Here is a 72089-nt window from a genome sequence, read left to right as displayed (position 1 = left end):
TCCTCATAGCTGCCAAGAAAGCATATGTCCTTGAAGCACCGCTAGGTGATGCACCTATTTTCCCAGCAACTCAAGATGTTTTGAATGCCTGGCAATCGCGTAGTGATGATTACTCCCTGGTTCAGTGTGGCATGCTTTACAGCTTAGAACCGGGGCTCCAAAAGCGTTTTGAGCAGCACAGAGCATATGAGATGTTCCAAGAGCTGAAAATGGTTTTCCAAGCTCATGCCCGGGTCGAGAGATATGAAGTCTCCGACAAGTTCTACAGTTGCAAGATGGAGGAGAATAGTTCTGTCAGCGAGCAGATACTCAAAATGTCTGGGTTGCACAACCGCTTATCTCAACTGGGAGTTAATCTCCCGGATGATGCGGTCGTTTACAGAATCCTTCAGTCACTCCCACCTAGCTACAAGAGCTTTGTGATGAACTTCAATATGCAGGGGATGGAAAAGACCATTCCTGAGGTATATTCAATGCTGAAATCAGCGGAGGTGGAGATCAAAAAGGAACCTCAAGTGTTGATGGTGAATAAAACCACTAAGTTCAAGAAAGGCAAGGGTAAGAAGAACTTCAAGAAGGATGGCAAGGGAGTTGCCGCGCCCGGTAAGCCAGTTGCTGGGAAGAAGCCAAAGCATGGACCCAAGCCTGAGACTGAGTGCTTTTATTGCAAGGGAAACGGTCACTGGAAACGGAACTACCCCAAGTACTTAGCGGATAAGAAGGCCGGTAATACCAAAGGTATATGTGATATACATGTTATTGATGTGTACCTAACCAGCGCTCGTAGTAGCTCCTGGGTATTTGATACCGGTGCGGTTGCTCATATTTGTAACTCAAAACAGGAGCTGCGGAATAAGCGGAGACTGGAGAAGGACGAGGTGACGATGCGCGTCGGGAATGGTTCCAAGGTCGATGTGATCGCCGTTGGCACGCTGTCTCTACATTTACCTATAGGATTAGTTTTAAACCTCAATAATTGTTATTTAGTACCAGCTTTAAGCATGAACATTGTATCTGGATCTTGTTTAATGCGAGATGGCTACTCATTTAAATCTGAGAATAATGGTTGTTCTATTTATATGAGAGATATGTTTTATGGTCATGCCCCATTGGTCAATGGTTTATTCTTATTGAATCTCGAACGTGATGCTACACATATTCATAGTGTGAATGCCAAAAGATGTAAGGTTGATAATGATAGTCCCACATACTTGTGGCACTGCCGCCTTGGTTACATTGGTGTCAAACGCATGAAGAAACTCCATGCAAATGGACTTTTGGAGTATCTTTATTATGAATCATTTGACACGTGCGAACCATGCCTCATGGGCAAAATGACCAAGACTCCGTTCTCTGGAACAATGGAGCGAGCAACCAACTTATTGGAAATCGTACATACTGATGTGTGCGGTCCAATGAGCGTCGAGGCTCGCGGTGGTTATCGTTATGTTCTCACTCTCACAGATGACTTAAGTAGATATGGGTATGTCTACTTAATGAAACACAAGTCTGAGACCTTTGAAAAGTTCAAGGAATTTCAGAGTGAGGTTGAGAATCAACGTGACATGAAAATCAAGTTCTTACGATCAGATCGTGGGGGAGAATATTTGAGTCACAAATTTGGCACACACTTAAGGAAATGTGGAATTGTTTCACAACTCACGCCGCCTGGTACACCTCAGCGTAATGGTGTGTCCGAACGTCGAAATCGCACTCTATTGGATATAGTGCGATCCATGATGTCTCTTACCGACCTACCGCTATCATTTTGGGGTTATGCTTTAGAGACTGCCGCATTCACTTTAAATAGGGCTCCGCACACCGTATGAATTATGGTTTGGGAAGAAACCTAAGCTGTCGTTTCTGAAAGTTTGGGGATGCGATGCTTATGTCAAGAAACTTCAACCTGAAAAGCTCGAACCCAAATCGGAAAAATGCGTCTTCATAGGATACCCTAAGGAAACTATTGGGTATACCTTCTACCTTAGATCCGAAGGCAAGATCTTTGTTGCCAAGAATGGATCCTTTTTAGAGAAAGAGTTTCTCTCGAAAGAAGTAAGTGGGAGGAAAGTAGAACTTGATGAAGTATTGCCTCTTGAACCGAAGAGTAGCGCAGCTCAAGAAAATGTTTCTGTGGTGCCTGCACCGACTAGAGAGGAAGTTAATGATGATGATCATGAAACTTCAGATCAAGTTGCTACTGAACTTCATAGGTCCACAAGGACACGTTCCACACCAGAGTGGTATGGAAACCCTGTCCTAGAAATCATGTTGTTAGACAATGGTGAACCTTCGAACTATGAAGAAGCGATGGCGGGCCCGGATTCCGACAAATGGCTTGAAGCCATGAAATCTGAAATAGGATCCATGTATGAAAACGAAGTATGGACTTTGACTGACTTGCCCGATGATCAGCGAGCCATAGAAAATATATGAATCTATAAGAAGAAGACAGACGTGGATGGTAATGTAACCATCTATAAGGCTCGGCTTGTCTCTAAGGGTTATCAACAAGTTGAAGGGGTTGACTACGATGAGACCTTCTCACCCGTAGCGAAGCTGAAGTCTATCCGAATCATGTTAGCAATTGCCGCATTCTATGATTTTGAGATATGGCAAATGGACGTCAAAACGGCATTCCTTAATGGTTTCCTTAAGGAAGAATTGTATATGATGCAGCCGGAAGGTTTTGTCGATCCTAAGAATGCTGACAAGGTATGCAAGCTCCAATGCTTGATCTATGGGCTGGTGCAAGCATCTCGGAGTTGGAACATTCGTTTTGATGAGATGATCAAAGCATTTGGGTTTACGCAGATTTATGGAAAAGCCTGTGTTTACAAGAAAGTGAGTGGGAGCTCTATATCATTTCTCATATTATATGTGGATGACATACTATTGATGGGAAATGATATAGAACTCTTGGAAAGCATAAAGGCCTACTTGAATAAGTGTTTTTCAATGAAGGACCTTGGAGAAGTTGCTTACATATTAGGCATCAAACCTTGGAGAAGTTGCTTACATATTAGGCATCAAGATCTATAGAGATAGATCGAGACACCTCATTGGTCTTTCACAAAGCACGTACCTTGACAAGATATTGAAGAAGTTCAATATGGATCAGTCCAAGAAGGGGTTCTTGCCTGTATTGCAAGGTGTGAGATTGAGCACGGCTCAATGCCCGACCACGGCAGAAGATCGAGAAACGATGAGTGTCATCCCCTATGCCTCGGCCATAGGGTCTATTATGTATGCCATGCTGTGTACCAGACCTGATGTAAACCTTGCCGTAAGTTTGGTAGGAAGGTACCAAAGTAATCCCGGCATGGACCACTGGACAGCAGTCAAGAATATCCTGAAGTACCTGAAAAGGACTAAGGATATGTTTCTCGTTTATGGAGGTGACGAAGAGCTCGTCGTAAAGGGTTACGTCGATCCTAGTTTTGACACAGATCTGGATGACTCCAAGTCACAAACCAGATACGTGTATATTTTGAATGGTGGGGCAGTCAGCTGGTGCAGTTGCAAGCAAAGCGTAGTGGCGGGATCTACATGTGAAGCGGAGTACATGGCAGCCTCGGAGGTAGCACATGAAGCAATCTGGATGAAGGAGTTCATTACCGACCTAGGAGTTATTCCCAATGCGTCGGGCCTGATGACTCTCTTCCGTGACAACACTGGAGCTATTGCCCTTGCCAAGGAGCCCGGGTTTCACAACAAGACCAGGCATATCAAGCGTCACTTCAATTCCATTTGTGAAAATGTTAAAGATGGAGACGTAGAGATTTCTAAAGTGCATACGGACCTGAATGTCGCAGATCCGTTGACTAAACCTCTTCCACGTGCAAAACATGATCAACACCAGAACTCTATGAGTGTTCGATTCATCACAATGTAACTAGGTTATTGACTCTAGTTCAAGTGGGAGATTGTTGGAAATATGCCCTAGAGGCAATAATAAAATGGTTATTATTATATTTCCTTGTTCATGATAATTGTCTATTGTTCATGATATAATTGTGTTATCCGGAAATCGTAATACATGTGTGAATACATAGACCACAACATGTCCCTAGTGAGCCTCTAGTTGACTAGCTCGTTGATCAATAGATGGTTACGGTTTCCTATCCATGGACATTGGATGTCATTGGTAACGGGATCACATCATTAGGAGAATGATGTGATGGACAAGACCCAATCCTCAGCATAGCACAAGATCATGTAGTTCGTCTACTAAAGCTTTTCTAATGTCAAGTATCTTTTTCCTTAGACCATGAAATTGTGCAACTCCCAAATACCGTAGGAGTACTTTGGGTGTGCCAAACGTCACAACGTAACTGGGTGGCTATAAAGGTACACTGCGGGTATCCCCGAAAGTATCTGTTGGGTTGGCATGAATCGAGACTGGGATTTGTCACTCCATATGACGGAGAGATATCTCTGGGCCCACTCGGCAGGACATCATCATAATGAGATCATTGTGATCAAGGAGTTGATCACGGGATGATGTGTTACGGAATGAGTAAAGAGATTTGTCGTAACGAGATTGAACAAGGTATCGGTATACCGACGATCGAATCTCGGGCAAGTGCTATACCGGTAGACAAAGGGAATCGTATACGAGATTGATTGAATCCTTGACATCGTGGTTCATCCGATGAGATCATCGTGGAGCATGTGGGAGCCAATATGGGTATCCAGATCCCGCTGTTGGCTATTGGCGGGAGAGATGTCTCAGTCATGTCTGCATGCCTCCCGAACTCGTAGGGTCTGCACACTTAAGGTTCGATGACGCTAGGGTTATAGGGAATAGATGTACGTGGTTACCAAATGTTGTTCGGAGTCCCGGATGAGATCCCGGACGTCACGAGGAGTTCCGGAATGGTCCGGCGGTAAAGATTTATATATGGGAAGTCCAGTTTCAGTCGCCGGAAAGGTTTCGGGGTTTATCGGTATTGTACCGGGACCACCGAAGGGGTTCTGGGGTCCACCGGGAGGGTCCACCTGCCCCGAAGGACCTAATGGGATGTAGTTGGGTGGTAACCATCCCCTTAGTGGGCTTGTGCGCCCCCCAAGGGCCCAAGGCTCCTAGGCTTGGAAACCCTAGGGGGCCGCTGCCCCCCCCCACGGGGCGGGCGCCCCCCTAGTTGGAAACCCTAAGGGGGCCGCTGCCCCGCCCCCCCTCTAGATGGATCTAGGGGGGGCCCCTCTCCCCTTCCCCATATAAATAGTGGGGGGTGGGAGGGAAACCGCACCCCTTCTCCTGGCGCAACCCTACCCCTCTCCCTCCTCGTCTCTCGCAGTGCTTGGCGAAGCCCTGCTGGAGTGCCACACTCTTCCACCACCACCATGCCGTCTTGCTGCTGCTGGACAGAGTCTTCCCCAACCTCTCCCTCTCTCCTTGCTGTATCAAGGCACGGGAGACGTCACCGGGCTGCACGTGTGTTGAACGCGGAGGCACCGTTGTTCGGTGCTTAGATCGGAATCGGCCGCGATCTGAATCGCTTCGTGTATGACTCCACCGACTGCGTTCTTGCAACGCTTCCGCATCGCGATCTTTAAAGGTATGAATGCACTCCCCTCACGTTGCTAGTAAACTCCATAGATTGATCTTGGTGATGCGTAGAATTTTTTTAATTTCTGCAACGATCCCCAACAGTATCGACATTCACGTGACACCACTAAGGGAATCTCAACATACATACTATCAAAATATCGAACACATATCAAGTTCACATGATTACTTGCAACATGATTTCTCCCGTGACCTCAAGAACAAAAGTAAGTACTCACAAGTGATAAACATGCTCAAGATCAGAGGGGTATTAAATAGCATAATGGATCTAAACATATAATCTTCCACCAAATAAACCATATAGTAATCAACTACAAGATGTAATCAACACTACTAGTCACCCACAAGCACCAATCTATAGTTCCGGTGACAAGATTGAACACAAAAGATGAACTAGGGTTTGAGATGAGACGGTGTTATTGAAGATGTTGATGGAGATTTCCCTCCCCAAGATGGTAGAGTTGTTGGTGATGATGATGATGATGATTTCCCCCTCCGGGAGGGAAGTTCCCCCGATGGAATTGCTCCGCCGGAGGGCAAAAGTGCTCCTGCCCAAGTTCCACCTTGAGGCGGCGACGCTCCATCTCGAAATTCCTCTCCTTATTTTTTTCTAGGTCAAAATGACTAATATATCAGAAGATGGGCACCGGAGGTGGGCCTGTGTGAGCACAACCCACCAGGGCGTGCCTGGGCTCCCTAGCGCCCCCAGGTGGGTTGTGCCCACCTGGTGGGCTCTCTCTGGTTCTTATTTGCTCCAATATTCTTCATATATTCCACAAAAATTATCCGTAAAGTTTCAGCTTGTTTGGAGTTGTGCAGAATAGCTAGCATGATGTAGCTTTTCCAGGTCCAGATTTCCAGCTGCCGGAATTCTCCCTCTTTGTGTGTACCTTGCAAATTATGAGAGAAAAGGCATTCGAATTACTCCAAAAAACATTATTATGCATAAAAACATCATAAATAATAGTAGAAAAAACATGATGCAAAATGGACTTATCAACTTCCCCAAGAATAGACCTTGCTTTTCCTCAAGCGAAACCGAAATCGAAAATCATGTTGTGACGCCCCCGATTCAATCGTACACTAATCATACATGCAAATGTGTACGATCAAGATCAGGGACTCACGGGAAGATATCACAACACAACTCTAGACACAAATTCAAATAATACAAGCTTCATATTACAAGCGAGGGGCCTCACGGGCTAGAATACATAGCTTGATACACAAGAGTCGGCGGAAGCAACAATACCTAAGTAAAAACATAAGTTGAACAAGTTTTTCCTTAAAAACGCTAGCACAAATATCAACAATCGAAGAGGCAAGGCCTCCTGCATGGGACCTCCTAACTAATCCTGGTCTTCGGTGGTCTCCACGTAGTAGTAGGCATCCTCCGGGGTAGTAGTATCCGTCGGCGATGGCATCTGGCTCCTGGGCACCACTAACTGATTGCAACAACCGGAAAGAAGGAAGAAGGAGAAAAAGGGGTAGCAAAGCAACCGTGAGTACTCATCCAAAGTACTCGCAAGCATCAGATCTATACTAAGTATACATTGGTATCAAAGGAAGGTATGTATCTATGGACTGAACTACAGAATGCCAGAATAGAGGGGAAGGCCTAGCCTATCAAAGACTAGCATCTTCAAGTAGCTCCAAGCATCTTGTAGCATGTAGAAGAGTAAAGAATAGCAGTTTATATTTAACCAACATGTTGTAACATTAACGCCCAGAGATCCTTCCTCGACTCCTGCGAGAAAGCAATCCCGGAGCCACATATCTCAAGTATCTATTTCTAGTTGTAAAAGATTAGGATATAAGTCTGAACATCCGTTACCGTGGACACGACTATTAATAGATAATCTTCCCTGCAGGGGTGCACCATGTTTTCCAACACGCTTGATTACTCTAGCCGAACACACTTTTCTGGGTCAATGCCCGGCCTCAGAAGATCAACACGTCGTAGACCTACCTAGGCTCAGCAGAGAGGTCCCCGCCAGTATACATCCTAAGCACTCCGGGGTCTGGGCTCATCGCCCATTGCACTCTGGGTCATTGCGAGCAGGGCGGGTCCAAGCTCCACCTCTACCTGGATGGTGTCGGCCCAGCCATGCCGCAATGCTAAACTGGACGTCTAAGAAAGCTTCGGCTGATACTACGTCGTCAAGGCCCATAACTATTCTCGCATGGTGGTTAGTGTGTAAAGGCCAAAGGACAACTCAGAACAAATACCCAAACCATAGTGTATTATTAGCTTGCGGAGACGAGCAGAGACTCACGATCTATGTGACCCCGTTGATCCATCTCGTGGACTTACGGCCAGGGCCCAGAATCCCCGGTCGTGACACATAATTATCTTGCGGGTCCTCTCCGGGCCCGCCCGACTTTCACAAAGGTCTCAAGTAAAGTCGACGTAACCGTGTGTCCAAACATCAAGGGGAAACCCGAGGAATCACCCTCGATGGATTCCACTCATTGTAATCATCAAGGTGAACCTAGGAGGAACCACCCTCGAGGTTCACACTTGAGGGGTTGCACGATAGAGTCGTATCGAAAGTGCTTAAGGAGGAATCACCCTCGATAACCATGACTGAATAGCTATAGTACAGAGTTATCATCAGGAGTGTGTTATGAGGTATCACCCTCGGCACTCAATAGTATCTCGGCAGAGTCGAGCAACAGAGGGGGTGTGATGTGCTGTGAGGTGTCGGGCTATGGTCGTCGATCATGTTGATCAAGTCATCAATGATGAAGCAGGGGCAACAAGGACAAGGTAGGGGTCACTGATGGATCACTAACCAACCTATACTAAGCAGTTTAGGATAAGTAGTTAAGGTACAATGAGGAGGTTACAAAAGCAGGCTATGCATCTGAATAGGAGCTATCAATTACAGTAGCAGAATCTAATCCAAGCATGAGAGAATAGAATGGGCGATATCGGGATGATCAAAGGGGGGGCTTGCCTGGAAGCTCCGCTGAAAGGGAAGAAAGGTCGTCAGTGACGTAGTCGATCACAGTGGCAACAACAACGGTCTCGGGGTCTACCAGAGAGAACGGGGCAGAAACAGTAAATACAAAGCACACACATGCATGCCATGACAATAAGCGGTGCTTGGGGTGTTCTAGCGCAGCACTACATGCTACCGGCGAACGGGGAAACATCCGGAAAAGTTTTCCCGGAGTTAGGCATTTTTGGACAGACGAACCGGAGGGGGAAGGTTGCATGTTCGCTATGCTAGGGACGTGTGACAGATGAATGGACCGCGTATTCAGACTCGTCTTGTCGTTCTGAGCAACTTTCATGTATAAAACCTTTTCATCTGAGTTACGGTTTACTTTTTATGATTTTTCAAATTTTAATAATATTCTAAAATTGTTATTAATTCAAAATAAAAGGTGAAATGATATATGCACCCAGCAGAGTGCACACAGTAGGGCCACCAGAGGCTAACAGTGGGCCCCATTGACCAGGTCAACTGGACAGTGGACACACATGTCAGTTTCTGTTAGTGCTAACTAATTAACTAATTAGGTAATTAGAATAATTATGTTTAAATTAATTAAGTTAACTAATTTAACTTTTTCTTTTTTAAAGGGGTTGGGCCCCACTTGTAAGTGGCCCGGGGGTTTAGCGGGCGTGCGGGTGCAGCGGGCTAACAGGGCAGGGGCGGTCGAGGTCGTGGCCGTTCTGGATGCGGGGGCGCCGGTGCGGCACGGCCAGGGGGAGTGGCCGGCGGCCCGGGCCGTCCAGAGTAGGCGCAATGGGGAGGAAGGGACTAGGCGGCGCCTGCAGCGGTCGGCGGCAGGGCCGGCGAGTGGTGGCCGGCGCGGGCATGAGCAGCGCTGGGCGCGGCGGTGCATGGGGAGCAGCGGGGCGGCAGCGGCGCAGGAGGGCGGTGGCTTGGTAGATGCGGTCGGGCGGAGCTCGCGCGCGCAGCGGCAGAGCAGCAGCACCTGGCAAGAGCAGCAGCAGAGCCAAGCGGCAGTAGAAGGGCGGCTACGCATGGGCGGGAGTGCGGCTATGCGCGCCAGAGTGCAGGCGGCGTAGGACAGAAGCGGAACGGGCACGGGGCCCCGGTAGGCGCGGCCACGGGCACGTGACGGCACGATGGCCGGTGCAGTAGGAGCAGGGAGGCCGCGCTGGAGCAGGGGGTTCACGAGGCAGCCGGGGTCGGGCGCGAGCGCAAGGTGGGCGCGATCGTGGTGGTCGCGGTCAGCGAGCGGTGCGGGTCCCGCGGGGATTCGAGGGGAGCAGAGACCAGTGGCAATAGCAGTTTAGCAGAAGCAGCGGTGGCAGTTGCTCGCAGGGCTGTGTTCGCGCGTGGGCAGCAGCACGCGGTGCACGAGACCGCGGCCAGGGCGCGATAGCGGGCATAGTGAGCAGAGCTCTCCGGCGAGGCAGCGACTACGGCAGGGGAGAAAGGAAGAGGAAAGAAGGACGGGCTCACCGAGAGCCGTAGGGTGGTGGCAGCGGGCTCAAGGGGGGGGGTCGGGGTGGCTGGAGATGACGACGAGGGCGTCGACGTCCGTGGAGGGAGACGGCTCGGGGAGGCTTGACGAGGCCGTTGGGGAGGAGCTCGGGGACGACAAGGCGACCACGGCGAGGACGAACGGCGACAGGCCACGACGTCGGGCGCGAGGGGGATTCCCCGATCCAGATCAAGTAAAAGGGGGGAAGTGATTTGGGGTGGGTTCGGGGGAACGAGGGGGGATGCCGGGAGTAGATGTAGGAGGGACCGGCGTCGGGATGGCCGGCACGGCAACGGGCACTAACGGTCGATGGCTGCCACGCCCCCTCCTGTGAACAGGAGGATGAAGGGGGGTGCAGGTGGGCCAGCCTGTTGCCTTAGTGGGCCAAAACCTGGGGGCAGGCCGGTTATTTTGTTTAGTTTTATTTTTTTGTTTATTTACTTTTTATCATTTACCTTTTATTGTTTTATTTAATTCCAACATCATTTTAGTTTAATAAAAATATGAGACCCCTCCTAAAATAGTGTTTTAGTTTAACCCTGTGCCACAAAAAGTTCTACTCCTAAATAAAATAGTTTGCTACTTTATAATTTGGAAAAGGCATTATATTAATTGTTAAAGCCACTGCTTAATTAATTTTGTGTGTTTAAACCTTTTATAAAATGTGGCACCAACAATATTTATGAATTATTTGCCAGAGTTTGCACATTTTAGTTTTGACATTTGAAAACTTTTAATTTTAACTTTGTTTTAAATTTGAATTTGAACCGACTTTGAATCAACACGAGTTTAACAACAGTAATCATGATGATGTGGCATCATTAGCAGGGAATTACTATAGCTTAATTATCTGGGCGTCACAATTCTCCTCTACAAGAAATCTCGTCTCGAGATTTAAGGGGTGGAGTAAGGGGAAAGACTCGGGAAGGACGGAGCTCAACACAAGATAGGTACGTGGGTACCATCTCAGTGAACGTGGCATAGAGGCACCTCTCGAGTTGTGATTCAAGAAAGTCATCGAGAGCAAGGTAAGGAGGTGCAATAAGAAGCTTCAACCAGGTAGGTAATCGTTCGTTGCCTGAAATAGAGGGTGAAAGGGGTTCAGAGCAACGGGAATAAGTGTTGCGTGTGATACCAGAACAGATCACAAGGAAGGTGGCTCGTGAATTACATACGAAGCCAAGCGCGAGGCATAACTTTGAAAACATTTATGTATAGAAGAGTCAGGTTTCGATCTTGTGGAGCTATGGGTTATGGGCCCACCATGTGGGTTAAAGGCAGGAAGGGTGCTAACATTTTGCACGGTCATGATAGCAAGGCAGATCAGAGGACAACCTGTCAGTTATGTTGGCAACAACATTGGTACCAAGGGCGAGGGACGAAGAGAACCATTTTCTTGCTCGTTAAGACAAGGCGGACCAATAGGCAAGGTTCTCATCCATCGGTGGCTGCCGGAATGTCATCAACAATAGACAAGGTCTTACTAACAGAGCTTGTACATTGAGGTGTTTACATAATCAAGGAATTATCACTACTCAGATAGGTTAGGTTACAAGAAAGGTTAAAGAAAACAATGGAAAGGAAAGTGTAGCTTCGAATAAGTTATTGGTGTTCTCGAGTATCTAACGACTCAGAACCCGTGGAAACTTGGAATCGGCGAGAAATAATAGTTGATGAAGAACTCATAAGAAGTTATGTAGTTCTGTGATATTCTCGAGATACCAGACGGTAATACTCGAAGGTAGAACATGATAGAGGTTGGACAGGTGAAAAGATCTGCAGAAGACGAGTACTTTAACTTGTCCGAGAAATTGGATCAAAGAAGAACAATATGGTCGGAACCACGGTTGCAAAGGACCAAATATAGATACCATATGAACTTATCACAAGGGGATTAATATTTTTACAAGAAGCTTCAATGATAAGTTCCACATCGGGTCCATGGGCATGAACACAAAGGTTCAAGGTCGACTCCCACTTCTCTAATGCACAACTTTCCATTCACTTCCCACATTCGAAGAAGTTGTATAGTTGAAATTTCACCTGAAGGAAAGTCACTAGATTATAACCCGCATAAATTTCGAGGACACCCGGATTAGGGAAGACATAGGTTCAACCCATCGGGGCATCTTAGGAACATATACCACAAACTTCACGAGTAAATAACTCAAGCCCGGAAGCAGAGTATGGTTGGCAAGAGCGGGGATACAATTTACCAAAGGCATTATGTATCCGAGGAAGGGCTCACAAGGTTAGTGAATATGAAGGAAGCTGTCGGATAAAACTCAACAAAGGATCTGGTGGTTCACAAGGGATCTGATGTGAGCATCGGTACTCAACCAGAAGAAGAAAGAATGCAAGCATACCATATTATAGAAACAACTGACTAATTCAAAGTTCGAATGCAAAGGGAATTATGATTTCCAAAATGGGGGATTAGAAAAAGAGGCTCTGATCAATGACAATTAAGTAGATTAGACATAGATCGACAATCAATCAAGGTCTGATTTGTTGAACACCAGCTCATGTCCGGGTGACGTCTGAGCCGAAGGGAAGAATTCTAATTGTGATTCATGATTGCAAGCATTCACAAATGTATCGGATCAAATGCTCAAAATTTTGATGACAAAGGATGCTAATGAACTTTGGTAGACATATGGAAGTAACCATAATGTAAGAAGGTAAGGAGGAACAAGAGAAATAGGCTATTGAGTATTTTCGAAAGATCAAATAGTATTCATGGCATCTTGTAATAACAAGAGCATCTAGGGATGAAGGTATGAACGATAAATGTAGGTAGTCACTCATAAGGATTTATCAGTGGTAGGGATCGCAGCGACGAAGGGCACAAGGGTCTCGGGAAAACATCGGAGAGTATCTTTGAAATCTTCTGGTGAAGCGGGCCATCATATGGAATGAAGGGGCTCTCCGGGAGAAAGTATTTATAAGAACCTAGAGTTAGATTTACCAAAATAATTTAACCCGAATAGAAGAGAGATTAGAATCCCAGAGTATAGACGAGGAGTAAAAGATCCTAATACCACCCAATGGCGACGTGGGCCCGTAAGCCACACAACCATGTTAGTAAACCATTTTTTAAAAGACTAGACTCAACTTCGGCCAAGGAGTTGGAAAGGGGGGGTTCCTACAGGTAGTCGGCTCTGATACCAACTTGTGACGCCCCCGATTCAAACATACACTAATCATACACGCAAATGTGTACGATCAAGATCAGGGACTCACGGGAAGATATCACAACACAACTCTAGACACAAATTCAAATAATACAAGCTTCATATTACAAGCCAGGGGCCTCGAGGGATCGAATACATAGCTCGATACACAAGAGTCAGCGGAAGCAACAATATCTGAGTACAGACATAAGTTAAACAAGTTTTGCCTTAAGAAGGCTAGCACAAACATCAACGATCGAAGAGGCAAGGCCTCCTGCCTGGGACCTCCTAACTACTCCTGGTCTTCGGCGGTCTCCACGTAGTAGTAGGCACCCTCCGGGGTAGTAGTATCCGTCGGCGGTGGCATCTGGCTCCTAGGCGCCACTAACTGGTTGCAACAACCGGAAAGAAGGAAGAAGGGGAAAAGGGGGTAGCAAAGCAACCGTGAGTACTCATCCAAAGTACCCCCAAGCATCAGATCTATACTAAGTATGCATTGGTATCAAAGGAAGGTATGTATCTGTGGACTGAACTGCAGAATGCCAGAATAGAGGGGAACGCCTAGCCTATCGCAGAGTAGCATCTTCAAGCAGCTCCAAGCATCTTGCAACATGTAGAAGAGTAAAGAATAGCAGTTTATATGTAACAAACATGTTGTAACATTAACGCCCAGAGATCCTTCCTCGACTCCCTGCGAGAAAGCAACCCCGGAGCCACATATCTCAAGTATCCATTTCTAGTTGTAAAAGATTAGGATATAAGTCTGAACATCCGTTACCGTGGACACAACTATTAATAGATAATCTTCCCTGCAGGGGTGCACCACATTTTCCAACACGCTTGATTACTCTGTCCGGACACACTTTTCTGGGTCAATGCCCGACTCAAAAGATCAACACGTCATAGCCCTACCTAGGCTCAGCAGATAGGTCCCCGCCGGTCTACATCCTAAGCACTCTGGGGTCTGGGCCCATCGCCCGTTGCACTCCGGGGAGTTGCGAGCAAGGCGGGTCCAGGCCCCACCTCTACATGGATGGTGCCGGCCCAGCCGTGCCACAATGCTGAACTGGACGTATGACAAAGCTTCGGCTGATACTACGTCATCGAAGACCATAACTATTCTCGCATGGTGGTTAGTGTGTAAAGGCCAAAGGCCAACTCAGAACAAATACCCAAACCATAGTGTATTATTAGCTTGCGGAGACAAGCAGAGACTCACGATCGATGTGACCCTGTCGCCCCATCTTGTGGACTTATGGCAATGGCCCAGAATGCCCGGCCGTGCCACATAATTATCTTGCGGGTGCTCTCTAGGCCCGCCCAACCTTCACAAAGGTCTCAAGTAAAGTCGAGGTAACCATGTGTCCAAGCATCAAGGGGGAAAACCCGAGGAATCACCCTCGGTGGATTCCACTCGATATAATCATCAAGGTGAACCTAGGAGGAACCACCCTTGAGGTTCACACTTGAGGGGTTGCACGACAGAGTCATATCGGAAGTGGTTAAGGAAGAATCACCCTTGATAACCATGACCGAATAGCTACACTACAAAGTTATCATCAGGAGTGCGTTATGAGGTATCACCCTCAGCACTCGATAGTATCTCGGCAGAGTCGAGCAACAGAGGGAGTGTGATGTGCTGTGAGGTGTCGGGCTCTGGTTGTCGATCACGTTGATCGAGTCATCGATGATGAAGCAGGGGCAACAAGGACAAGGTGGGGGTCACTAATAGATCACTAACCAACCTATACTAAGCAGTTTAGGATAAGCAGGTAAGGTACAATGAGCAGGTTACAAAAGCAGGCTATGCATCAGAATAGGAGCAATCAATTACAGTAGCAAAATCTAATACAAGCATGAGAGAATAGAATGGGCAATACCAGGATGATCAAAGGAGGGGCTTTCCCTGGAAGCTCCGCTGAAAGGGAAGAAGGGTCGTCGGTGACGTAGTCGATCACAGTGGCATCAACAACGGTCTCGGGGTCTACCGGAGAGAAGAGGGGGGAGAAACAGTAAATACAAAGCACACAGATGCATGACATGACAATAAGCGGTGCTAGGGGTGTTCTAACGTGGCACTACACGCTACCGGCGAAGGGGGAAACATTCGGGAAAGTTTTCCCGGGCTTAGGCATTTTCGGACAAGACGAACCGGAGCAGGAAGGTTGCATGTTCGCTATGCTAGGGACGTGTGACAAATGAATGGACCACGTATTCGGATTCGTCTCGTCGATCTGAGCAACTTTCATGTATAAAACTTCTTCATCCGAGATACAGTTTTTTATGATTTTTCAAATTTTAATAATATTCTAAAATTATTATTATTTCGAAATAAAAGGTGAAATGATATGTGCACCCAGCAGAATGCACACAGCAGGGCCACCAGAGGCTGACAGTGGGCCCCGTTGACCTGGTCAACTAAACAGTGAACCCACATGTCAATTTATGTTAGTGCTAACTAATTAACTAATTAGGTAATTAGACTAATTATGTTTAAATTAATTAAGTTAATTAATTGATTTAACTTTTCTTTTTTAAAAAGGGGTTGGGCCCCACTTGTAAGTGGCCCGGGGGTTTAGCGGGCGTGCGGGTGCAGCGGGCTAACGGGGCGGGCGCGGTCGAGGTCGTGGCCGTTCTGGATGCGGGGGCGCCGGCGCGGCGCGGCCGGCGGCCCCGACCGACCGGAGCAGGCGCGGCGGGGAGGAGGGGACTAGGTGGCGCCGGCAACGGTCGGCGGCAGCGCCGATGAGTGGTGGTCGACGCGGGCGTGAGCAGCACTGGGCACGGCGGTGCGCGGGGAGTGGCGGGGCGGCTGCAGCGCAGACGGGCGGCGGCTGCAGCGCAGACGGGCGGCGGCTCGGCAGGTGCGGCCAGGTGGAGCTTGCGCGCGCAATGGCAGAGCAACAACACCTGGCAAGAGCAGCAACAGAGCCAAGCGGCAGCAGGAGGGCGGCCACGCACAAGCGGGAGCGCATTTATGCGCGGCGGTGTGGTGGCCGGAGCAACAGGAGCAGGGAGGCCGCGCTGGGGCAGGGGGTTCGTGAGGCAGCCAGGGTCGGGCGCGAGCGCAAGGTGGGTGCGGTAGCGGTCAGCGAGCGGTGAGGGTCCCGCCGGGATTCGAGGGGAGCAGAGACCAGCGGCAACAATAGTTTAGCAGAAGCAGCGGCAGCAGTTGCTCATGGGGTTGCGTTCATGCGCGGGTAGCAGCATGCGATGCACGAGACCGCGGCCAGGGGCGACAGTGGGTGCGGTGAGTAGAGCTCTCCGGCGAGGCGGCGACTACGGCGTGGGAGAAAGGAAGAGGAAAGAAGGACGGGCTCACCGAGAGCAGTTGGCAGGTGGCAGCGGGCTCGAGGGGGGTTGGGGTGGCCGGAGACGACGACGAGGGCGTCGGCGTTCGAGGAGGGAGACGGCTCGGGGTGGCTTGACGAGGCCGTTGGGGAGGAGTTCGGGGACGACAAGGCGACCACGACGATGATGAACGGCGTCGGGCCAGGGTGTCCGGCGCGAGGGGGGTTCCTCGATCTAGATCGAGAAAAAGGGGGGAAGTGATTTGGGGTAGCTAGGGTTCAGGGGAACGAGGGGGGCGCCGGGATTAGATGTAGGAGGGATCGACGCCAGGATGGCCGCCATGGCAACGGGCAGCAACGGTCGATGGCTGCCACGCCCCTCCTGTGAACAGGAGGGTGAAGGGGGGTCCAGGTGGGCCGGCATGTTGCCTTAGTGGGCCAAAACCCGGGAGGAGGCCGGTTGTTTTGCTTAGTTTTATTTTTTTGTTTATTTACTTTTTATCATTTACCTTTTACTGTTTTATTTAATTCTCACATCATTTTAGTTTAATAAAAGTATGAGACCCCACCTAAAATAGTGTTTTACTTTAACCCTCTGCCCCAAAATGTTCGACTCCCAAATAAAATAGTTTGCTATTTTATAATTTAGAAAAGGCATTATATTAATTGTTAAAGCCACTTCTTAATTAATTTTGTGTGTTTAAACTTTTTATAAAAATGTGGTTTCTTCACCAACAATATTTATGAATTATTTGCCATAGTTTGCGTTTTAGTTTTGACATTTGAAAACTTTTAATTTTAACTTTGTTTAAAATTTGAATTTAAACCGACTTTGAATCAACGCGAATTTAACAACAGTAATCATGATGATGAGGTGTCATTAGCAAGGAATTACTATAGCTTAATTATTTGGGCATCCCACATGTCCACATGCTTACAGAGAGAGGTGTCGATAAAAACAAAATGCGGACATAGAAGCATCATGTTGATTATTATAATAGCAACAAACTTAAACATGAGACTTTTATCATAGAACTTTTCACAAACTTCTCATGAATAAGTGACAATTCATCACACTATCGAAGTATGAAGCATAAACTCTATTAGAGACAAACAAACTATGTTCTCAGTCAACTTTGCAACTACAATTCATCATCTTTTCAGGAATGGTCACGTATCAGAGCCATTAGGCAAGTCCACATACTCAAACATCATTTAGTCTTCTATGATTGCTAACACTCATCACATACACATGAGAAAAATGTTTCAACCGGACACATAGAAAGATAGGGGCTTATAGTTCGCCTCCCAACGAATTCACCTCAAGGGTGATGTCAACAATAATAACTCATGCTACCCATATTCAGCTGGACATATGCGCCTAGATCTTTCCTCACCACATGAAGCTTGCCAATGGAGAAAATAAAAAGGAATAGAGACAAAAACTTGGACTCTTTGCATAAAAGTAAATACATAAAAGTAAAAGATAGGCCCTTCGCAGAGGGAAGCAGAGGTTGACATGCACTTATTTGTTTGTATGCTCAACCCCTTAGTGTAAAAGAACGTCACGTCATATTGCCCCTTGTGATGGCAACCTTTATTATGCAGTCTTTCGCTTTTATTCTTCACCATCACAAGTTTGTACAACGCTCAATTTTCTCTTACACTAAATGATCTCACACTTTTAGAAGCAATTTGTATTGCCTTATTGCACGATGACAACTTACTTGAAGGATCTTACTCAATCCTTAGGTAGGTATGGTGGACACTTGAAAATAAGATTCAGGTTTAAGGGTTTTTGGATGCACAAGTAGTATCTTTACTTAGAATTTTTGGCTAGCAAAGATAGGGGGCAAGCACCACATGTTAAAGGATCCATGACAATATGACTTCTTTGTGAATATGGACAAACATAAATCATTAAGTTGTCTTCCTTGTCCAACGTCAACAATTTTGGCATATAATATTTTGATGGGGGCTCACAATCACAAAAGATTTATAGGATAGTATATTTATATGTGAATCTTCTCTTCCCTTATTAATTCTTTCATGAGTTGAATCAATAACCAATGCTATGTTTGTCAATCTCTAATAAAATTTTCTACTTATACTTTTCCTTATGTGGTGTCGTCACCTACCATAAGATTAGCATATGATCTTCTTGATTTATTTCCTTTCCTTTTATTTATTTCATTTCTTTTTATTGCTACAAGAAAGTAAAGAAAGCAAAAACTCAAACTAAACTTTATTATATATATCTCGCACACGATTAGAAGTATAGATCACTAAGCAAACTCTCGAAAAGAAAGGATCGAACTAGACTTTTATTCATCTAAAGCAAAAGATAACTATGGATCGAACTAAAATAAGTGAAGGCAAAAGATAGTGGGGATGATACGATGCTAGGGCACCTCCACCAAGCTTGGCGGGAGCCAAGGGGAGTGCCCATACCCGATACTCAATTTTCTTTCTGTGATGAAGAGGAAGGTGGTGGTGTAGTAGTATTCTCCAATATAACCATGAGTAGATCCTTCAAACCTTGAATCTCCCGAAGGCTTGATGAAGTAACTCACTATTTTTCTTCACTTCAGCCATTATGTGTTTATTTTCTAGCCCCCAGGAGTTCGTTCCTGCACTGTTTTCTCTTGGGCGAGATATGTCCCAATTGGACGATATGTGCCTACGAGGAGTATTCTCAAACCCATAATTGTGAATCAAATTGCGAAAATTGTCACGATGTAACCTGTGTAGAGGCCTTCTTGGTGGGATTTCTTCTTGCACTTCGAGGCCCTCTTGATTATTTGATGATCTCATAGCTTGATGAGGATTCGGATGAGTAGAGATACCAGCCAATGTGTCTCTCTCGGAAGCCGGAGAGTGAACCCCAAAAGGATTTTCCTCTTCTTCCTCCATAACAACTTCTTCAGCTTCCTCTCTCCTTAGATCTCCCCGAAACACCTCTGCGTCTTCTTCTCCGTTGTTGGAGGGTGAGGAAGACATGATGCTAGCCTTACTGAATCTGACAGGAAACAGTAGGAAAAGAAAACAGAAGATTTCTCTGCGATAAGGTGATCAATAGGTTGGGGGGTATGTAAAGATTTTTTATCTTGGGGGACAAGCAAACTGTAGAAAAATGGAGTCCGAAAACTACCCGAGGTGGGCACAACCCACCTGGGCACACCTGCCAGGCGCGCCCTGGTGTCTTATGCCCACCAGGGTACGCTTCCTGGTTGTTTCTTATTTTCCTAATTTTTGTTATATTTCAAAACTGACAAAAAATATTTTTGCAGATTTTTTGGAGTTCGTTTACTTATCGTATCACGTACCTCCTTATTTTCACGATTCTGTGGTGTTCCGGAAGGACTTTTTTATGTGTTCTTCCGGTGTCAAAGTTTGGATAATATTACTTTCAACATTAATGGGCGTACCTGAGATATAATGTTTTATTCGTTGCCCATTAACAACCTTCAGGTTAGTACCTTCGGCATTATTTATTTTGATAGCTCCAGACCGATAAACATCCTCGATAACATAGGGTCCTTCCATTTGGAGAGAAGTTTTCCTGCAAAGAATCTGAAACGAGAGTTGTATAAAAGAACATATTCTCCAACTTTAAACTCACGCTTTTGGATTCTTTTATCATGCCATCTTTTAACTTTTTCTTTAAATAACTTGGCATTTTCATAAGCTTGGGTTCTCCATTCATCTAATGAACTAATATCAAATAACCTCTTTTCACCGGCAAGTTTGAAATCATAGTTGAGTTCTTTGATTTCCCAATATGCTTTATGTTCTAAATCAAGAGGCAAATGGCAAGATTTTCCATAAACCATTCTATAAGGAGACATACCCATGGGATTTTTATATGTTGTTCTATAAGCCCAAAGTGCATCATCTAATTTCTTAGACCAATATCTTCCGGGACCTATTGACAGTCTTTTGCAAATTTAATTTTATTTCTCTATTGCTAAGTTCAACTTGACCACTAGACTGAGGATGATAAGGTGATGCAATTCTATGGTTGATATCATACTTGGCAAGCATTTTAGGGAAAGCACCATGAATAAAGTGTGAACCACCATCAGTCATTAAATATCTAGGGACTCCAAACCTTGGGAAAATAACTTTTTAAGCATTTTAATAGAGATGTTGTGATCAGCACTGCTAGTTGGAATAACTTCTACCCACTTAGTAACATAATCAAGTTTTGGGGTGTTATAGATAACCACTCCGCCCAAGTTCCCTTCGCTGTTAGAACAAGGGGGCGCATCCTACTTGAGTTATTCAAGCTAGTTTTCTTCGGTTTTTATTTGTTTCTTCTCCTTTTTCTTCCCCGTTTTTGTTTGGTTTTCAATTTTCTTCTCCATTTCTTGTTTGGTTTCCCTTTTTCTTCTCCATTCTTTCTTTTTTCTTATGTTTATTTTCGTTTTCATTGTATATTTTCGTATATGTCAAAAACATCTTTTTAGTAAGTGATCAACATTTTTTGTGTACACGTTCAACATTGTCAATATTTTTAAATACTTGTTTAACATTTTAATACTCATTCAAAAAATTCAAATACATGTTCTACATTTTTCAAATACTCGTTCAACAATTTTTTAATACTTATTCAACATTTTTAGTACTTATTCAACATTTTGAAAAACGTGTTCAGCATTTTTTGCAAATACTCATTCACTAATTTTTAATACTTATTCACATTTGTCAAATACTTCTTCAACATTTTTAGTACTTATTTAACATGTTTAAATACTTGTTCAATATTTTTAAAATTCTTGTTCAATATTTTTTAATTCTTGTTCAACATATTTTAATACTTATTATATATTTTTCAAATACTTGTTTAACATTTTTCAAATGTGTTTTTAAACAGTGTTTTTTCTGTATATCTATCTATCTGGGGCTCCTCCAAACACGAGGCTTCCCTTGTACTCGCCACGAGAGCTATTTATCGCTTTAAGCGATACGATAGCCTCCTCACTCCGAAGGAATCTTCCTTTGTCGTATGAATCAGGCCGGCCCATTTTCTTCTACTAGACTTAAAAACAAAAGAGAAAAACATGGAGGACTGGAGGATCAAACACCGGTCTCTGAAATGATGCGGCTCACGCCTTGCCACTAGGTTACCGTCAGTTTCGTGCTAAGTTGATGGGCACAACCTTTGTTGAAGGTGAAGATCTGGTTTTTCACCAGATCTCTTGTTTCTGTTTTTTCTTTTCTTTTTTCTTCTCCATTTTTTCATTCTTTTTTTGCACTTTGTTTTCTTTCTTTCTTCCTTCCTTTCTTTCTTTCTTTTTTCGTTTTATTTTGTTTGTTTGTTTTTTCTTATCATTTTTTGTTTTCTTTTCTTTTTTCTTCTCCATTTTTTGTTTTTATTCTGTTATTTGTTATGTTTGTTTATGTTTTCACTTTACATTTTCTTATATATAAAAACGATAAAAATCGTAACAAAGTTGACATTGCCTAACGCCACACATGGCCAACAAATGTTCCTACTCTTTCAGGCTCACATCCAGTCGCCACCATCAAGGTGGTGTCCTTGACTTCAAAGAAATCCGTCAGTGGGCGGTTCTCAGGAACGGAGGTCACAACAACATGAGTGGAGACCTCGCTACAGCGCGACTCAAGCGTGCAAGCACAAGTCAGGCTCCTTCCTTGGCGGCAGCTTCTTGGAGGTCAACCAAGCGATCCCAGGCTCCAACTACACGTTCGATCAACGGACCCAAGTGGACATCAACATCCTGCGAGATCCACATCGAAACCTGCCACACGGGTCAGCGCCTAGTGACAACACCAAGGCTGTCTTGATTCGGCACAACATATATTTACGGAAGAATACCTGCAACAATTAACCACAATTAGAAAACATGGCGAGACGCCAGACAAAAAGCACGTCACAGAAGGACAAAGAAAGGGCATCCACCTCGGGCGACCTCCTGGAGCTTGGCTATTTGGTCGTATTGATCTGACAGTTTCACCGACATGCATTGCCCGACCTCTCGCAGGGCGGCCCCTCGGCAATCGAAGGGCCCTCACGCTTCCCTGAAGCTTCAATCTCATCCCGGATGGACTGGATTAGTCACCGTAGGTCGGCCTCTGCCACTCTCTCATTTTGCACCATTGCCCGGAGACTGGAGGTAATGTTTTGGTTGGAATCCCCAGCGTCTCGCGTTTTCAACAATAATTCCTGGCAGGAACAGGCCTCCAAAGCATCCAACTCGGCGATGCTCTGTTAATTGCTGGCCTCCTTCCAAACCAAGCTAAGACAACGACGAATCTCGCAATATTGCTCCTTGGCTGCTTCATCACAGCAATAACAAGCTATATCAGCAAAAAACAAGTCTACACCAATTAAATGCCAGTAAGCAGAAGGTAGGTACTCACAGATGCAATCGGATACTGAGGCCTCCAACGCAGCAGTTCGGGCCTTCTCGCTCTCTAGCAATTGGCGCCCCCTCTCAATCTTCTTGGTCAGCAAAGCGCCGCGCTCCTACAGGACCTACCAGCAATGGGATCAAAAATCAATACATTTACAGGCCATGTCTACAACACAAGCAATTACGAAAACAAGTGCACACATCCTGTCCACAAGCAATTACGAAATATAAGCAGCACGACGCGAAATAGAACACGACACGTCAGCCTAATCCAGAATGTAAAATCATCACTTAACTAACAAGCATCACAAGAGTATAATGAAAACAAAGCTAATGCATTAAAAGAAGGTTGCAAACCTTGATGAACTGAACAAAGAAAAAGCAGACTGGATAGATGGATTCCAGGTGAAACATTCGAAACTATACCCCAAATATCGTTCTTCTGTTACAGAAGATGCATAAACAATGGGTTCCTTGCCCGAAATTCATCATAGTAAGCTTGGTGCAGATTACTGTATCATGAATAGGATATTTAAGACCAGAACACAAAAGAGTTGCTGTTACATGCATATGCAAAAAAACTAAGCTCTAAAATTTGAACAGAGATGCTATTCTCTTACTAAGCTCTTAAATTTCTTCTCCCGGAACAGAGATGCTATTCTTTTGCAAAGCTTTTAAATTTATACACAATTTTGATAGAAACATGTGAGACATCCCTTGCTTATTGCTGATACTGCAACTGTAGTTTATATGAGTCTACTTTTGTGCTTCCATACACCTGTTATGAAGCATTCATCCTGACAAAAAAAACAAAGGATGACACTGGACTCTTCTACCAATTCTAGAACTTGTTCCTTTCTGAACCAAGCATCAACCAAAAAATCATGTCAAATTTGAACCAAAACACATATCAAACATCATATATATATATATATAGAGAGAGAGAGAGAGGTCAGAAAGGAGGGGAAGGATTGGGAGCAGGTCACCTAAGCAAAGTAGATCACGAGCACCAAAATCCTACATGAGGCAGCATGGTGCAGAACAAATTATTGGGATGGATGCCATACAACTTAGAAATGATGCCTGAAATGGAAAGGTTGCACAAGGCACTCAAGAATCATCTAAAGCACTTATAAATATAAAACAATAGAATATAGACAGAAGGGAGATGAGAATGTATCCTTAAATTCATAAACCAGGAACACTAACTGGGCTTTCACAAGATGCCTACACTTGAAAACCCGATGATTGTTTTCTGCAGAAAAATCACAATGGAATGGTATCAATGCATCATATGAGGAAATTGCAAATCATGGGGTGGAAGTGGAGAAACCATCATATACTTTGGCATTGATAAACTCGGTTATCCCGAAAGTTTGTAAGCATGGAGCTCTTCTATCTGAACCCAAACCTGCAAAGCAATCAACAACACGAGTCAATTCATAACCAAATCCAGAGAGAGAGAGAGAACTGGAACAAGGGCTCCAAGAGGAGGAAGCAAGCGAGGGGAGGAGGCGGCGCGCCAATTGCTCTGCTCGCTTCTCTGCACTTACACAGCTGCCTGGCTTCTGGTCCAAGCCAGAGAGGAGCAGCCGCCATTTGAGGAGCCCTGGCTTCCCTTCATCTTTTAAGTGGCCCGTGCTGGACAGTGGGAGATAAAGCCCTACCATTCCCCACCTGCTGCTCCTTGCGCCCCACGCCAGCCTCTCCTCCAGGGCCGGCACTGAAGGGGGGTAGAGGGGGCCGCCGCCCCAGGCCCCCAAGCTGCAGGGGCCCCAACCCAAGGTACGTACGCTGCTAGCTTAGGCTAGCCCACACACGCAGCTACGCATTATTTTGTTTTGGAAAAGGAGGTAAGCACTACATGGGCTGGACACGCAGATGTAACCACGGCAAGCCCACGCACGCAATCGCTAGTTCCTCGACTCATCATAACCGTACGTACTAGCCTCGAATGCACTCCTGTTCGCTTTCCTAATTCCCCTTTCTTTCAAGATCCAATCTTCCCGACCCCCCGGATCTGATTGCAAGTCGCCGTTTCGCCGGCGAGCTCCGCTCTCCTGTCTCCACTCGAGATGTCATCCACGTCGTGTCATCTCCGAGCGCACCATAATGACACGCCAGGTTGCCAATGGCAATCCCCTTCGTGTCATGGCGGAGCGCCTGATCAGGCCATTAGCAAAGCAGATCCAACCGCTCTAAGGTATACCATGTTATTCACTATTACTCCCTCCATTCCTAATTATATGTCTTCCTAGTGATTTCAAAAAGACTGCATATGGATGTATATAGACGTATTTTAGAGTGTAGATTCACTTATTTTGCTTCGTATCTAGTGCATATTAGCATCTCTAAAAAACTTATATTTAGGAACGGAGAAAATAGTTTATTATAAGTAGCCCTTCTTTGCACATATTCAACTTATGTTCAATTTTATTTATTTACAATATCGTTTTTGTGTGTATAAACTAATTCATATAAATATTAGTTTTGATTTGATTAAAGTATACATACACATACTAGAAAATTACTCATGCATTGCAACAAATATAAAATAAACTGATACATGTTGATAAACTTGAAACAAACACCCCGCTCTCGGTATATATATCACTACAAATATGTTAGGACTCATCCATAGTATATTCCTCTTACGCTCTGTTTGGATGTAGACATTCAAGACCTGGTATTTCATTGGCTCCAATGCCTAATATCCCAAGGCATTGGTATTGAGCTGCAATGCCACACTTTGTGTTTGGATGTTCTTGTATTGGGCACTTGGAATTCAAGGGACAGAGGAATGCCAAATCTTGTTTGGATGCGCATGGTGTAGAATTGGGCATTGTGAAATGTATGAACAATATAATAATTTCTTGTACAAGTTTGGAAATTAAATCTGATCATCATGCCATGCATTTGAGAGATTATGTATTATAATACAATAAAATTGCATGCAAATAATTTAAAATTGGCACAGACAACATCAGTTGTCCAAAATACAAGAAAAACTGGCTGAAAAGTGTACATAGGCAACATGAGCATATTATCATGCACTCGACAAGTTCCAACTCCTCAAAAAACATGAAAAACAGGCTGAAAACTGTACATTACAGTAGTATATAGCAACATATTATGATGAACTTGATAACACAATCAACTGTTCAAAAACATGAAAAATTAGGCTAAAAACTATATGTAACAGCCACATATCATGATGAACATGAGAACATCAATTTGTCCAAAAACTATCATCAACAGCAACATATTATGATAACCTTGCCAACAACATTACATATTATAACATGTCTCACACCATCCAGAACACATAGCAAGTCTTGTGCATAACAATGAAACTTTAGGACAAGTTTGAAGTCTCTCACAAACTAGGAGAAATAAGAGTAGCAACACACATACATATTATCCATCAAGAGCCATTCTACTAATTCAACATCAACAACCATTCCTTCCTGAAGTTCATGGGAAGCTCAAGAAGGGCTTGGTACAAGCGTTCGCTAAGGATCATCTTACCATAAGATCGCAAGATGTCACCACGAGCTAGATCAGGGATTATCTCAAGTGTCGCAAGGATTTCAGCAGGAGGTGTAACTTGGGGCAGAGGTAAAGGCTCGAGTGACTTCAAAGCATCATGAAATGAGCCTTTCATATCCCCAAGAAGGCACAGGATGTCATCACTAGTTTGTTGTTTTTTTGTGGCACTTCAGGAGAGGCTTCATTGGGTTCCGTAGTTGGTTCTACAACAGTTTCAGCACCAGTGACAGCACCTTCACCATTTGCATGATCTTTTGAGTATATGGTGGTGATAGCATCCCAATTCTTAATGACCCTGTTCTTGTAAAATCCTACTTTCTTGTTAGCCTGCACACACACACACACACACACACACAAAGAGAGAATTGTCAAACAAAGGTAGATCTTACATATGTACAATATAATCAAAATGTGGAAAGGATAAATTTCTTACCGCGACATATTTAAGCCACACATCTTCACTATCAATTGACAACTTGTTATTGACCCAATCCCACCCAAATCCACTTTGAGATAGCATCTTGCTAATGGCCTCGTAGTGCTTTTCAAAGGTTTTGCACCTTGAACTGATGTTTTCCTTTGTGATGGTCACAGAGCACTTCTCACGCACATTACCTATAACAGCACTGTAGACATGGGACTTCCATCCATTCTGGGCATGATCGCCATTGTTGTGATGCTCAACAAGGACCTCGAGTAGTGTAGTGTCCATTTCATCTGTCCATGTGAGGTAATTTCTACCAAATTTTTTTCCACCTCCTTCAGCCATGGTCCTACAAGAAAATGCATGCACATAATATCCAAACACAAAGACAACATAAGGTGCATGTAAGTTGAAACACAAAGACAACAAGGTAATGTCACACACACACACAGATATATATACATATTAATTTCATAATATGAGGCATGTACAGAATACCCAAAAGGCACGCATTCCACCAAAGTCATATCAAGGTTGATCCACACATCCCACCAAAGTCATATCAACTAGCTAGCACAAAAGAGAACACCATTATCTAGTCGACCCGCACATCCTACTCCAACTCTAGTTCAGCATGTCTCACGAGGTACTCGTCAAACATGTCATTAGCTAGCTGCTCCCTAAAGTTGGTCCATGAAGTGCTGACTTGAACACTCCTAATAAGTTAGCATCATCTAGAGGATCATCTTCGGAAGAGGCTATTTCATTATCCACTTCCTCGAGCAACAAATCATCCATCACATGCTGCCTATCCCTTGCAAATTGTGTAACACACAACAAGCATTAATAATTCGAACCTGCAATAATATTTGTTCATCGTAAGCATTTTCCATTTAGTTTGCATCTTATTCAGCACCATATGGACACATCATACCTGGTCCTTTATGTCAAAGAAAGATTGACAACGTAGGAAAGCCCACTTTTTCTTCCACAACCCAAATGTTCTCTCGACTACATTTCTAGCTCGAGAATGACGCAAGTTATACAGCTCTTTGGGAGTTTGGGGCTGTTGTTGACTTGATACCCACTCTTTTAAGTGATACCGAGTCGATCTGAATGGAGCAAGAAATCCCGGACCGTTGGTGTAACCAGCATCAACTAAATAATATTTCCCTAGTGTGTCAAGCAAGTGAGTTAGCTAACAATTATACAGAGGAGAAATGAATTACCAAGAGGAAGTGTCATACCCTGTGGTACGACAAATGCATCTTGGCGGCTCAACCTCATTGCATCACGCAAGACTCTTGAGTCAGAAGCTGAACCCTCCCAGCCAGGCAAGACATACATAAATTTCATATTCCAATCAACCACACCAAGCATGTTAGTGCTGATAGCTTGCTTCCTGTTCCTATATCTCCCTTGGTCACACACGGGCACACAAACATCAACATGACACCCATCTAGTGCTCCAAGTGCATTGCCAAACCACTTCCATTTGTAATCATCAGGTGGCTGAGTAGAAGGATCAGGAAGCTTAATGAACTCCCCGGTTAGAGATAGAATCGCTGTTAATACATCGTCAAAGTGGGTACTAATAGTCCATAAGGAGCGCTTGTAAGTGCCACGCAGAATCCTCATTTTGATACCATGGCCAACTACCAACAAGAACATTGCCACCTTTTCCTCCACGGAAACATAGACACTGTCATGAAGACCAGCCCTCTCACGCAACATGGTGCATAAGTCATGGAAGTTTCTTTTAGTTAAACGCAACTGATCATAGCATGTTACTTCTGCCCCATCATACATTCCTTTTAGCAAATACTTCCGATGAATGTTCTTTTCCTCATCGTCACTAAAACTCCCTAAATCCCTTGGTGCCCTCCTCGTACTAAGATATGCTATCCCAAGAAGAAACGATTCAAAGTACAGTTTGGTCAAAACTATCCATCTCCTCTTTCCTCTTTTGTTCTCCTCGTTTATGTAAGCAACCAAGTCCATGTCAGACATGGTGCAGCTACATTACATTTCACAAATTAGACATTCATGCCTCATTCAATCACACAAGTAAATATACAAAGACATGGTACAACAAGCATTTCAAAAATTATGCTACGGCTAGCTATTAAGGACAAGTCATCAATCAGCCATACGACATAAGCAAGCAAGATACCAATCAGGCATATAAGACAAGCTATCAAAAATTGTTGTACTAATTTATGCTACAACAAGATATCAAAATTTCAGCAAGCATTCAGTCATTTAAGACAGGGTACAACAAGCATTCACTATATAGTCAAATACTGAATATAGTTCTCTTCACCACATGAATGCATGGCCAAACAAAACTTATTTTTCCTTACTAATAGCAGAAATTATCTCTGAACATACCTTCAGTTGGTCTACAGGGATGTGCCAATCCAAGACAAATAACCTGCAGCAGAGTTAATTTAAGACAGATTAGTATCTTACTATGCAAACATATTGGGGAGGAGGGACGAACTGTGATGGGGAAGAGGGGGAGCGGCCATCAGATCTGAATGGGAGGGAGGGGAGGACATGGGATTAGGGTTGAGTAGGAGAGGGAGAAGGGCGGATGGGGGTGGTAGATGGACGGAGCTACCGCTGGTAGGGATGGGAGAGGGACAATCCAAGGGACGGGTCGCTAGCGGCCATCGAACCTGAAAGGGCTGGGGAGATTGGGGAGGGCAGGGGGAGATGAAGCACGAGGAGAAGGCCTACCGGAGCAAGGGGAGAAGGAGGAGGAGGAGCGGGAGATGGAGGAGACCTGCCGGAGATGGGAAAGGAGGAGGACGGCGGCGGGAGATGAGCACCCACCTGCGTCGCCGCTGTTCTCCCTTGTCGCTTCTCCTGCGGCCTGTCTTCTCTGTTTTAGGGGCAGGAATGGGGAGGGTTGAAGAGGTAAGCGAGCCAGACCGGGCAATTTCAGCCGAAAACAGACCAGGGAGGCAAGGTATTCGCACGGGCACTCGCTAGTCTTGTCGCGCTGTGTCCAATATCAGGCTATGATGCCACGACCGAATACCCAGTGCATCCAAACGCTGGCATTCGGGAGTTACAAATGCCAAATCCCAATATTACCTCTCAATCCTCACATCCAAACATAGCGTAAATTTGATCATTCGGTTTGCATCTAATGCATGTGATGTAGGTAATGGTATTGAAAAGAGACCCCCATTATGCATCATGTTTGTAGTAAATCCGTTAGTGTGTCCGAACCAGCCCCAACCTTTCCCGACATCATCCAAACAAATAACGCTATGTTTGGATGTAAGGATTGAGAGGTAATATTGGGATTTGGCATTTGTAACTCCCGAATGCCAGCGTTTGGATGCACTGGGTATTCGGTCGTGGCATCGTAGCCTGATATTGGACACAGCGCGCCAAGACTAGCGAGTGTCCGCGCGAATACCTTGCCTCCCCGGTCTGTTTTCGGCTGAAATTGCCCGGTCTGGCTCGCTTACCTCTTCAACCCTCCCCATTCCTGCCCCGAAAACAGAGAAGACAGGCCGCAGGAGAAGCGGCGCGGGAGAACAGCGGCGACGCAGGTGGTTGCTCATCTCCCGCCGCCGTCCTCCTCCTTTCCCATCTCCAGCAGGTCTCCTCCATCTCCCGCTCCTCCTCCTCCTTCTCCCCTTGCTCCGGTAGGCCTTCTCCTCGTGCTTCATCTCCCCCTGCCCTCCCCAATCTCCCCAGCCCTTTCAGGTCCGATGGCCGCTAGCGACCCGTCCCTTGGATTGTCCCTCTCCCATCCCTACCAGCGGTAGCTCCGTCCATCTACCACCCCCATCCGCCCTTCTCCCTCTCCTACTCAACCCTAATCCCATGTCCTCCCCTCCCTCCCATTCAGATCTGATGGCCGCTCCCCCTCTTCCCCATCACAGTTCGTCCCTCCTCCCCAATATGTTTGCATAGTAAGATACTAATATGTCTTAAATTAACTCTGCTGCAGGTTATTTGTCTTGGATTGGCACATCCCTGTAGACCAACTGAAGGTATGTTCAGAGATAATTTCTGCTATCAGTAAGGAAAAAATAAGTTTTGTTTCGCCATGCATTCATGTGGTGAAGAGAACTAGAATCAGTATTTGACTATATAGTGAATGCTTGTTGTGCCCTGTCTTAAATGACTGAATGCTTGCTGAAATTTTGATATCTTGTTGTAGCATAAATTAGTACAACAATTTTTGATAGCTTGTCTTATATGCCTGATTGGTATCTTGCTTGCTTATGTCGTATGGCTGATTGATGACTTGTCCTTAATAGCTAGCCGTAGCATAATTTTTGAAATGCTTGTTGTACCATGTCTTTGTATATTTACTTGTGTGATTGAATGTGGCATGAATGTCTAATTTGTGAAATGTAATGTAGCTGCACCATGTCTGACATGGACTTGGTTGCTTACATAAACGAGGAGAACAAAAGAAGAAAGAGGAGACGGATAGTTTTGACCAAACTGTACTTTGAATCGTTTCTTCTTCGGATAGCATATCTTAGTACGAGGAGGGCACCAAGGAATTTAGGGAGTTTTAGTGACGATGAGGAAAAGAACATTCATCGGAAGTATTTGCTAAAAGGAATGTATGATGGGGCAGAAGTAACATGCTATGATCAGTTGCGTTTAACTAAAAGAAACTTCCATGACTTATGCACCATGTTGCGTGAGAGGGTTGGTCTTCATGACAGTGTCTATGTTTCCATGGAGGAAAAGATGGCAATGTTCTTGTTGGTAGTTGGCCATGGTATCAAAATGAGGATTCTGCGTGGCACTTACAAGCGCTCCTTATGGACTATTAGTACCCACTTTGACGATGTATTAACAGCGATTCTATCTCTAACCGGGGAGTTCATTAAGCTTCCTGATCCTTCTACTCAGCCACCTGATGATTACAAATGGAAGTGGTTTGGCAATGCACTTGGAGTACTAGATGGGTGTCATGTTGATGTTTGTGTGCCCGTGTGTGACCAAGGGAGATATAGGAACAGGAAGCAAGCTATCAGCACTAACATGCTTGGTGTGGTTGATTGGAATATGAAATTTATGTATGTCTTGCCTGGCTGGGAGGGTTCAGCTTCTGACTCAAGAGTCTTGCGTGATGCAATGAGGTTGAGCCACCAAGATGCATTTGTCGTACCATAGGGTATGACACTTCCTCTTGGTAATTCATTTCTCCTCTGTATAATTGTTAGCTAACTCACTTGCTTGACACACTAGGGAAATATTATTTAGTTGATGCTGGTTACACCAACGGTCCGGGATTTCTTGCTCCATTCAGATCGACTCGGTATCACTTAAAAGAGTGGGTATCAAGTCAACAACAGCCCCAAACTCCCAAAGAGCTGTATAACTTGCGTCATTCTCGAGCTAGAAATGTAGTCGAGAGAACATTTGGGTTGTGGAAGAAAAAGTGGGCTTTCCTACGTTGTCAATCCTTCTTTGACATAAAGGACCAAGTATGATGTGCCCATATGGTGCTGAATAAGATGCAAACTAAATGGAAAATGCTTACGATGAACAAATAGTACTGCAGGTTCGTATTATTAATGCTTGTTGTGTGTTACACAACTTTGCAAGGGATAGGCAGCATGTGATGGATGATTTGTTGCTCGAGGAAGTGGATAATGAAATAGCCTCTTCTGAAGATGATCCTCTAGATGATGCTAACTTAATTAGGAGTGTTCAAGTCAGCACTTCATGGACCAACTTTAGGGAGCAGCTAGCTAATGACATGTTTGACGAGTACCTCGTGAGACATGCTGAACTAGAGTTGGAGTAGGATGTGCGGGTCGACTAGATAATGGTGTTCTCTTTTATGCTAGCTAGTTGATATGACTTTGGTGGGATGTGTGGATCAACCTTGATATGACTTTGGTGGAATGCGTGCCTTTTGGGTATTCTGTACATGCCTCATATTATGAAATTAATATGTATATATATATCTGTGTGTGTGTGTGACATTACCTTGTTGTCTTTGTGTTTCAACTTACATGCACCTTATGTTGTCTTTGTGTTTGGATATTATGTGCATGCATTTTCTTGTAGGACCATGGCTGAAGGAGGTGGAAAACCTTTGAAAAGCACTACGAGGCCATTAGCAAGATGCTATCTCAAAGTGGATTTGGGTGGGATTGGGTCAATAACAAGCTGTCAATTGATAGTGAAGATGTGTGGCTTAAATATGTCGCGGTAAGAAATTTATCCTTTCCACATTTTGATTATATTGTACATATGTAAGATCTACCTTTGTTTGACAATTCTCTCTTTGTGTGTGTGTGCGTGCAGGCTAACAAGAAAGTAGGATTTTACAAGAACAGGGTCATTAAGAATTGGGATGCTATCACCACCATATACTCAAAAGATCATGCAAATGGTGAAGGTGCTGTCACTGGTGCTGAAACTGTTGTAGAACCAACTACGGAACCCAATGAAGCCTCTCCTGAAGTGCCACAAAAAAAACAACGAACTAGTGATGCCATCCTGTGCCTTCTTGGGGATATGAAAGGCTCATTTCATGATGCTTTGAAGTCACTCGAGCCTTTACCTCTGCCCCAAGTTACACCTCCTGCTGAAATCCTTGCGACACTTGAGATGATCCCTGATCTAGCTCGTGGTGACATCTTGCGATCTTATGGTAAGTTGATCCTTAGCGAACGCTTGTACCAAGCGCTTCTTGAGCTTCCCATGAACTTCAGGAAGGAATGGTTGTTGATGTTGAATTAGTAGAATGGCTCTTGATGGATAATATGTATGTGTGTTGCTACTCTTATTTCTCCTAGTTTGCGAGAGACTTCGAACTTGTCCTAAAGTTTCATTGTTATGCACAAGACTTGCTATGTGTTCTGGATGGTGTGAGACATGTTATAATATGTAATGTTGTTGGCAAGGTTATCATAATATGTTGCTGTTGATGATAGTTTTTGGACAAATTGATGTTCTCAAGTTCATCATGATATGTGGCTGTTACATATAGTTTTCAGCCTAATTTTTCATGTTTTTGAACAGTTGATTGTGTTATCAAGTTCATCATAATATGATGCTGTATACTACTGTAATGTACAGTTTTCAGCCTGTTTTTCATGTTTTTGAGGAGTTGGAACTTGTCCAGTGCATGATAATATGCTCATGTTGCCTATGTACACTTTTCAGCCAATTTTTCTTGTATTTTGGACAATTGATGTTGTCTGTGCCAATTTTAAATTATTTGCATGCAATTTTATTGTATTATAATACATAATCTCTCAAATGTATGGCATGATGATCAGATTTAATTTCCAAACTTGTACAAGAAATTATTATATTGTTCATACATTTCACAATGCCCAATTCTACACCATGCGCATCCAAACAAGATTTGGCATTCCTCCGTCCCTTGAATTCCAAGTGCCCAATACAAGAACATCCAAACACAAAGTGTGGCATTGCAGCTCAATACCAATGCCTTGGGATATTAGGCATTGGAGCCAATGCAATATCCAGGTCTTGAATGTCTACATCCAAACAGAGTGTTAGGGATAACACACATGCCATTGTCGTCGGCTGAGTCTTTTAAAGAGCAAAGATGGTTATTAGTATTATTATTATGATTTTCATGCAAAGGGGCCCCCGAGTTTTGGTCTCGCCCCGGGCCCCCAAAATCTCAAGACCGGCCCTGCTCTCCTCCACCCCGTGATGTGTGCACCGCCTAGAGCTCATGCCTCGTGCTTCATCCCCCCGCCGCTAGCCTAATGACCACCCCTGCTCCTCCACCCCCACAGTAAAGACCCTGTCGCCCTGGTCTTCCACGACGACAACCTGCGCCTGATCCGGGCAAAGGGCAAGCAATGGGGAGGCAGGGATGAGGAAAACGGGAGGTGCAAGAGGAGGCTGGATAGGAAGTTGAGATGGACGTCGGCAAACGAGGGATGAAGGAGGGACATACGCGTGACTGGGGCTAGGGTTCATATGGGGTTGCACGCAAAAGCGAAGACGCCAAATACGGGCAGTACAACATGCGGCATGTGAGGATAGGGTCGCTCGCACCCATGAAGGGCTCACCCAGGCCACTAGGGAGGAAGATCGAGCCCATCGGTGAGGGATATTGAAAATTAACCGCGCGGTGAAAACTAGCGGAACAAATCTCCGAGACGAACCAGTTGGCCAAAAGCAACTCAATCGAACGGCTAACGAGGCTTCAATCTAGGGGAGTGCTGGGAGGCTGAGTTCGCCAACCTCATTATAGGTTGGAATGTTGATGACATGATCATGACTGGCGACGACCCCGAGTATATTGCCTTTGTGAAGGCACGTCTTAGTGAGCAGTTTCTTATGTCTAATCTTGGCCCCCTTCGCTACTTTCTTCAAATAAAGATCTCTTCTACTTCTGGTGGATATATTTTTCTCATCGTTGTCAGACTATTCTTTTGGATATATTTTTCTAATCGTGATTGAACTCTTCTTTTTTATATGTTGATGACATGATCATCAATTGGGACGACCCTGAGTATATTGCCTTTGAGAAGGCACTTCTTAGTGAGCAGTTTCTTTTTCTTATGTCTGATCTTGGCCATCTTCCATACTTTCTTGGGATAGAGGTCTCTTCTACCACTAATGGCTTTACTCCCTCCGTCCGGAAATACTTGTCGGAGAAATTTCAGGTAGTATTTCCCAAGACAAATATATCCAGAATCTTCTTGCTCGTGCTACTCTTATTGATGAGTGTACTATTGAGACTCCCATGGAGCTCAATGTTCACCTTCGTGCTACTGATGGTGACCGTGTCTGATCTGACATGTCATCGTCATCTTGATGGGAGTCTTGTCTATCTAGATGTCACTCGTCCAGGTATCTCTGATCATGTCCATATTTTCAGTCAGTTTGTCTCTGCGCCCACATTGGTTCACTATAGTCACCTCCTTTGTGTTCTCCGATATCTTCGTGGCATGATCTCTCATTGTCTATTCTTTCCCTGCTCCAGTTCATTACAGCGTCAGGCCTACTCAAATGCTACGTGGGCTAGTGATCCCTAGGATTGTTGTTCACTTTTTGTTTAGTGTTTTTCTTGGTGGTTCTCTCATTGCCTCTCAGACAAAGAAATAGACTGTAGTTTCAGGTTCGAGTGAAGAGGCTGAGTCACGAGCTATGGCTCTTTTGACAGCAGAGGTAACTTGGTTACGATGCTTACTTCAGAAGTTTGGTGTTTCTGTCACTACACTCTGCTCTTGTCTGACATTACATGTGCTCTTAGTATTGTGAGCGACCCTGTGAAGAATGAGCTCACCAAGCATATTGGTGTTGATGCTTTTTTTGTGCATGTTGTTGTGCAATATTCAGGTTATTGCCCCTCACTATGTGCCTACCGAGTTACAGTTGGCGGATTTCTTTAGATAGGCCCAGACTAGAGCACAACATGACTTTTATCTCTCCAAACTTGGGGTTGATCCATCATGAGTTTGGGGGGGGGGAGGGGGTGTGAAGAGTTATATATGTAGCCATGTACCCCTTTGTATTTTCCCCGTTCTATAATGTTTTTTTTCATATAGTAACACACTTGCACGTTTGTGTATAACAACATGTGGCCACCTGGAAATACAAGTTGCATATTTCCTAACAGGTACGATCCCTCCTGGTTAATGGCCAAGGACTTCTTAGCATTTCGTCTTTTAATGTTCCTCGATTTACCATGCAGCTCATTTTTGGTGGTCAAATTGTTGACTCTGGTTGTCGGGTAATTCTCGACTTTGACTCATGCTTTCTTCCAGAACGTCACACTAGTGCTCTCCTTGGTGCTGGCCCCCGATGGCTTGACTCAAAGGGCCTCTAGGAGCTTGATTGGCTTCACCTTCCCTCCGTTGCCACCATCACAAGTCTCTCCACCTTTGTTTCCTTGTCTACCAGCTCTTTTCAGCATTGCGAATCGCCTTGGACACTTGTGTGACTCTCGTCTCTTGTCCTTCATTCGGTGTGGTCTTCTTGAAACGTGTGGGGCCTTAATGCACTGACGCGAACCATTGCCCTCTGTGTTCGTCTCAAGCACCCCCTTGGTGATTGTCAACCTTATATGGTCCTTCCGCTGATGCAAATCGCTTCGCTTTGCATCATGGTCCTTGGGTCGTTACCGGTGACTACTTTATCTAGCAGGCAAGGGATAAGAATAACACTAACCAAAAAAGATAGATGGTCAAATTTCACCATTTCCTTAATGACCTTGAGCTTTGCAAGATCAACCTCGTTGGTTGGAACTACGGTTGGAGCAACAAGCTCCTTCATGCTCACCGACAAGGGCTAGCACGCCAGATCACAACCCTCATGCTCAAGGTTGACACTGCGAAGGCATTCGGTTCAGTCTCATGGCCCTTCCTCCTATGAACGCGTGGCACGCTGACATTGGCGGCAGATTCACCTAGTGGGTCTAAATGATTCTACCATGGACATCCTCAAAAGACATCCTCAACAAGATGCCCGAAAGGCATATTCTTCACCATTGTGGCATGTGGCAACATGACCACTTTTTGTCATTGTTGTTTCTTCTATTGTGCTGGTGGTGCTCGATGCCTTGTTGGTCCATGTGAAGAGCGTTGTCATGTCGGAGCCATCGCACTGGCATCCATGAAGCACCTCATGTCACTGTACGATGTCGACATGGGCATCCTCCTGTCTTCGACATGCGGCAACCTGATCTTGGTGGCGTGTCAAACTTATGCACCAACTTTGAAAAGTGCTCCTTTGCACCAAACTGCTGCAGCATCGTCCAGATTTAGGTGATCAATTTAAGCTTCGCATGTGCTTTCTCATTGCTCCCATGCACCTACCTCAGCCTCCCCTTGTCGTGCAAGAAGATTCAAACGGTCCACCTGTGGCCTCTTCCAGACAAAGTTCTCAACTTCCTCCCCACTTGGATTGAGAGTCTACTTAACATAAGACCTCCTGTCTTCAACGTGCGTCAACCTGATACCTCCTGTCTTCGACGTGCGTCAACCTGATCTTGGTGGCGTGTCAAACTTATGCACCAACTTTGACAAGTGCTCCTTTGTGCCAAGCTGCTGCAGCATCGTCCAGATTTAGGTGATCAAGTTAAGCTTCGTATGTACTTTCTCATTGCTCCCGTGCGCCTACCTCAGCCTCCCCTTGTCGTGCAAGAAATATTCAAAAGGTCCACCTGTGGCCTCTTCCAGACAAAGTTCTCAACTTCCTCCCCACTTGGATTGAGAATCTACTCAACATGAGAGGCTCCTCAAATTTGCTCTCCATCCCAGATTATCAAGCCATCGCCATAAAACTACCTCTATGTTTACTTGAGGAGATCGAGAACTGCATTCGCGCTTTCCTTTAGAGCGGGACCGACATAGTCAACGATGGGCAATTTATGGTTACCTGGAGCAAGGTGTGCTCCATGTGGAACTCAGCGGCTTCAGAATCCTTGAGTGCATCTCTCATTTGTTGGGCAGATTCCTTGTTGAGCAGGGTACACTTCCTTAGTTCTCTTGTCCTGGTGCTCATGCTCAGAATGATTTTGCTGAGCGCAAGCATGGTCACCTTCTTGAGGTGGCTCATGCGTTGATGATTGTCATGGTTACCTTCTTGAGGTGGCTCGTGCGTTGATGATTGTCGCCTCTCTTGCACCTCACTTTTGGGTTGACGTAGTTTCTACTCCACCTATGTCATCAACATTCATCCTTCCTCTGCTCTACAAGGTGACATTCCTCTCGAGCGTTTTTTTGGTCATTCTCCTAACTCAATGATTCCTTTGTTTGCTTACATTTGCTACATTTTTTTGGCACCCCCCCCTCTCGAATGCAGCAAAGTAACTGCTCAGTTTGTTGAATGTGTCTTCTTAGGTTACAGTGATGAGAAAGGGCTATCGGGTTGGGATTCTGTCAGTCGTCAATTTCTCGGGATGTGACTTTTGATGAGTCTCGTCCTTTATATGCCGGTGCTACATATCAACGCGCCATGGCTAAGATCTTTGATGAGATCATACATAAGATTGTCGAGTGTTATGTAGATGATCTCATTGTAAAGGTGGTATCCTATGAAGAACATCTTCAACATCTCCAAATCATACTCGACCGCCTAAGGCAACATGCACTCAAGTTAACCCCGTTGAAGTGCACCTTCATGGTCTCGTCAGGCATTCCAACGGTTTCTCATTCGACATCAGGTAATAGAAATCAACCTGAGTAAAATCAAGGCCATACTCGAAATGCCTTGTCCTCAAAACCTTAAGGAGCTGTGTTTGCTCGTCCATCCTCTCCTTTGGCCTCCCCCATTGAGGATATTTGTTTCCTCACCTTTTCCAATACACCTATCACTCAAGTATTTGCTCTCGTCCACCCATCCCACCGTGTCTTTCCGTAGTACTATTGTAGACCCCACACCGTCATCACATGCGGCTTCCCCACCCCGTTTATTACCTGAGACTACCTCTCCTAGCTCATCCCCGAGGCCGCCCTATTGACTCCACCTCATCTTCGTTACTTCATTGACCATCCGCGTATTTTGGGTTCATCTGATGAGCCATCTCCCTCGACTACTATCTTCTTCTATTGGTAATGCACTGCCTCCAGCTCAACCTACTTATGGCTTCCGAGCTCGCCCACTTCCTCTTATTGATGCTTATGGTTAGTCTGGGGCCACACTTCTTGAGACGACTTCTTATCTTGACAACGTTGTTCGTGCCAAATGGCAGCATGCGACAACAGCTGAGATTGATGCTCCTGCGTGCATCGGCACAAGGGATATCATTTCCCTTCGTCCGCCTGCTCGTCTCATCACTTATAAGTGGGTCTACAAGGTTAGTTAAGCCTCTGACGGTTCTATTGAGCATTACAAAGCTCGTCTAGTGGTGAGAACATGGTCATGACTATGATGAGATATTTTCTCCTATACAGCCCAGATGACCACTCTTCGCACACTTTTTAATGTGGCTTCTGTTCGCCACTAGTCTCTCTCTCTCTCGCTCCCTCCCTCTCAGCTTGATGTCAAGAATGCCTACATGTAGCCACCACCTGGGTGTTCCCTTCCTAATGGCATGGTCTATCGTCTTCGTCACTCTATATGGTCTTAAGCAAATCCCTCATGCCTGGTTTGAGCACTTTGTCTTAGTAGTGACTATGGTTGGTTTTTCGGCCAGTGCTCATGATCCTTCACGTTCTATCCACCATTCAACTCGTGGTCCAACACTTGTTCTATATGCCAATCATCACTGGCGACAAAGTACATTGCATTTGTGAAGGCTCGTCATAGTGAGTTTCTTATGCCCGATATTGGTCCTCTTCGCTACTTCCTTGAGACTGAGGTTTCTTCTACCTCTAATGGCTTCTTTATTTGCTATAAGAGAAGTATAGCTAGGATCTTCTTGCTCGTGTTGCTCCTACTAATGAGCACACTGTTGAGACTCCTATGATTCTCTTGGAGACATTGTTCTCTTAAAGTTTCGGTCCATCTCCCTTTGCCTCGAAAGGAGGTCATCGCTACTATACTGTCTTTATAGATGACTTCTCTCAGCACAGCTAGATATACTTTATTTCTTCTCGTAGTGGTGTCTTATCCATATAAGTGTTTTGATGACATGGTTCACACTAAGTTCTCTACGCCTAGTCTTGTATTCTGTGATGACTCTGGTGGAGAATACATCTCCACGTTGTTGCTTTGAGTCCTTGTCGAGCAGGGTACTCTTGCTCAGTTCTCTTATCCTGGTGCTCATGCTCAGAATGGCGTGGTTGAGCGCAAGCATCATCACCTTCTTGAGAAGGCTCATCCATGGATGGTCACTGTCTCTCTTCTACCACACTTTTGGGCCGAGTCTGTCTCCAGTTCCATCTATCTCATCGACCTTCGGCAATCCAATCCACTACACTGTAGAGTGGGGGTCTCCTTTCGAGCGTCTATTTGATCGTTTCCTGATTGTTTGACGCTTCAATTGTTAGGTTGTGTTTGTTGTGTCCTTCTTGCTCCTCGTGAACTCACCAAACTTACAACAATGAGCATAAGGGATATCATTGTTAGGATCATGTTGGTCGTCAGATGACTATTTCTTGGGATATGACTTTTGATGAGTCTCGTCCCTTCTACCCGCGTCCATCTTCCCCGACCTTTTCCATGGAGGATATCTGTTTCCTCACTTTTCCCGACACTCCTATCACCCTTGTTGAGCCCTAATCCATTCCTCGTACTACTCCTCTATTATTCCAGATTCAGCACCATCATCACCTATGATTTCCTCACCTCGTCTGTCACAGAATTCTACACCTTTATCACCGGTGGCTTCCTTGTCTTCATCACTTGAGTTTATCTCGTTGATTCTTCCTCGTATTCTTCCATATTTGCCTCACTTTTATACACGTCATTCACGTGTTGTGGATGTGTCTACTGATGTGCCATCTTCCCCGTCTCATCCTACTTATGGGTCCACGTCCGCTTTTGCCTGTTGCCCGCCTTAGTCTTTCAGTCTCTCGGCTTGATGTCAAGAATGGCTACATGTAGCCACCACCTGGGTCTCTTCCTAAGGGGCAAACCCCTCGTGCCTGATTTGAGCGCTTCAGTGGTGCCTGTGGCTAGTTTTTCGACGAGTGCTCATGATCCTAAACATTCTGTCCACCATTCAACTCATGGCCAAACACTTACCCTATATGTCGATCATCACTGGCGATGACTAAGTACATTGCCTATGTGAAGGCTCATCATAGTGACTTTCTTATGTACGATCTTAGTCCTCTTTGCTACTTAAGATTGAGATTTCTTCTACCTCTAATGGCTTCTTTATTTCCTATAACAGAAGTATATCCAGGATCTTGCTCGTGCTGCTCTTACTAATGGCGCACTATTGAGACTCCAATGGAGTCAACGTCCACCATTGTGTCCACCTCCACTCCCTGTCAGTCTAGATGGGCATCCTTTGCTTTGTTGTGCAGCAGCACCAATGGCAAGCAGGAGCTCGGACAGTCGAAGCAGAGGACACAACGCAACCTAAAGTCGGGGCCAAGGGCGCACAGTAGTAGATGTGGGGTGCTTAATTAAGTGTGTGGCACAAAACTCACAAACAGGAGAAGAACACCAAGCCGAATCAGCTGTGAACAGAGAGTGCACACGCACATGGGATGTTGGATCAAGTTCCTCTGCTGCCACCGCCACCAGTCTCTCCACCTTTGTTGCATTGTCTACGAGTTATTTTCAGTAGTGACATCATCACCTTGGGTCACTTGTGTGGCTCTCATCTCTCATCATTAGTTCGACGTGGTCTTCTTGGATACGTCTCCAATGACGTATTTAAACCATCGAGTTGTCACCTTGGTAAACAGGTCTAGTTTCCTTATAGTCATATTGAGACAGTGTCTCGGCGTCCTTTTAACCTTGTTCACTCTGATGTGTGGGGCCCATCTCCCTTTGCCTTGAAAGGAGGTCATTGGCAGTATATTATCTTTATAGATGACTTCTCTCGACACACCTGGATATACTTTATTTCTTCTCGTAATGAGGTCTTATCTATATATGTGTGTTTTGCTGCCATAGTTCACGCTCACTTCTCTACGCCTATTCGTGTGTTCTGTGACGACTCTAGTGGGGAGTATATCTCCAAGTTGTTGCATGGATTCCTTGTTGAGCAGGGTACTCTTTCTCAGTTATCTTGTCCTGGTGCTCATGCTCAGATGGCGTGGCTAAGCGCAGACATCATAAGCTTCTTGCGACGGCTCGTGCGTTGATGGTCTCTGCCTCTCATCCACCGCACTTTTGGGTCGAGTCTGTCTCCACTTCCATCTATCTCATCAACCTCCATCCACTACTTTGTCGGGTGGCGCTGCTTTCGAGCGTCTCTTTGATTGTTTCCTGATTATTCGGCGCTTCAATTGTTTGGTTGTGTTACTATGTCCTTCTTGCCCCTCGTGAACACACCAAACTAACTACTAAGTCCGTTGAGTGTGTCTTCTCATGATACAACGATGAGCATAAGGGATATCGTTGTTGGGATCATGTTGGTCGTCATATGCCTATTTCTCATGATATGGCTTTTGATGAGCCAGGTCCCTTCTAGCCGCGTCCACTTCGACCTTTTTAGTGGAGGATATCTATTTCTACAATTTTCCCAACACTCCTATCACTCCGGTTGAGCCCTTATTCACTCGCCGTACTACTCCTACTTCTCCGATTATTGCAGATCCAACGCCATCATCCCCGATGATTTCCTCACCTCGCTTATCATAGGATTCTACACATTCATCGCCGGTGGCTTCCTCGTTCCATCACCTGAGTTTATTCCAATGATTTCTACTCGTATTCTTCCATCTTTTCCTCACTTTGATACACACTATCTATGAGTTGTGTCATCTTCCCCATCTCAGCTTACTTATGGCTTGCATCCTCGTCCGATTCCGCATGTTGACTGCCTTGGTCGTTGGCACTACTTTTCTTGAGCCGGCTTCTCATTGTGAAGTTGCTCATACCAAATGGAACCTTGCGATGGTGGAGGAGAATGCTTGAGCGCATCGGCACATGGGATACTATTTCTATCCCTCCTCGTGTTTGTCCCATCACCTGGTGGGTCTACAAGATTAAGACTCGCTTTGATGCTTCTCTTGAGGGTTACAAAGCTCGTACTATCACTCGTGGCTTTCAGCAGACGCATGGTGCTGATTATGATGAGACATTTTGCTCCTGCAAACCATATGATCTCTGTTTGCCACTAGTTTGTGTCCCGCCTTGATGTTATGAATGCCTTTCTTAATGGTGAGCTACGTGAGGAGGTTTACATGCACCCACGACCTAGTTATTCTACTCCTGATGACATGCTTTGTCGTCTTTATCGCTCTCTCTATGGCTTTAAGCAAGCCCCTCGTGCCTGATTTGAGTATTCTGCCTTTGTGGTGGCTACCGCTGAGCGAGTGCTCATGATCCTACATTGTTTGTCCACCTTTTTGCTCTTGGTAGGACTCTTCTGCCATATGTTGATGACATGACATTCACTGGCAAAGACCCCCGAGTATATTGCCTTTGTGAATGCACGTCTTAGTAAGCAGTTTCTTATGTCTGATCTTGGCCCTCTTTCAAGAAAAATAATCCATGATCTTCTTGCTCGTGCCGCTCTTACTGATAAGTGCACTGTTGAGACTCCCATGGAGCTCAATGTTCGCCTCTGCTATTGAAGATGACTCTTTGTCGGATCTAACACCTTATTATCATCTTGTTGGGAGTCTTGTCAATCTGGCTGCCACTCGCCCGAAAGAAGAAATAGACTGCACTGCCCCTTGTTCGGGTGCAACTCCTCCCGAAGCATCGTTGCTCCACCGTCCTACACCCTCTACCATATGCTCTGCAGCATTGCCGTCGTGGTCAGGATGGTGGCAACCTTGCTAGTGGCGATGCCTCTCGCACAATGTCGCAAGAGCCTTCATCCTCTCAAGTGGCATGAAAGGAGGGGATAATGTCGCCATTGCCGCTGGCGTTCTCTCTCTACGATCGTGATTTTTTTTTGAATTTATTGAATTGCTTACCACATGTGACACGTGCGGATCATGAAGTGTTTGGGAATGAGACTAAGAAATATGGGAAATGAGATAATGACGGGCGCATTAGGGGAATGAGGCCTAAACATAATTGCTGAGATGAGTTATAGCTACCAAAATCATTGGTGCATTCTTCTCCAAAGTAGGACACGCTTTTGATGCAAACAGGATCGAGTGGGATTTACTCATATTCTATCCAGTCCGAACGATAATCTTCTTTTATTTGGCAAACTTTAACCCTTGCTTTCAAAAAATAATTTCACCCAAACAGTAAATATATCATTGACCATAATTCTTTATACATCACACCATATCCTTAGTGTTAATCTTCATGAACTAGCCAATGCAAACCAAAAGTCCAAAATAATGGAAAGGGCTAGACAATTCACGCAACCTAAAGTCTGAACTAATGGAAAGGGCTAGGCAATCCACATACACACTTTAACACTTACAATCTAATAACATATAAGGCGAATTTGACAAAATAGTTAGAAATTCAATAAATGTTCACAAATTCAAAATATATGTTTGCGAATACGAAAAATGTTCACCAATTCCAAAAAAGATTGTGGATGCAAAAAATGTTCACTAATTCCAAAATATTCACGAATTCCAAAAAACCTGTGAATTCCAAAATTGTTCATGTATTCAAAAGATGATCACATATTCAAAAATTTCACACATTCAAAACAAGTTCGTGCATTCAAAAAATGCACATGAATACAAAAAACTATTCACATATACAAGAATACGTGAATTCGTAAAATTTTCACGTCGAATTCAAAATATGTTCGCGAACTACGTCTTCTTCTGTTGGCAACGCACCACCTCCAACTCATCCTACTTATGGCTTCCGAGGTCGCCCACTTCTACCTATTGACCGCTATGGTTATTGCACCGCTCTTTCCGAGACGACTTCTTATCCCATATCGCAACATGTGATGGCATCGAGGAATGATGTTCTTGCCCACATCGACACGTGGAATCTCATTTGCCTTCCTCATCGTGCTCGTCTCATCACTTGTAAGTGGGTCTACAAGCGTAAGACTAATGGTTCTCTTGAGCATTACAAAGCTCGTCTAGTGGTGAGAACATGGTCATGACTACGATTAGACATTTTCTCCTATATGGTCCAGATGACCACTCTTCACACACTTTTCGATGTGGCTTATGTTCGCCACTAGTCTCTCTCAGCTTGATGTCAAGAATGCCTACATGTAGCCACCGCATGGGTATTATCTTTTTGATGGCATGGTCTGTCGTCTTCGTTGCTCTCTATATGGTATCCTCGTGTTTGGTTTGAGCACTTCGTCTCAGTGGTGATTGTGGCTGGTTTTTCTGGATGCTCATGATCCTTCACATCTTATCCACCATTCAACTCATGGTCGAACATTTGTTCTAGATGTGAATCATCACTGGCGACAATGTATGTCATTTGTAAAGGCTCATCATAGTGAGTTTCTTATGTCTGATCTTGGTCCTCGTCGCTACTTCCCTGAGACTGAGGTTTCATCTACCTCTAATGGCTTCTTTATTTCCGAAGAGAAGTATATCCAGGATCATCTTGCGTGTGCTGCTCTTACTGATGAGCGCACTGTTGAGACTCCTATGGTGTCAACATCCACCTTTGTGTCCACCTTCGCTCCCTACCAATCTACATGGGCATCCTTCGCCTTGCTGCTAGTTGCTACGGGAACTGTCTCAATCCCACATCCCTTGTTCCCTTGTTGGGCGACACCAAGACCGGACACTCAAGCAACACCAATGGCGAGCACGAGCATGGACAGTCGACACATACCTAAAGCCGAGGCCAAGGGCGCACAGTAGAAGAACGTGCGGTGCTTAATCAAGTGTGTGCCACACAACCTGTAAACATGAGAAGCACACCAAGCGAGATCGGCGGGAACGAAGAGTGCACAGGCAGGTGGGATGCAATCAAGTCCCTCTGTTGCCACCGCCGCCAGTCTCTCTGCCTCTGTTGCCTTGTCTACCAGTTATTTTCAGCAGTGGCATCATTGCCTTGGACACTTGTGTGGGTCTCATCTCTCGTCATTAGTTCAACGTGGTCTTCTTGGATCCATCTCCAACGATGTCTCTAAACCACCAGGGTTGTTGGCTTGGTAAACAGGTACAGTTACCTCATACTCATAGCGAGACAGTGCCTCAGCGTCCTTTCGACAATGTTCTTTGATGTCTGGGCCCATCTGCCTTTGCCTCAAAAGGAGGTCATTGCTAGTATACTATCTTTATAGATGACTTCTCTGAACAGTTGGATATCTTTTATTTCTTCTAGTAGTAAGGTCTTATCTATATAAGTGTTTTGCCGCCTTGGTTCCACTCAGTTCATTACGCCTATTCCTGTGTTCTGTGATGACTCCGATGGAGTGTATATCTCCAAGCTGTTGCATGGAGGTCCTTGCTGAGCAGGGTGCTCTTACTCAATTCTCTTATCCTGGTGCTCATGCTCAGAATTGCATGGCTGAGCGCAAGCATCATCACTTTCTTAAGGCTCATCTATTGATGGACACTACCTCTCTTCCACCACACTTTTGGGCCTAGTCTATCTCCACTTCCATCTAACTCATCAACCTTCGGCAATCCAATCCACTGCTATGTAGGGTGGTCTCCTTTCGAGTGTCTATTTGATCGTTTCCTGATTGTTCGACGCTTCAATTGTTTGGTTGTGTTTGTTGTCTCCCTCTTGCCCCTTGTGAACGCACCAAACTTATTGCTCGGTCCGTTGAGTGTGGCTTATTAGGATATAACAATGAGCATAAGGGATATCGTTGCTCAGATCATGTTGGTCGTCGGATGAGTATTTCTCAGGATATGACTTTCGATGAGTCTCGTCCCTTCTACCCGCGTCCATCTCCCCGACCTTTTCAGTGGAGGGCATCTGTTTCCACTCTTCCCGACACTCCTATCACTCTTGTTGAGCCCTGATCCATTCCTCGTACTGCTCTTGCTTCTCCGATTATTCAAGATTCAACACCATCATCTCCTACGATTTTCTCACCTGCTTATCACAGGATTTGACACATTTATCACGGGTGGTTTCCTTGTCTTCATCACCTGAGTTTATCTCGATGATTCTTGCGCGTATTCTTTCTTATTTGCCTCACTTTTATACACGTCATTCGTGTGTTGTGGATGCGTCTATTGATGTGCCATCTTCCCCGTCTCGGCCTACTTGTGGCCTGCGTCCTCGTCCTCTTTCGCCTACTTACCGCCTTGGTCTTTCAAACATTGGCATTGTTGTTCTTGAGCAGACTTCTTATCTTGATGTTGTTCATACCAAATGGCACCTTGCCATGATAGTGGATATTGCTACTGTTGAGCGCATCGGCATGTGGGATATTGTTTCTCTTCCTCGTGTTCTTCCCATTATTTGGTGGGTCTACAAGGTGAAGACTCGCTCTACTGGTTCTCTTAAGCATTACAAAGCTCGTCTTGTGGCTTGTGGCTTTCAGCGATAGCATGGCCCTGATTACAATGAGACTTTTTGCTCCCACGGGCCATATTCATCATGTGTCTGCGCCTCGGCTTGATGTTAAGAATGCCTTTCTTAATGGTGAGCTGTGTGAGGAGGTTTACGTGCAGCCGCCACTTGGGTATTCCACATCTAGATTCCCCTATTCATGTTTTTACTGTCAAATGGAACTTCCCTACCAGTTGATAGTCGAGTCACTCTTGCGCTTCGTCTTTTCATCTTCCTTCTTTTGCTCATCTTCCTTGACTTTACTACAATAATTGTCCGTGTGTTGTGCATTCTTCTAATGAGTCATCTTCGTCGACTACCATGTCTTCTTCTATTGGCAACACATGGCCTCCAGATCAGCCTACAGCCTACTAATGTCTACTGAGCTCGCCGGCTTCTGCCTATTAACTACTATGGTTATTGTGCTGCTCTTCCGAAGAAGACTTCTTACAGTGACATTTTTGTTCATGCAAAATAGCAGCATGTAATGGCATTGAATGCTCTTCCCCACGTCGGCTAGTGAAATCTCATTTCCCTTTGTCTTGCTCGTCACATCACTTGTAAGTGAGCCTACAAGGGTAAGACTCTGATGTTTCTCTTGAGCTTTACGAAGCTCTTCTAGTGGTGAGAACATAGTCAAGACTACGACTAGACATTTGCTCCTGTATGGCCCAGATGACCACTCTTCGCACACTTTCTGTTGTGGCTTCTATTCGCCACTAGTCTCTCTCTCAACTTGATGTCAAGAATGCCTACATGTAGCCACCACATGGGTATTCTCTTCCGGATGGCATGGTTTCTCGTCTTCGTCGCCCCCTATATGGTCTTAAGCAAACCCCTCGCGTGCCCGGTTTGAGCGCTTCATCTCAGCAGTGAATGCGGCAGGTTTTTAGTGAGTGCTCATGATCCTGCACATTCTGTCCACCAACTAACTCATGGTCTGACATTTGTTCCATATGTCGATCATCACTAGGGACAACTCTTACATTGCCTTTGTGAAGGCTCATCATAGTGAATTTCTTATGTATGATCTTGGTCCTCTTCACTACTTCCTTGAGAATGAGGTTTCTTCTACCTCTGATGGCTTCTTTATTTTTTAAGAGAAGTATATCCAGGACCTTCTTGCTCGTGCTGCTCTTACTACGAGCGCATTGTTGAGACTCAACGTCCACCTTTGTGTCCACCTCCGCTCCCTGCCAGTCCGGATGGGCATGATTTGCCTTGCTGCGGGCTGCTATGTGTACTTTCTCAATCCCACATCCCGTGCTCCCTTGCTGAGCGACACCATAACCCTCGAGCAACACCAATGGTGAGCAAGAGCTTGGACAGTTGGCGCGTACCTGGATTATGCACGACAAGCCGAGGACAGGCGCTACCTAAAGCCAGGGCCAAGGGAGCACAGTAGGAGAACGTGGGGTGCTTAATCAAGTGCGTGCCACACAACCCGCAAATAGGAGAAGCACACCAAGCCGGACCGGCGGGTAACGGAGAGTGCACATGCACGTGGGATGCTGGACCAAGTAACTCTGCTGCCATCGCCGCCGCCAGTCTCTCCACCACTGTTGCCTGGTCTACCAACTATTTTTAGAAGTGGCATCATTGCTAGGAGTCACTTGTGTGGCTCTCATCTCTCATTCTTAGTTTGGCGTGGTCTTCTTGGATCCATCTCCAACGATGTCTCTAAACCGCCAGGGTTGTCAGCTTGGTAAAGAGGTATAGTTACCTTATGCTCATAGCGAGACAGTGTCTCAGCATCCTTTCGACATTGTTCTCTTTTATGTCGGGGGTCCATCTCCCTTTACCTCGAAAGGAGGTCATCGCTAGTATACGATCTTTATAGATGACTTCTCTCAACACAACTGGATATACTTTATTTCTTCTCGTAGTGATATCTTATCTATAAGTGTTTTGATGCGATTGTTCAAACTAAGTTCCCTATGCCTAGTCTTGTATTCTGTGATGACTGGTGGAGAATACATCTCCAAGTTGTTGCTTTGATTCCTTGCTGAGCAGGGTACTATTGCTCAGTTCTCTTATCCTGGTGCTCATGCTCAAAAAGGCACGACTGAGCGCAAGCATCGTCGCGTTCTTGAGACGGCTCATTAGTTGATGGTCACTTCTCTATCTTCCTCTGCACTTTTCTGTCAAGTCTACCTCCACTTCCATCTATCTCATCAACCTTCAGCAATTCATTTCCCTACAGGGTGGCGCTCCTTTGGAGCATCACTTTGATTGTTTTTTGATTATTTACGCTTCAATTGTTTGGTTGTGTTTGCTATGTTCTTCTTTCCCTTCATGAAGGCACCAAACTAACTGCTTGGTCTGCTAAGTGTCTTCTTAGGATATGACAATGAGCGTAAGGGATATCGTTGCTGAGATCATGCCTATTTCTTGGTATATGACTTTCAATTAGTCTTGTACCTTCTACACGCATTCATCTTCCTCGACCTTTCCAGTGAAGGATATCTCTTTCTACAATTTTCTCGATCCTCCTATCATTCCTATTAATCCCTTATCCATTCGCTTCTCCGATTATAACAGATCCAATGTCACCATGTTCTATGATTTCCTGACCTTGCTTATCACAGGATTCTATGCCATCACCGGTGGCTTCGTCGTCTCCATCACCTGAGTTTACCCTGATGATTCCTCCTCATGGTCTTTCATCTTTTCCTACTCATTGGCCGCGTGTTGTGCATGCGTCTACTAATGTACCATCTTCCCCGTCTCAGCCTACTTACGACTTGCCTTCTCATCTGTTTCTGCCAATTGACCGCCCCAATTTTTCAAGCGCTCGTGTTGCTGCTCTTGATCCGATTTCTTATCGTGATGTTGTTGCTTATCTGAAATGGCAGTTTGCGATGTCAGAGGAGATTGTTGCTCTTGAGCGCACCGGCACGTGGGATCTTGTTTCTCTTCCTCTTTGTGTTTGTCCAGTCACTTGTAAGGGGTCTACAAGGTTAAGACTCGCTCTGATGGTTCCGTTGAGCGTTACAAAACTCGTTTTTGTGGCTCGTGGCTTTCAGGAGGAACATGGTATTGATTACAATAAGACTATTTGCTCATGTGAACCATATGACCACTGATCGCAGATTCGCCACTTATCTGTATCTCAACTTGATGTTAAGAATGTCTTAATGGTGAGCTACGCGAGGAGGTTTATATGCAGCCACCACCTAGCTATTTTGTTACTTACGACATGCTTTGTCGTCTTCATCGCTCTCCATGGCCTGAAGCAAGCCCTCGAGACTGGTTTGAACGTTTTGCCTCTACTGTGGCTGTCGCTGGTTTCAACGAGTGCTCATGATCCTGTGTTGTTTGTCCACCTTTCTGCTCTTTGGTCGAACTCTTCTTCTATAAGTTGATGACATGTTCACCACTGGCAAAAACACAAGAGTTTATCTTTGTGAAGGCACGTCTTAGTGAGCACTTTCTTATGTCTGATCTTGGCCCACTTTGCCACTTTCTTAGGATTAAGGTCTCTTCTTGGTCAAGAAAAGTAATCCAGGATCTTGCTTGTGTTGCTCTTACGAATGAGCGCACCGTTGACTCTCATGTAGCTCAATGTTCACCTCCGTGCTACTGATGGTGACCCTTTGTCAGCTCTGACACGTTATCGTCAACTTGTTGGGACTCTTCTAGCTGTCACTCGCCTGGATATCTCCTATCATGTCCATATTTTGAGTTAGTTCGTCTCTTCCCTCACCTCGATTCACTATAGTTATCTTCTTCGTGTTTTTTTGATATCTTCGTGGCACGATTCCTCATTGTATATTCTTTCCACGTTCCCGTTCATTATAGATCCCAGGCATATTGAGATGCTATGTGGGCTATTGATCCCTTGGATTGTCGTTCACTTCTACTTACTGTGCATTTCTAGTGGTTCTTTGATTGCTTGGAAGAAGAACCAGACTGCAGTTCCCTTGTTGGGCAACACCAAGACCAGACACTCGAGCAACACCAATGGCGAGCACGAGCACGGACAATCGGCGCATACCTGGATTATGCACGACAAGCTGAGGACACGGTGCTACCTAAAGCCGGGGCCAAGGGCGCACAGTAGGAGAAAATGCGGTGCTTAATCAAGTGTGTGCCACACAACCGACAAATAGGAGAAGCACACCAAGCTAGACCGGCGGGAAAAGAGAGTGCACAAGCAGATGGGATGCAATCAAGTTCCTCTGTTGCCACCGCCGCCAGTCTCTCCGCCTCTGTTGCCTTGTCTACCAGTTATTTTCAGCAATGGAATCATTGCCTTGGGACACTTGTGTGGGTCTCTTCTCTCATCATTAGTTCAACGTGGTTTCTTGGATTCATCTCCGACGATGTCTCTAAACCACCAGGGTTGTCGGCTTGGTAAACAGTTACCTCATACTCATAGTGAGACAGTGTCTCAGCGTCCTTTCAACCTTGTTCTCTCTGATGTTTGGGGTCCATCTGCCTTTGCCTCAAAAGGAGCTCATTGCTAGTATACTATCTTTATAGATGACTTCTCCGAACAGCTGGATATCTTTTATTTCTTCTAGTAGTGAGATCTTATATCTATACAAGTGTTTTGCCGCCTTGGTTCCACTCAGTTCTCTACTCTATTCCTGTGTTCTGTGATGACTCTCATGGAGTGTATATCTCCAAGCTGTTGCGTGGAGGTCCTTGCGGAGCAGGGTGCTCTTACTCAGTTCTCTTATCCTGGTGCTCATGCTCAGAATGGCGTGGCTGAGCGCAAGCATCATCATTTTCTTAAGGCTCATCTATTGATGGACACTACCTCTCTTTCGCCACACTTTTGGGCCGAGTCTATCTCCACTTCCATTTAACTCATCAACCTTCGGCAATCCAATCCACTACTATGTAGGGTGGTCTCCTTCCGAGCGTCTATTTGATCGTTTCCTGATTGTTCGGCGCTTCAATTGTTTGGTTGTGTTTGTTGTGTCCTTGCCCCTCGGGAACGCAGCAAACTTATTGCTCAGTCCGTTGAGTGTGGCTTATTAGGATACAACAATGAGAATAAGGTATATCGTTGTTCGGATCATGTTGGTCGTTGGATGACTATTTCTCGGGATATGACTTTCGATGAGTCTCGTCCCTTCTACCCGCATCCATCTTCCCCGACCTTTTCAACGGAGGACATTTGTTTCCACACTTTTCTCGACACTCCTATCACTCTTGTTGAGCCATAATTCATCGACACTCGTATCACTCTTGTTGAGCCCTAATTCATATTTGCCTCATTTTTATACACGTCGTTCTTGTGTTGTGGAAGCGTCTACTAATGTGCCATCTTCCCCGTCTTAGCCTACTTGTGGCATGTGTCCTCGTCCTCTTTCGCCTACTTACCGCCTTTGTCTTTCAAACATTGGCGTTGTTGTTCTTGAGCAGACTTCTTATCTTAATGTTGTTCATACCAAATGTCACCTTGCCATGATAGAGGATATTGCTACTGTTGAGCGCGTCGTCACATGGGATATTGTTTCTCTTCCTCCTCGTGTTCTTCCTATTACTTGGTGGGTCTACAAGGTTAAGACTCGCTCTAATGGTTCTCTTGAGCATTACAAAGCTCATCTTGTGGCTCGTAGCTTTCAGCAGTAGCATGGCCCTGATTACGATGAGACTTTTTGCTCCCGGGGGCCATATGGCACTGTTTGCACACTTCTTGTCGTGGCCTCTATTCGTCATGTGTCTGCGCCTCGGCTTGATGTGAGGAATGCCTTCCTTAATGGTGAGCTGTGTGAGGAGGTTTACGTGCAGCCGCCACTTGGGTATTCCACATCTAGATTCCCCTATTCATGTTTTTACTATCAAATGGAACTTCCCTACCAGTTGATAGTCGAGTCACTCCGGCACTTCGTCTTTTCATCTTCCTTCTTTTGCTCATCTTCCTTGACTTTACTACAATAATTGTCCGCGTGTTGTGGATTCTTCTAATGAGTCATCTTCCTTGACTACTATGTCTTCTTCTGTTGGCAACACATGGCCTCTAGATCAGCCTACAACCTACCCAGATGACCACTCTTCGCACACTTTCCGTTATGGATTCCGTTCGCCACTAGTCTCTCTCTCAGCTTGATGTCAAGAATGCCTACATGTAGCCACCACCTGGGTATTCTCTTCTGGTTGGCATGGTTTCTCGTCTTCGTTGCTCCCTATATGGTCTTAAGCAAACCCCTCACGTGTTTGGTTTGATCGCTTCATCTCATCAGCGAATGTGGCTGGTTTTTAGTGAGTGCTCATGATCCTGCACATTCTGTCCACTAACTAACTCGTGGTCTGACATTTGTTCAATATGTCGATCATCACTAGGGACAACTCTTATATTGCCATTGTGAAGGCTCGTCTTAGTGAATTTCTTATGTATGATCTTGGTCCTCTTCACTACTTCCTTGAGAATGAGGTTTCTTCTACCTCTGATGGCTTCTTTATTTTTTAAGAGAAGTATATCCAGGACCTTCTTGCTCGTGCTGCTCTTACTACGAGCGCATTGTTGGGACTCAACGTCCACCTTTGTGTCCACCTCCGCTCCCTGCCAGTCCGGATGGGCATGCTTTGCCTTGCTGCGGGCTGCTATGTGTACTGTCTCAATCCCACATCTCGTGCTCCCTTGCTGAGCGACACCATAACCCTCGAGCAACACCAATGGTGCGCAGGAGCTTGGACAGTTGGCACATACCTGGATTATGCACGACAAGCCGAGGACAGGCGCTACCTAAAGCCAGGGCCAAGGGTGCACAGTAGGAGAACGTGGGGTGCTTAATCAAGTGCGTCCCACACAACCCGCAAACAGGAGAAGCAAACCAAGCCGGATCGGCGGGTAACGGAGAGTGCACAGGGACGTGGGATGCTGGACCAAGTAACTCTGCTGCCATCACCGCCAGTCTCTCCACCTCTGTTGCCTTGTCTATCAACTGTTTTTAGCAGTGGCATCATCGCCAGGAGTCACTAGTGTGGCTCTCATCTCTCATCCTTAGTTTGACGTGGTCTTCTTGGATCCGTCTCCAACGATGTCTCTAAACCGCCAGGGTTGTCAACTTGGTAAAGAGGTGCAGTTACCTTATGCTCATAGAGAGACAGTGTCTCAGCATCCGTTCGACATTGTTCTCTTTTATGTCTGGGGTCATCGCTAGTATACGATCTTTATGGATGACTGCTCTCAACACATCTGGATATACTTTATTTCTTCTCGTAGTGATATCTTATCTATATAAGTGTTTTGATGCCATTGTTCACACTAAGTTCTCCATGCCTAGTCTTGTATTCTGTGATGACTCTGGTGGAGAATACATCTCCATGTTGTTGCTTTGAGTCCTTGCTGAGCAGGGTACTCTTGCTCAGTTCTCTTATCCTGGTGCTCATGCTCAGAATGGTGTGGCTGAGCGCAAGCATCGTCGCCTTCTTCAGACGGCTCGTTAGTTGATGGTCACTGCTCTATCTTCCGCTACACTTTTCGGTCAAGTCTGCTTCCACTTCCATCTATCTCATCAACCTTCAGCAATTCATTTCCCTACAGGGTGGCGCTCCTTTGGAGCGTCACTTTGATTGTTTTCTGATTATTTAGCGCTTCAATTGTTTGGTTGTGTTTGCTATGTTCTTCTTTCCCTCATGAGCGCACCAAACTAATTGCTCGGTCTGTTAAGTGTCTTCTTAGGATATGGCGATGAGTGCAAGGGATATCGTTGTTTCGCGCCGATCGACGGATGCCTATTTCTCGGCATATGACTTTCGATTAGTATCATCCCTTCTACATGCATTCATCTTCCTCAACCTTTCAGTGAAGGATATCTCTTTCTACAATTTTTTCAACACTCCTATCATTCCTATTGAGCCATTATCCATTCACTTCTCCGATTGTAACAAATCCAAAGCCATCATCTCCTATGATGTCATAACCTCGCTTATCACAGGATTCTACACCATCACCGGTGGCTTCCTCGTCTCCATCACCTGAGTTTACCCCGATGATTCCTCATGGCCTTCCATCTTTTACTCACTTTCACACTCGTTGACCACGTGTTGTGTATGCGTCTATTGATGTGCCATCTTCCCCGTCTCAACCTACTTACGGCTTGCCTTCTCATATGTTTCCGCCAATTGACCGTCGTGATTTTTCAAGCGTTCGCGCTGCTTTTCTTGAGCTGATCTCTTATCGTGACGTTGTTGCTTATTTGAAATGGCAGTTTACGATGGTAGAGGAGATTGCTGCTCTTGAGCATACCGGCATGTGGGATCTTGTTTCTCTTCCTCTTTGTGTTCGTCCCGTCACTTTTAAGGGGTCTACAAGGTTAAGACTCGCTCTGATGGTTCCGTTGTGCATTACAGAACTCGTCTTGTGGCTCGTGGCTTTCAGGAGGAGCATGGTCTTGATTACAATAAGACTTTTTGCTCATGTGAACCATATGACCACTGTTCGCACATTCGCCACTTATCTATACCTCAACTTGATGTTAAGAACGCCTTTCTTAATGGTGAGTTACGTGAGGAGGTTTACATGCAGCCACCACCTAGGTATTTTGTTCCTTATGACATGCTTTATCGTCTTAGTCGCTCTGCATGGCCTGAAGCAAGCCCTCAAGACTGGTGTGAGTGTTTTCCTCTACGGTGGCTGCCGTTGGTTTCAGCGAGTGCTCATGATCACCACTGGCAAAGACACTGAGTATATTACCTTTGTGAAGGCATGTCTTAGTGAGCACTTTCTTATATCTAATCTTAGCCCACTTTGCTACTTTCTTAGGATTAAGGTCTCTTGGTCAAGAGAAGTAATCCAGGATCTTCTTGCTCGTGTTGCTCTTACTGATGAGCGCACCATTGACTCCCATGTAGCTCGATGTTCACCTTCGTGCTACTGATGGTGACCCTTTGTCAGCTCCGACACGTTATCGTCATCTTGTTGGGAGTCTTCTGGCTATCACTCGCCAGGATATCTCCTATCATGTCCATATTTTGAGTCAGTTCGTCTCTGCCCCCACCTCGGTTCACTATAGTCATCTTCTTCGTGTTTTTTTATGTCTTCGTGGTTTTTGATAGCTTCATGACACGATCCTCGCTGTATATTATTTCCCCGTTCACGTTCATTACAGCTCCCAGGCATATTGAGATGCTATGTGGGCTAGTGATCCCTTGGATCGTCGTTCACTTTTTGCTTACCATGCATTTCTAATGGTTCTCTGATTGCTTGGAAGAAGAAACATATTGCAGTGCTCGTACAAGTGCACCTCCTCCTGCAACTTCGGCATGCCACCATCCAGCTCTACCCTCCAGTATATGCTCTACGGCATTGTCGTCGTGGCTCAGATGGTGGCAAACTCGCTAGCGCTAATGCCTCTCGCACGATGTCGCAAGAGCCTTCATCCTCTCAAGTGGCATTCCCTCTCTCAAATCGTGAAGTGAATAAGAGAAATAGTCTAGCATATTAGGGTAACGAGGCCGAAACAGAATTGTTGAGATGAGTTAGGCTCACTACCAAAATGGTTGTGTATTCTTCTCCAAAGTGGGCCACGTTTGCATAACATGACCCCATGGGATATAGTCATACTCTATCAAGCCCAAATGATAATCTTCTTTTCTCAATAAACTTTAACCCCGACTTCCAAATAATAATTTGACACAAACACTAGACATAGCATTGACCATAATTTTTTATACTTCACACCATATTTTTAGAATCTATTAACATGTAAGTCATATGAAAAAAGGAATAAATCTACGCATGTAATTTACATGTAACCATTATATTATATTGTTTTAGAAATCCTAGGTAGGTCTCACTAGATGTCTAGACCAACATTGTACATTTGTAAATAGAAGGGTTTGGTTTAATTTATAACCACCGTCTAGACGGTAATCTCTAGTTCCCAACCTTGGGGTGTGCATTACATGATGGAGAATACAATAATTTTTTGAACTTTGTCAAAAACTTATGAAAGTACTTTCAACTCAATAAACAATTATGTTTGTGATTTCAAAAGGAAGATATAATGATAAAGTGTTTAACAAATATGCATGCATGTTGTATCATGCTTATCGAGTGAACAAAACAAATATTAGGATAGATACTAGGAAATAGAATGCATACCAATATGAATACAACCACTGGCTCCATCACGAAAGGTTGCGTGATAAAAGCCCGCGCCCGCCATGCTAACTCAGCAGCTTCCTCAACTTCCTCAACTGCAACTGACACGTTGAATTTGTAACTGAAATGTAAAACACAAACATAAGGGATGCAACTTCAAGATAATATGAACAGTGAGCAAAGCAACATATAGAGGTATAAAAGAACATACCCCTCATCCAAGATACCATGAGCATACAATAAGCATACAGAGAGTTGGAGAACCGGCTTCCCTTGAGCCTTGCACCCTCGCTTATCAACATAGTACCAAGACCGAACCCTAGAAAAAGAGAAGTATTGTTAAGCATAGACCTAAGTACAGCTTAACGACACTAAAATATGTCAAAGGGCCACTCATAGTTCCATCAAATCTCTAAAGGAAGAAACTATTGTTATGCTAACTGTCTTTTACTATCAAAGGAGAGTGCGGTTGTGCTGGTAGGCCGTGGTAAATCGATTCGCATGTTCGTGTGTCACTTCCTCCGCTCTCAACCAAATTATGGCCGACGAGTGGACCCGCCCGCTCTCTTCCCTGCCTCATCGACTCGCTCGACCCAATCTGATTTATTCTTCCTCTCTCATGAAGAGTGAGCGCCACCAGATAGGGTTACTATCACGTTCAGTCATCGCCGCCTCGCATAACATTTGTCGAACACAAGCCTAGGTCGCCCTCATTTGTACATGCAAGATGTAGCTCACCATCTTCTATGTCATGTACGACCTTCATCTATACCTGCTTCCTAGCGGCATCGAATAGTGGCACCGCAGCAGGTCTCCGAGTGCAGCAGCTACTCCAGTTGTACGTGAGCCATGGGTTCAAGAGAGGTTCTTGGAGTTCTCATGGTCCACGGCCGCCGAAAGGGTGTAAGAGTAGATTTGTTAAGGCTTCCAGGTGTTAACATATTCTTTTCTCATCACTAAGCATTTGTCTCGCTCACTAATTGTTTCTTGCACTATATGGCCAGATCTAGCTTCTTCATTTATCCATGATTTTTCTTTAAAGTCCATCGACTAAATGTACAAGAGCTTGGCGGCTCTTTTCTAGCTGCGACTAAAACTTTATATTAAAGTAAACTTTAGTTTTGTTGGTTTCTTGTTCATAGAAACCAGCGGCAAGAAATAAGGCTAGATTAGCCACCGCAACATCAACCAACTTTATGAGCATGTACCTGGACCCTCCTGTATGGCAGTTGATCCACCTTACATGAAGATTAATGTCATCTACATCAATATATTAATTTTTCTCCTGGTATGCATTTCTTGGAGAAATCTTAGGGCAAATATTTTCTTATTTTTGCTTTCTTCAGAAATCTTGGGAGAAATTTAGTGTCGGCACCTTCAGTTCTATTACGTCCATCCCAAAAAGTTTGTCTTAAATTTATCTAGATACGAATGAATCTAACACTAAAAATTAGCATTGTAATCACAACTGTGGGCTAATTCTGTAAAGAAATGCAATGATGTAATGTTCTTGGTTAAACTTCAGTTCTGTATATACTCCCTTCGTCCCAAAGTAAGTGCCGCTGATTTAGTACAAAGTTAGTGACACTTATTTTGGGATGGAGGGAGTACTTAGTAATGCAAATTCAAGAATGTTGCAGGCATGTTGTCATTGAAGTTTTGATAGATATTTTGTTTATGCGTATTTAACATTAACAGAGTTACTAACATTGTTTCAGTATTTCGTCAGTAGAAGACTGGATTGTGTCTATAGCCATTGTGCATCAATGCGATCCAAAAATAGGTAATTCGAGGTGGATTTCACTTGTGGTAGCACACAGTTCAGATAGCAACGCGGTAATTTTACAGAAGCCTTCTACAAAATCCTTCTACAAACCACAAACATGCATCAAGCAAAAGCCTTCTACAACGACTAACAAACATGCAAGGGCAATTTTACAGAAGGATCAGCACTTGTGGAAAAATAGACATTTTATACAATAACAGCAGCTTTCTATTGGCTTACTCCAAACCACAAAGACACAAATCAATATGCACAAATGTTGGACCTACAGATAAGTAGACTTGAATTCAATAGTAAGTATTAGCAAAACTATCTTTTTTGTGTGTGTGATATCAGTATCACATAAATTCACAACTCTCTATCATTAACAATCCCACTACAGATTACCTCCCTTCTCAGTTCCTATAGATAATTAGCATCCAAACTCAATAAGTATCTTTGTATTCACCGTGTAATCCAAATGAACCGCCACATCCAAGCACGGTCACCACAACTGGTGTGAGGTTATGGCACTGCAATTGGTGGCTCAGCTATTGTGAGGTTGCGATATGTTTTTCTCTGTTGTACACTAGAACCTAAGCAGAAGTTCTTCACACCCAAATCAAGTTGGTTTGAGATTTCATAGATGTATGAATCACTGCCCTGAATTACTAGATATGAAAATGTACAGCCCTGGTACGCAAGAGTAAAGAAACACACCCCTGACCACCAAATTGTCCTCCCAGAGATAATCAACGGACAAAGGAGCCAGATTTCGCTAGGACATCTATAAACATCCCGACCCTAAATCACGCGTCCACGCCAGCAAATCGAATCCCCGCAGCACCAAACCCTAGCACGAATGCGAGGCCAAGGGACAGGGGACTCACATGTGTACCCGCCCATGCTGGCTCGGGAGTCGGCGGCGACGATGACGCCTTGTCGAAGATGAAGGAGAGCGTGTTCGTCCCATTCTTGTTGCTCACCATCTCCTTGGTCGCCTTCTGGAACCCATCGAACTGCCACCGGGAAACGAAAACGGGGCGCAAACGGATAAGAGGCCGGCGGAGAGAGAAGGGGATTGAGGGAGGGGATGGGTCACGCACGTGGTTGCAGGTGGGGAACTCGAGGGCGAGTTGGTCGGCGGTGTCGGCGGAGAAGAGGCCACCGAAGTCGTCGCTGCCGGCCGCGGCGGCACCGGTTCTCTAGGGCGGACATGTTGGGAACTCGAGGGCAATCAGGTCGTCGGTATCGGCGGAGAGGAGGCCGCCGAAGTCTTCGCTACCGGCCGCAGCGGTGCCGAAGTGCTTCTCGACGGCGTGGATGTGTAGCGGCGGAGGCGATCAATTGAGATCTTTTTTCTCCTCTCCTCTTCGCGTCGGTCTCCCCCTTCCTTCTTGCGGCAGGCCTTCGCGTCGGGATCGGGCCGGGCTGTGCGCCCCGACTTGGATGGAGGCGGTTATGGCGCCCCATGGGCCGCGGCCCATAAGCGGGAGGTGGTGGTTCGCTCCCAGCAGAGCATTAAAAAAAGTCAACTTTTTTTTAGAGATTACTAGTAAGCGTGTGACATGAAACATATTAAAAAATCGCTATAGCTTAGCACTGCATAGAGAGCAAAAACACGACTATTTCCTAATATATGTCTAAAAATAAAGTATAATATCAGTAATCTTGAGTGCATCTTCTCTCAAGTGTGGCTGCTCAAGTGTTGAGGGAGCTAGGTCTTCGTGAGCAAGCAATTTGCATGCATACACACTTAGTTTTTTTGTTAAGCTTTAATGTATTTATAGCTCTAGTGCATCCGTTATATGGCAATCCCTACTCGTTGTATTGACATCAATTGATGGGCATTTCCATAGCCCGTTGATTAGCCGCGTCAATGTGAGACTTTTTCTTTTTTGTCTTCTCACACAACCTCCATCATCATATTCTATTTCACCCATAGTGCTATGTCCATGGCCCGCGCTCATATATTGAGTGAAAGTTGAAAGAGTTTGAAAAGGCTAAGTATGAAACAATTTATTGGCTTGTCATCGGGGTTGTGCATTATGGGAGCATTTTGTGTGACAAAAATGAAACATGGCCAAACTATATGATTTTATAGGGATAAGCTCTCATTGGCTATGTTATTTTGATAAGACATAATTGCTTGGTTAGCATGCTTGAAGTATTATTATTTTTATATCAATATTAAACCTTTTTCTAGAATCTTTTGGATCTAAACATTCATGCCGCAATAAAGAGAATTACATTGAAAATTATGTTAGGTAGCATTCCACATCAAAAATTCCGTTTTTATCATTTACCTACTCGAGGACGAGCAGGAATTAAGCTTGGGGATGCTTGATACGTCTCTAACGTATCTATAATTTTTTTATTATTCCATGCTATTATATTACCTATTTTAAATGTTTAATAGGCTTTATTATGCACTTTTATATTATTTTTGGGACTAACCTATTAACCGAAGGTCCAGTGCAAATTGCTGTTTTTTTTCTATTTCAGTATTTCACAGAAAAGGAATATCAAACGGAATTTAAATGGAACGAAACCTTCGCGAGGATCTTTTTTTGGAACAAACGCAATACAGGAGACTTGGAGTGGAGGTCAAGGAAGCAACGAGGCGGCCATGAGGTAGGGCGCAGCACCCAGGGGGTAGGCGCGCCCCCCACCCTCGTGGGGCCTTCGTAGCTCCACCGACCTACTTCTTTCGCCTATATATACTCTTATACCCTGAAAACATCCGCGAGAGCCATGAAACCACTTTTTCACCGCCGCAACCTTCTGTACCCGTGAGATCCCATCTGGGGACCTTTTCCGGCGATCTGCCGGAGGGGGATTCAATCACGGAGGGCTTCTACATCAACACCATAGCCTCTCCAATGATGTGTGAGTAGTTTATCATAGACCTTCGGGTCCATAGTTATTATCTAGATGGCTTCTTCTCTCTCTTTGGATATCAATACAAAGTTCTCCTTGGTATTCTTGGGGATCTATTCGATGTAATTCTTTTTACGGTGTGTTTGTCGAGATCCGATGAATTGTGGGTTTATGATCAACATTATCTATGAACAATATTTGATCCTTCTCTGAATTCTTATATGCATGATTTGATATCTTTGCAAGTCTCTTCGAATTATTAGTTTGGTTTGGCCTACTAGATTGATCTTTCTTGCAATGGGAGAAGTTCTTAGCTCTGGGTTCAATCTTGCGGTGCTCGATCCCAGTGACAGAAAGGGAACCGACACGTATTGTATTGTTGCCATAGAGGATAAAAAGATGGGGTTTATATCATATTGCTTGAATTTATCCCTCTACATCATGTCAGCTTGCCTAATGCGTTACTCTGTTCTTATGAAATTAATATTCTAGATGCATGTTGGATAGCGGTCGATGTGTGGAGTAATAGTAGTAGATGCAGAATCGTTTCGGTCTACTTGACACGGACGTGATGCCTATGTTCATGATCATGCCTAGGTATTCTCAAAAATATGCACTTTTCTATCAATTGCTCGGCAGTAATTTGTTCACCCATCGTAATTTATGCTACCTTGAGAGAAGCCAATAGTAAAACCTATGCCCCCCGGGTCTACTTTACATCATATAACTTTTCGATCTACAACTCTGGATTACCGTTTATTTTGCAATCTTTATTTTCCAATCTATACAACAAAAATACCCATAATATTTATCTTATTATCTTTATCAGATCTCACTTTCGTAAGTGACCGTGCAGGGATTGACAACCCTTTATCGCGTCGGTTGCGATGTTCTTGTTTGTTTGTGCAGGTACTAGGCGACTTGCGTGTAGTCTCCTACTGGATTGATACCTTGGTTCTCAAAAACTGAGGGAAATACTTACGCTACTTTGCTGCATCACCCTTTCCTCTTCAAGGGAAAACCAACGCATGCTCAAGAGGTAGCAGAGAATATGTACTTTTGCACAACTCTTGTTTCGGATTCTTTGCAGGAAAACTCCTCTCCAAATGGGAAGGACCCTATGTTATTGAGGAGGTTTATCGGTCTGGAGCTATCAAAATAAATAATGCCGAAGGTACTAACCCGAAAGATGTTAATGGGCAACGAATAAAACATTATATCTTAGGTACGCCCATTAATGTTGAAAGTAATATTATCCAAACTATGACACTGGAAGAACACATAAAAGAGATCTTCTGGAACGATTCAGAATCGTGAAAAAGAGGAGGTATGTGATACCGTAAGTAAACGGACTCCGAAAAATCCGCAAAAATATTTGCTGTCAGTTTTGGAAAATAACAAAATTTAGGAAAATAAGGAACTACCAGGAAGCATACCCTGGTGGGCACAAGACGTGCCCAGGTGGGTTGTGCCCACCTCGGGCACCTTCCGGACTCCGTTTTTCTACAGCTGGCTGATACGTCTCCAACGTATTTGTAATTTTTGATTGTCCCATGCTATTATATTATCTGTTTTGGATGTTTATGGGCTTTATTATGCACTTTTATATTATTTTTGGGACTAACCTATTAACCCAGAGCCCAGTGCCAGTTTTTGTTTTTTCCTTGTTTTTAGAGTATCGCAGAAAAGGAAAATCAAACGGGGTCCAATTGACCTGAAACTTCACGGAACTTATTTTTGGACCAGAAGAAGCCCACGGAATATCGGAGATGGACCAGGAGAGTCCTGATACGTCTCCAACGTACCTATAATTTTTGATTGCTCCATGCTATATTATCTACTGTTTTGGACTATATTGGGCTTTATTTTCCACTTTTATATTATTTTTGGGACTAACCTATTAACCGGAGGCCCAGCCTAGAATTGCTGTTTTTTGCCTATTTCAGTGTTTCGGAGAAACATATTATCAAACGGAGTCCAAACGGAATAAAACCTTCGGGAACGTGATTTTCTCACGGAACGTGATCCAGGAGACTTGGACCCTACTCCAAGGAGTCAAAGAGGAGGTCACGAGGGTGGGTGCGCCCCCCTAGGGCGCGCCCCCTGCCTCGTAGGCCCCTCGGTGCTCCACCGACGTACTCCTTCCTCCTATATATACCTACGTACCCCCAAACGATCAGAACAGGAGCCAAAAACCTAATTCCACCGCCGCAACTTTCTGTATCCACGAGATCCCATCTTGAGGCCTGTTCCGGAGCTCCGCCGGAGAGGGCTGTCATCAGGGAGGGCTTCTACATCATCCTAGCCCCTCCGATGAAGTGTGAGTAGTTTACCTCAGACCTTCGGGTCCATAGTTAGTAGCTAGATGGCTTCTTCTCTCTTTTTGGATCTCAATACAAAGTTCTCCCCCTCTCTTGTGGAGATCTATTCGATGTAATCTTCTTTTTGCGATGTGTTTGTTGAGACAGATGAATTGTGGGTTTATGATCAAGTCTATCTATGAATAATATTTGAATCTTCTCTGAATTCTTTTATGTATGATTGGTTATCTTTGCAAGTCTCTTCTAATTATCCGTTTGGTTTGGCCAACTAGATTGGTAGTTCTTGCCATGGGAGAAGTGCTTAGCTTTGGGTTCGATCTTGCGATGTCCTTTCCCAGTGATAGAAGGGGCAGCAAGGCACGTATTGTATCATTGCCATCGAGGATAACAAGATGGGGTTTATTTCATATTGCATGAATTTATCTCTCTACATCATGTCATCTTGCTTAAGGCATTGCTCTGTTTTTAACTTAATACTCTAGATGCATGCTGGATAGCGGTCGATGAGTGGAGTAATAGTAGTAGATGCAGAATCGTTTCGGTCTACTTGTCACGGACGTGATGCCTATATACATGATCATGCCTATATATTCTCATAACAATGCTCAATTCTGTCAATTGCTCAATAGTAATTTGTTCACCCACCGTAGAATACTTATGCTCTTGAGAGAAGCCACTAGTGAAACCTATGGCCCCCGGGTCTATTCTCATCATATCAATCTCCATCACTTTAATCTTGCTTTGCTTTTTACTTTGCCTTTACTTTTTAATTTGATAGAATACTCTATGTGCTTCACTTGTATCTTTTGAGCTAAGTAAGTTTTGCTCTATGTGCTTCACTTATATCTTTTGAGCTAAGTAGTTTTGCTCTATGTGCTTCACTTAGATCTTTTAGAGCACGGTGGTGGATTTGTTTTGAAGAAACTATTGATCTCTCATTCTTCACTTAAATTATTTTGAGAGTCTTAATAGCATGGTAATTTGCTTAATAATAATATGCTTGGTATTCAAGATTTGTGAAACTTTCTTTTGAGTGTGTTGAATACTAAGAAAAGATTGAAGCATGATAATTGTTTTGAGATATGGAGGTGATAATATTAAAGTCATGCTAGTTGAGTAATTGTGAATTTAAAGAATACTTGTGTTAAAGTTTGTGATTCCCGTAACATGCACGTATGGTGAACCGTTATGTGATGAAGTCGGAGCATGATTTATTTATTGATTGTCTTCCTTATGAGTGGCGGTCGGGGACGAGCGATGGTCTTTTCCTACCAATCTTTCCCCCTAGGAGCATGCGTGTAATACTTTGCTTTGATGACTTCTAGATTTTTGCAATAAGTATATGAGTTCTTTATGACTAATGTTGAGTCCATGGATTATACGCACTCTCACCCTTCCACCTTTGCTAGCCTCTCTAATACCGCGCACCTTTCGCCGGTATCATACACCTACCATATACCTTCCTCAAAACAGCCACCATACCTACCTATTATGGCATTTCCATAGCCATTCCGAGATATATTGCCATGCAACTTTCCACCATCTAGTTCATCATGACACACTCATCATTGTCATATTGCTTAGCATGATTATGTAGTTGACATAGTATTTGTGGCAAAGCCACCATTCATAATTTTTTCATACTTGTCACTCTTGATTCATTGCATATCCCGGTACACCGCCGGAGGCATCCATATAGAGTCATACTTTGTTTTAGAATCGAGTTGTAATCATTGAGTTGTAAATAAATAAAAAGTGTGATGATCATCATTTAATAGAGCATTGTCCCAATAAAATAAAATAAATTCCAAAGAAAAAAAAAGAAGGCCCAAAAAAGAAAATAAATAAAAAGGGGCAATGCTACTATCCTTTTACCACACTTGTGCTTCAAAGTAGCACCATGATCTTCATAGTAGAGAGTCTCTCATGTTATCACTTTCATATACTAGTGGGAATTTTACATTATAGAACTTGGCTTGTATATTCCAATGATGGGCTTCCTCAAATTGCCCTAGGTCTTCATGAGCAAGCAAGTTGGATGCACACCCACTTTGTTTCTTTTTCAGCTTTCATACATTTATAGCTCTAATGCATCCGTTGCATGACAATCCCTACTCACTCACATTGATATCTATTGATGGGCATCTCCATAGCCCGTTGATACGCCTAGTTGATGTGAGACTATCTTCCCCTCCTTTTTGTCTTATCCACAACCACCATTCTATTCCACCTATAGTGCTATATCCATGGCTCACGCTCATGTATTGCGTGAAGATTGAAAAAGTTTTGAAAAAGTTAGAGTATGAAACAATTGCTTGGCTTGTCATCGGGGTTGTGCATGATTGAAATACTTTGTGTGGTGAAGATCGAGCATAGCCAGACTATATGATTTTGTAGGGATAACTTTCTTTGGCCATGTTATTTTGAGAAGACATAATTGCTTTGTTAGTATGCTTGAAGTATTATTATTTTTATGTCAATATAAACTTTTGTCTTGAATCTTTCTAATCTGAATATTCATATCACAATTAAGAAGATTTGCATTGAAATTATGCCAACTAGCACTCCGCATCAAAAATTCTCTTTTTATCATTTACCTACTTGAGGACGAGCAGGAATTAAGCTTGGGGATGCCTGATACGTCTCCAACGTATCTATAATTTTTGATTGCTCCATGCTATATTATCTACTATTTTGGACTATATTGGTAGACGCAGAATCGTTTCGGTCTACTTGTCACGGACGTGATGCCTATATACATGATCATGCCTAGATATTCTCATAACTATGCTCAATTCTGTCAATTGCTCAACAGTAATTTGTTCACCCACCGTAGAATACTTATGCTCTTGAGAGAAGCCACTAGTGAAACCTATGGCCCCCGGGTCTATTCTCATCATATCAATCTCCATCACTTTAATCTTGCTTTGCTTTTTTACTTTGCCTTTACTTTTTTACTTTGCATCTTTATACCAAAAATACCAAAAATATTATATCTATCAGATCTCACTCTCGTAAGTGATCGTGAAGGGATTGACAACCCCTAATCGCGTTGGTTGTGAGTAGCTATCGTTTTGTGCAGGTACGAGGGACTTGAGCGTGGCCTCCTACCGGATTGATACCTTGGTTCTCAAAAACTGAGGGAAATACTTACGCTACTCTGCTGCATCATCCCTTCCTCTTCGGGGAAAACCAACGCAAGCTCAAGACCTAGCAAGTCCCGGGCTACCCACGAGGGTGGGGGCGCGACCCCTACCTCGTGGACAGCCCAGAGATCCACCGATGTACTTCTTCCTCCTATATATATCCATATACCCTAAAACCTTCGGGGAGCGGAATAGATCAGGAGTTCCGCCGCCAGAAGCCTCTGTAGCCACCGAAAACCAATCTAGACCCGTTCCGGCACCCTGCCGGAGGGGGAACCCCTCTCCGATGGCCATCTTCATCATCTCGGTGCTCTCCATGTCTAGGAGGGAGTAGCTCTCCCTCGGGGCTGAGGGTATGTACCAGTAGCTATGTGTTTGATCTCTCTCTCTCTCTCGTGTTCTTGAGGTGGCACGATCTTGATGTATCGTGAGCTTTGCTATTATAGTTGGATCTTATGATGTTTCTCCCCCTCTACTCTCTTGTAATGGATTGAGTTTTCCCTTTGTAGTTATCTTATCGGATTGAGTCTTTAAGGATTTGAGAACACTTGATGTATGTGTTGCGTGGGATACCCGTGGTGACAATGGGGTATTCTATTGATCCACTTGATGTATGTTTTGGTGATCAACTTGCGGGTTCCGCCCATGAACCTATGCATAGGGGTTGGCACACGTTTTCGTCTTGACTCTCCGGTAGAAACTTCGGGGTACTCTTTGAAGTTCTTTGTGTTGGTTGAATAGATGAATCTGAGATTGTGTGATGCATATCGTATAATCATACCACGGATACTTGAGGTGACATTGGAGTATCTAGGTGACATTAGGGTTTTGGTTGATTTGTGTCTTAAGGTGTTATTCTAGTACGAACTCTACGATAGATTGAACGGAAAGAATAGCTTCATGTTATTTCACTACGGACTCTTGAATAGATCGATCATAAAGGATAACTTTGAGGTGGTTTCGTACCCTACCATAATCTCTTTTCATCTGTTCTCCGCTATTAGTGACTTTGGAGTGACTCTTTGTTGCTTGTTGAGGGATAGTTATGTGATCCAATTAATGTTATTATTGTTGAGAGAACTTGCACTAGTGAAAGTATGAACCCTATGCCTTGTTTTCTAGCATTGCAATACCGTTTACGCTCACTTTTATCATTAGTTACCTTGCTGTTTTTATATTTTCAGATTTCAAAAACCATTATCTACTATCCATATACCACTTGTATCACTATCTCTTCGCCGAACTAGTTCACCTATACAATTTACCATTGTATTGGGTGTGTTGGGGACACAAGAGACTCTTTGTTATTTGGTTGCAGGGTTGCTTGAGAGAGACCATCTTCATCCTATGCCTCCCACGGATTGATAAACCTTAGGTCATCCACTTGAGGGAAATTTGCTACTGTTCTACAAACCTCTGCACTTGGAGGCCCAACAACGTCTACAAGAGGAAGGTTGTGTAGTATACATCACTGGCTTGTTTCCCAAGATAAAAAATCTTTATATACCCCCCGAACCTATTGACCACCGTATCACGGAGAAATCTTCTGTTTTCCTGTCTTGTTGTTTTCCTAATAGATCTGAAAATGTATCATCCCAAGACTCTGAGGGTGAGAGCTATGTTGCTGATTTTGTCGCAAACCCCAAGTCCTATGGGGATGTGGAGCATTATGGCTGGACCACGGAGGAAGAGGAAGACTACTATCCTAGGGAGAAGGAGGAGACGAGCTCAGATGAGGACGAAACCCCATTGCCTCAACCTGGGGACATGCATGTAGAATTCAAGAAGTCAAGCCTCCCTAACAAAGCAAAGAGGCCTAAGGTTCAGTTTACACCCTTCTGCCTTTTGCAGGTAAATAAGCAAGATTTATGCAAAAAAGGTACTGGAGCATGATCAGGAGATCTGCGATTGAAGGAGGAAAATTCCATCCTCAAGCGTTAGCTGAGGAAGAAGGACAAACCCTCTACTCCCACTACAAAAACATACACTTCCGTGATGATACGTGTTTGTCACAGTAGGTCATGTTTTCTGTCATGCATGTACATCCATGATGATTTTATGACAGAATCAAGATAGTCATACATGTGCTGACGTAGAAGTGTTCCATGACATTACCAAAATTATCATCACGGAAGTGTCCACTTCCATGACGATAAATCGCGCGTCACAGAAGTGCTTTCGTCAAGGGTGACCAACACGTGGCATCCACCATAACGGAACGTTGTTAAGCTATCGGGTCCGGTTTTGGATCCGATAACCCGTTAACAGCACCGACTAATGGGGATTTTCCATGTGTAAAATCATCATTGGCTGGAGGAAACACATATCGGCTCACCGTTGGGACAGATGTCATCCACTCATTGGACCCAAAGCGCCTATGATACGTCGACACGTGGCACGACCCAACAGAGGCCCATTCCTGTGAAAAGGCCGACCCGTTTGACTTGGTCAAAAGGTGGTGGGCCGGCCCACGGCAAGCCTGTTAACAACCTGTTCGCATATAGCCCATTTACAGCCCGCTAACCCAGGGCCCGTTTACGGCCTATCCGAATTAGGCCCAGTAGCGTCATTTGGGCCGTCCAATATAATTCCAACCCGCTTTAACTTCGGGCCCATTAACGGCCCGTGGTAAAACTGGCCCATAATGAACAGTGTATCACTTTATACCCATTAACGACCCATTATTCCGTTGGGCCGTTTCCAGCCCATGTTATCTTTCGGCCTTCTCAGGGGCCATTTATTATTGGGCTCATTTCTAGCATTCGTTTACTTACGGCCCGTTACTGTCATTTTCTACTTGTGGGCCAAATTCAGCCCGTGGTTACAGTCAGCCCGTTTGTGGCCCGTTAATACATTGGGCCGTTTTCATAGCGTCATCAAATAAGGCTGATTAACGACGGCCTGTTATGGTCGGCCCATGAACGGAAGATTTCAACTCTAGCCCATTTACGGCCATAATGTGGTCTGTTATTGGCCCATGTTTGGCCAACCGATCATACGGCTCGTAGAAGGCCCATTGATGATACGCCCCGTAGAAGGCCCATTGTGTCTATGCCCCGTATAAGGCCCATTGTTTCTACCCCACGTAGAAGGCACATTGTTTCTACGGCCTTCTAAGGCCCGTAGAAGGCCCATTGATGATACGGCCCGTAGAAGGCCCATTGATGATACGCCCCGTAGAAGGCCCATTGTGTCTACGCCCCGTATAAGGCCCATTGTTACTACCCCACGTAGAAGGCACATTGTTTCTACGGCCTTCTAAGGCCCATAGAAGGCCCATTGTTTCTACGGCCCGTAGGAGGCCCATGTTAACTACAGTCGGTGGGCATCAAAGTTCGCCACCAGTGAAAATATAGGGAACACCCTACACTATACAAAAATGGCTTGCTGTTTTCTTTAGCCGGTGGCTGCATGTTAAGAACAAATTTTGTATCGCACCAAAACAAATTACAACTATATAAAACAAAAGGAAGGTTGGCATAAAAGTTAACAGTCTAGCAGATAAATGCACCACCAGAAGTTCAGAAGCTCAGTTCATTTGACCTGACTATTATGTTTTCATGATGTATTGTCCGATGGAGCACCATAACCTTCGCCTTCAGGTCTCCTAGGCTCCTGAACAACATAGCAAATGTCTGATAGTCTGGTTTCAAAACCATGCATATCTTGACAACATCGAACAATGTCTCTCCTTGTTTCACAAAGGGTCTCTGTTAGGGAATGGACTTGTGTCTGGAGCGCAGATACAACATTATTTTGAGCTTGCATATCTTGATCATGAGGCAGTTTGGACGAGTTTGCCTTAACAACCAACCCACCATTATGCAGGAACATGCTTTTGGCACTGTTAGTGGATAGGTAATAACCCACTGCAGCAAGAGCTGACATTGCGGTTATAGTTGCCTCGCCACCTTCAGAAGGTGGCGGTTCCACCATTTTTTCCATAGCTCGCTGAAAAGTTGAGGTTTTACATTAGTAGTACCAGAACATAAGATATTAAGGAGGCAGCAAAACCAAACAAAATAGCTTGGGTCTATATACAGAACTTATTCTGGTGAACCCATGTAAAATATTAGTTGTATTTTATTG

At 44.6% G+C, this 72089-nt stretch overlaps 1 protein-coding gene and 1 long non-coding RNA gene across 2 annotated transcripts; one reads left to right on the top strand and one right to left on the bottom strand.

Annotated features, from left to right (window-relative positions):
• Window positions 1-26917: 26917 nt before the first annotated feature.
• On the bottom strand, window positions 26918-60648 carry LOC123081722 (uncharacterized). Its single transcript, XM_044504264.1, has 5 exons — window positions 60544-60648; window positions 58103-58210; window positions 57892-58012; window positions 29247-29289; window positions 26918-27204 (listed from the first exon to the last, which is right to left on the bottom strand). Exons 1-5 carry the CDS (start codon window positions 60624-60626, stop codon window positions 27047-27049), a joined length of 513 nt encoding a protein of 170 aa, XP_044360199.1. The 5' UTR covers window positions 60627-60648; the 3' UTR covers window positions 26918-27046.
• On the top strand, window positions 32943-33323 carry LOC123081723 (uncharacterized). The gene is made up of 2 exons (XR_006438772.1): window positions 32943-33062; window positions 33159-33323. It is a non-coding gene; the product is annotated as an uncharacterized lncRNA (long non-coding RNA).
• Window positions 60649-72089: the final 11441 nt, after the last annotated feature.

Source organism: Triticum aestivum, chromosome 4A (assembly GCF_018294505.1).
Source record: "Triticum aestivum cultivar Chinese Spring chromosome 4A, IWGSC CS RefSeq v2.1, whole genome shotgun sequence".
Taxonomy (NCBI): Eukaryota; Viridiplantae; Streptophyta; class Magnoliopsida; order Poales; family Poaceae; genus Triticum; species Triticum aestivum.
This window is presented reverse-complemented; position numbering and strand designations above follow the sequence as displayed.

Excerpts from the sequence above, each read along its gene's own strand:
- LOC123081722 (XM_044504264.1), bottom strand. The coding sequence starts at position 60,626 with ATGGGACGAACACGCTCTCCTTCATCTTCGACAAGGCGTCATCGTCGC. Across the intron at positions 29,290-57,891 it reads CAGTGGTTGTATTCATATTG|GTTATTTGTCTTGGATTGGC; the intron begins GTATGCATTCTA and ends ACTCTGCTGCAG. Across the intron at positions 27,205-29,246 it reads TCCCTGTAGACCAACTGAAG|GACCATGGCTGAAGGAGGTG; the intron begins GTATGTTCAGAG and ends ATTTTCTTGTAG.